General features: G+C 46.5%; 6 protein-coding genes across 8 annotated transcripts in view; 3 read left to right on the top strand and 3 right to left on the bottom strand.

Moving 5' to 3' along the window:
- Window positions 1–10,243: 10,243 nt before the first annotated feature.
- Window positions 10,244–27,026, top strand: BICDL2 (BICD family like cargo adaptor 2). The gene is made up of 9 exons (XM_066628711.1): window positions 10,244–10,549; window positions 14,007–14,222; window positions 16,926–17,042; window positions 19,337–19,483; window positions 19,715–19,897; window positions 21,674–21,847; window positions 21,944–22,074; window positions 26,060–26,180; window positions 26,850–27,026. The coding sequence occupies exons 1-9, from the start codon at window positions 10,244–10,246 to the stop codon at window positions 27,024–27,026; spliced, it is 1,572 nt and encodes a 523-aa protein (XP_066484808.1).
- Window positions 27,027–33,350: 6,324 nt separating this feature from the next.
- Window positions 33,351–44,378, top strand: RAB35 (RAB35, member RAS oncogene family). Of its 3 annotated transcripts, none has more exons than XM_066628934.1 (7): window positions 33,351–33,924; window positions 34,207–34,735; window positions 37,528–37,578; window positions 38,860–38,983; window positions 39,335–39,459; window positions 40,861–40,985; window positions 43,031–44,378. In XM_066628934.1, exons 2-7 carry the CDS (start codon window positions 34,681–34,683, stop codon window positions 43,157–43,159), a joined length of 609 nt encoding a protein of 202 aa, XP_066485031.1. In that variant the 5' UTR covers window positions 33,351–33,924; window positions 34,207–34,680; the 3' UTR covers window positions 43,160–44,378. The 3 variants fall into 3 exon arrangements, with proteins under 3 accessions (XP_066485031.1, XP_066485032.1, XP_066485033.1); XM_066628935.1 differs by having other exon boundaries at window positions 34,176–34,735; XM_066628936.1 differs by having other exon boundaries at window positions 33,357–33,444.
- HCFC1R1 (host cell factor C1 regulator 1) lies at window positions 44,371–50,272 on the bottom strand. Its single transcript, XM_066628932.1, has 6 exons — window positions 50,178–50,272; window positions 47,272–47,468; window positions 46,683–46,733; window positions 45,412–45,576; window positions 45,150–45,323; window positions 44,371–45,064 (listed from the first exon to the last, which is right to left on the bottom strand). Exons 2-6 carry the CDS (start codon window positions 47,466–47,468, stop codon window positions 44,914–44,916), a joined length of 738 nt encoding a protein of 245 aa, XP_066485029.1. The 5' UTR covers window positions 50,178–50,272; the 3' UTR covers window positions 44,371–44,913.
- On the top strand, window positions 50,016–57,988 carry THOC6 (THO complex subunit 6). Its single transcript, XM_066628931.1, has 13 exons — window positions 50,016–50,069; window positions 52,470–52,585; window positions 52,679–52,743; window positions 53,037–53,140; window positions 53,223–53,260; window positions 53,356–53,404; window positions 53,489–53,560; window positions 54,551–54,653; window positions 55,251–55,300; window positions 55,667–55,729; window positions 56,077–56,187; window positions 56,384–56,512; window positions 57,519–57,988. Exons 2-13 carry the CDS (start codon window positions 52,470–52,472, stop codon window positions 57,600–57,602), a joined length of 984 nt encoding a protein of 327 aa, XP_066485028.1. The 5' UTR covers window positions 50,016–50,069; the 3' UTR covers window positions 57,603–57,988.
- LOC136652077 (uncharacterized) lies at window positions 57,036–64,282 on the bottom strand. The gene is made up of 7 exons (XM_066628930.1): window positions 63,703–64,282; window positions 62,092–62,173; window positions 61,519–61,542; window positions 61,273–61,335; window positions 59,966–60,230; window positions 59,315–59,465; window positions 57,036–58,843 (listed from the first exon to the last, which is right to left on the bottom strand). Exons 1-7 carry the CDS (start codon window positions 64,207–64,209, stop codon window positions 58,406–58,408), a joined length of 1,530 nt encoding a protein of 509 aa, XP_066485027.1. The 5' UTR covers window positions 64,210–64,282; the 3' UTR covers window positions 57,036–58,405.
- Window positions 64,283–66,013: 1,731 nt separating this feature from the next.
- LOC136653478 (zymogen granule membrane protein 16-like) overlaps window positions 66,014–68,550 on the bottom strand; it is a 3,861-nt gene continuing 1,324 nt past the window's right edge. Inside the window, exons 3-4 of the mRNA XM_066630375.1 lie at window positions 67,407–67,539; window positions 66,014–66,353 (exon numbers count right to left, since the gene is read on the bottom strand). Coding sequence (XP_066486472.1) covers window positions 66,014–66,353; window positions 67,407–67,539 — 473 coding nt within the window. The remainder of the gene's footprint in view (window positions 66,354–67,406; window positions 67,540–68,550) is intronic.

The following is a 68,550-nucleotide window of genomic DNA, read 5'->3' as shown; positions in this document are numbered from 1 at the left end:
TCCTGGTGTAGCCTTGCCCTGAGTGACCCCTTCTGCTTCTCCCACATCTTCGTAAGTGCAGATCATGTTACCTTCTCAAGGGTTCTTCTTCCCAAATGTAACTCCCGCATCAATTAATGGAGTGAGGGAGAGAAGGGGCTGCAGTAGGAGATGAAGGGGGAGACGCACCTGCTCCCTTGCTGTTATCCAAAAGTTCTAGAGCAGATGTGTCAAACTCATTTCCTATAGTGAGCTGAACAGCTTTCATGGTGACTGCTGAAGCCTGGAAGTGTTATCTTTATGCAGGAAGTGATGCCATTAAGCAGATGATGGCCAGAAATAAGCACTTTGTTCTCACATAGAAACTCATTAGCTGCAAATGAGAAAATTGTGCATATCTTGGTCATATTTTTAAGATGTGGGAGAGCCCAGTTATTACATGGGCTGCCCTCTCAGCAGTGCCACTTCTGCTGCAGTGTCACTTTGTAGCTCAGCAGCTGAGAAGTGGTCTGTAAAGTTTTACCGCAGCAGAAGTGGCGCTGCTGAGAGGGCGGCCGGTGTGATAACTGGGCTCTCCCAGCATCTTCTGACAGCATCTTCTTCTCTCACCCCTCTTGGTCTGTCCCATACCCCATAGTATTCCTTGTCCTCTGAGACCTCCTTCCATCTTTCCTTCCCAGAGACCTGGCAGAACTGGTGCTGCTGAAAAGGTGTTGCTGGGAGAGCCCAATTATCATGGGAGGCAGCTAGTGGGTCACAATGGGAAGAAGAATGCTGGACTGAAGAATGCCTTTGGCCTGACCCTGCAGGGCTCCTCTTATGAATTCTGATGCCTTCAACAGCCACCTGTCATCTTGGATAGGTCCTGCATTTATGGGTAAGGTGATCCTAGTTGGTGACCAGGAAGTAGCAGTTATTCCAGCTCATGCTCTGCACTGAAGATTTGATGGGCACAGGAATCCTGGCACTTGGCCTGTCTGACCTAGCCCAGCAGCAAAGCCCCAAGTCTTAACTCCAATGTAACCTTGTAGGGCATCTGTTGCTCTTACCAAGCAGAGTTCCGTTTTCTTTCCATGTAACTGATTATCAGAGAGTTACCTCACCACTGTTTTCACTCGGAAGCTTTCTATACTTGTAACAACTGCAGTTAGATGTGACATTCGACTGTGTTGCTGATCCTGAAGATGCAGTGATGGGAAAGGCTTCACCGGTTGAGCTTTGGTCACATGTCCCATTAAAGGCAAAAGACAGAAAAGGCAGGGCAACCTGAAGTCCACAAGCCTCTTCTTTTCGGAGAGTCCTGGTGTTGTGCTATGGCCTAACTCATTATTGCTCACATGTGAACCCCACCCTAAGCTCAGTTTCTAAGATAGGGTTGTTTGGATGGATTTTTGCTTAATTTCCTTCCTGCAAAACCTAAAGATCTGTTGAAAACAGGATGTCAGGCAGGACAACCATCACTAGGTTCCTCACCGTCTGAAAAACCTCAGTTTTTCAGAACATGGCAGATGGCAGTGTGGTTTGCATACCACCACAGATTTCAGCAAAATGAGTTTGCCGCAGTCATCGATGCACTTACTTTCACATTGGACTACTGCAATGTGCATTAGTTGAGACTGCCCTTGAAGACGATCCAGAAGCTTCAACTGGCATAAAATGTTACAGCCTGGTTACTGAGTGATTAGGGTCACCTATAGGAATTGTACCACCCCTATGTTACAGTAGGTGAGCTGCACTAGTTGCTAATTTGTTTCCAGGCTTAATTCAATTACTTGAAAGCCAAAAACAGTTTCATCCTAGGTACCTTAAGGGCTGCCTTCTCCTATATAAGCCCCCTTTTACGCTCAGATGAGTAGAGGCCTTGTTTTGGGTGCCAGAGGCATATCAGACATCCAGAATAAGCAGGGTCTTTTTGGTGGTGTCACCAGCCCTATGGAACACTCTCCTGTCAGAGATTCATTGAGCTTTGGACATGAACTCATTGTAAAAGTATGATTGCTTCATCTGACTTTGGTGTGCCATGCTTGTTGACTGCTGTTTTATATTTTTTGTTTTATTGAGTGGTTGGGCTTGTTTTATGATGTGTTATATGTTTATCTGATTGCTTTATTATGTGTTAAATCTCTGTGCAATGCCTTGGGCTCTCCTCTAGGTAGGCAAGGTGGGATATAAATATTCTAAGATAAACAACAGCCCTGGCAGCTAAAGGAGAAACTGAGAGCAGCAATCATGCTGTTTGATACCTTGCCATAATGGAATGCGTGAAGCTCATGCAGGCCCCCCTACAAAAAATGAATAACTGGGGGAAAAAACCACTAATTTTTGTCAGTGCTGATTTATGTTTTAATTCCACCCTTCCAAGGAGTTCAGGGTAGATTCTTGCCACCTCCATTTTGTCCATGCCACAAATCTGTGGATAGGCTGAAAGAAAGTAATTAGTTCAAGATGAGTCAACTCAAACCTGACTGAAGATTTGAACCTAGGTCTTCCAGTCAAACACTCTTCTATAATACACTGCTGCCTTTATTCACTGTAAGCAACAAGGCCAGTGAGGTTCCATAAGCTTAATCAAATCTTCTCCCATATATGTGTTGGCAACCTTCAGTCTCGAAAGACTCTGGTATCGCGCTCTGGATGGTGGTTCTGGCACAGCGTCTAGTGTGGCTGAAAAGGCCGATTCGGGAGTGACAATCCCTTCCACACTGGGAGCAAGTGTAGTGGGTCCCTGTCTGTCTCCCTGGCTGTGGGCCTTTCTTCTTTGCCTCTTTGTCTCAGTCTGTTGGCCAAGTGTCTCTTCAAACTGGGAAAGGCCATGCTGCACAGCCTGCCTCCAAGTGGGCTGCTCAGAGGCCAGGGTTTCCCACCTGTTGAGGTCCACTCCTAAGGCCTTCAGATCCCTCTTGCAGATGTCCTTGTATTGCAGCTGTGGTCTACCTGTAGGGCGCTTTCCTTGCACGAGTTCTCCATAGAGGAGATCCTTTGGGATCCGGCCATCATCCATTCTCATGACATGACCGAGCCAACGCAGGCGTCTCTGTTTCAGCAGTGCATACATGCTAGGGATTCCAGCTCGTTCCAGGACTGTGTTGTTTGGAACTTTGTCCTGCCAGGTGATGCCGAAGATGCGTTGGAGGCAGCGCATGTGGAAAGCGTTCAGTTTCCTCTCCTTTTGTGAGCAAAGAGTCCATGACTCGCTGCAGTACAGAAGTGTACTCAGGACGCAAGCTCTGTAGACCTGGATCTTGGTATGTTCCGTCAGCTTCTTGTTGGACCAGACTCTCTTTGTGAGACTGGAAAACGTGGTAGCTGCTTTACCGATGCGTTTGTTTAGCTCGGTATCGAGAGAAAGAGTGTTGGAGATCGTTGAGCCAAGGTACACAAAGTCATGGACAACCTCCAGTTCATGTGCAGAGATTGTAATGCAGGTAGGTGAGTCCACATCCTGAACCATGACCTGTGTTTTCTTCAGGCTGATCGTCAGTCCAAAATCTTGGCAGGCCTTGCTAAAACGATCCATGAGCTGCTGGAGATCTTTGGCAGAGTGGGTAGTGACAGGTACATCGTCGGCAAAGAGGAAGTCACGCAGACATTTCAGCTGGACTTTGGACTTTGCTCTCAGCCTGGAGAGGTTGAAGAGCTTTCCGTCTGATCTGGTCCAGATATAGATGCCTTCTGTTGCAGTTCCAAAGGCATGCTTCAGCAGGACAGCGAAGAAAATCCCAACCAAGGTTGGCGCAAGAACACAGCCCTGCTTCACTCCGCTTTGGATGTCAAAGGGGTCTGATGTGGAGCCATCAAAGACTACAGTGCCTTTCATGTCCTTGTGGAAAGATCTGATGATGCTAAGGAGCCTGGGTGGACATCCAATCTTGGGGAGAATCTTGAAGATTCTTGAAGAATCTGGTCATCCCTGCTGACCAGGTCGAAAGCCTTTGTGAGATCTATGAAGGCTATAAAGAGTGGCTGTCGTTGTTCCCTGCACTTCTCCTGCAGTTGTCTAAGGGAGAATACCATATCAGTGGTGGACCTGCTGGCTCGGAATCCGCACTGCGATTCTGGATAGACGCTCTCTGCAAGTACCTGGAGCCTCTTTAGTACAACTCGGGCAAATAGCTTTCTTACAACACTAAGGAGAGAGATGCCACGGTAGTTGTTGCAGTCACCCCTGTCGCCTTTGTTCTTGTACAGCGTGATGATGTTTGCATCCCTCATGTCTTGAGGTACTCCACCTTCTCTCCAGCAGAGACAGAGGATTTCATGCAGCTCAGTGACGATGATCTCTTTGCAGCACTTTAGGACTTCAGCAGGGATGCTGTCTTTTCCAGGTGCCTTGCCAAAGGCAAGGGAGTCCAGGGCCACGTGAAGTTCTTCTAGGGTTGTTTAACTGTCAGGCTCCTCCAGCACAGGCAGGCACTCAATGCTGTTCAGCGCTTCTTCGGTGACTACATTTTCTCTGGAATATAGCTCAGAGTAGTGCTGCACCCAGCGTTCCATCTGCTGTGTCTGATCCTGGATGACCTCGCCTGCGGCAGACTTCAGAGGGGCAATTTTCTTCTGTGTTGGATCTAGGGCCTGCTTGATACCATCATACATCCCCTTGATATTGCCCGTGTCAGCTGCTATCTGTATCTGGGAACAGAGCTGGAGCCAGTAGTCGTTAGCACATCTCCTGGCAGTCTGCTGGACTTTGCTGCGAGCAGCTCGGAGGACCTGCAGGTTGTGCTCACTGGAACAGGCCTTGTATGCTGCTTGAGCTCTCCTCTTTTCCTCAATGACTGGTGTCAACTGGGCTTCAAACCAGTCTGCCACCTTGTTGGTCTTCTTGCCAAATATGGACAAGGCGATGTTGTAAACGGTATTCTTGAAATGTTCCCATCTGTTGGATGAGTTTGCGTCGGCCGGGCCTGGAAGAGATTCCTCACGTGCTCGTGCAAAATCCTCCACTTTTCTTTGATCCTGGATTTTGCTGGTATCAATGCGAGGTCTTCCTTCCTTTTTCGTGTGTTACAGTCACTTTGCTTGCAGTTTTACTCTGCTGCACACCAGGGAGTGGTCAGTGTCGCAGGCAGCACCCTGATAACTGCGTGTGATCTTGATGCTTGGAAGGCTGGAGCGTCTGGTGAGAATCAGGTTGAGCTGGTGCCAGTGCTTTGATCTTGGGTGTCTCCAATACACTCTATGTTGGGGCTTCGTGTTGAAGAACGTGTTGCTGACACAGAGACCGTGATGACAGCAAAACTCTAGCAGGCGTTGGCCATTTTCGTTCATCTTCCCAGTGCCGAACTGACCTAAGCAAGTGGGCCATGAACTGTAATCAGCACCAACTCTAGCATTGAAATCGCCGCGGATGAACAATGGCTGTTTTACAGGGATCTTCTTGATAGTGGTGGCCAGGTCATCGTAGAATTTGTCTTTGGCTTCTGCTGGAGACGACAGAGTTGGTGCATACGCACTGATGAGAGTGACAGGTCCTGCTGATGACTGGAGCTGCAGGGACAAAATTCTTTCACTTCCCACAGTAGGTGGGATGATGGATTCCAGCAGGGAATCCAAAACTCAGGGAATTCCAAAACTCTGATCCCAAACCTCCCAAGCAAATCTTCTCCCAAGCAATCTTCTCCCAAGCAAAGTACATTTATGAAAAGTGTCTATTCCATGGTTTTAACTGGCCAGGGAAAAAAAAATACCATCATCACTTGGCCTTTTTCTGCATCTTTAAGACACTTTGCTCTGCAGAAATCAGGAGATGGAGCTTTCCACAGCAGGAAAAATAACCATTGTCACCTGTTCTTGTCTCAAATTGAGCTGCCTTTAAAGATGCAAGTAGAGAAGCTCTCTAAAACAGTTGGAGGCCCTAGTCTGTTCTCCTGTGATTTTGTCATGACATCAGGAGGTGTTGGCTCCACTTAAAACAAATCTGGAAGAAGGTGTTATTCAACAGTTTGCTAGGCGGGATGCTCTCCCCCCATTTGCAGAAAATGTTGAATTCCCCTCCCCCAGTGCAATGATGGGGGGGGGGGGTAGGGTTGCCAGCTAACCAGAAGAACCCTTCGTGTCTTGAACAGCAGCCTGATGTGCAGAAATCAGACAGTAGAGTGAAGCTTTTAGAAACATGATCACCTGCCAATGTATGTGATGTGCAGCAGGGAGCAGTGAAAGTACAACTGCAATGGCTGGTTGAAGAGTTGGCAACCTGAAGCTGTTGCATTATCACAGGATACAGAATTGCAAGATAGATTTTGTGCCCCAAATTGGAATTGAGGGGAGTGCTCCCCTATTTAAAAAAAATCCCACACACCAACCCATTTCTGCCTGGCCCACAGGTGTGCACATTTGGTCCCTGTTGTGTATATGCAATTTTGGGCAGAAATGGTTTAAAAAAATAAAACCCTTCTCTTCAAAAGAGGAATAAGGTTGTCCATTTTTTACCAGCCCGTTCCTGATCTTTTAATATCAGCTTGATCTGTAACAGTGGCAGGTAATAATAGTTATCCCAATGCCCTGAAAGGATTCACTGCATGATTTCAGCAGGCCAACACCTTCTGACAGGTATAGGAGCAGGCCAGGCTGTTTCTTCTGGGCAGTTGGCAACCTTATTTGAGCAGGAAGACTAGTACGTATCTTGAAACAGCTCCTTTGCTCCGAACAAGAAATTGACAGGCATGTACACATGAGACTTGCTGAAGACCTCATGATGCCTGAGGCGCTGTGCCCAATGCTGCCCCATACTTATCTGGGGGTGTGCTGGCCTCCCCACCCCCTCCCCACTCCTTGGATCTGAAAAGTGACAAGGGGATGAACATCAGAACATAAGAACAGCCCCACTGGATCAGGCCATAGGCCCATCTAGTCCAGCTTCCTGTATCTCACAGCGGCCCACCAAATGCCCCAGGGAGCACACCAGATAACAAGAGACCTCATCCTGGTGCCCTCCCTTGCATCTGGCATTCTGACATAACCCATTTCTAAAATCAGGAGGTTGCGCATACACATCATGGCTTGTACCCCGTAATGGATTTTTCCTCCAGAAACTTGTCCAATCCCCTTTTAAAGGCGTCTAGGCTAGACCCCATCACCACATCCTGTGGCAAGGAGTTCCACAGACCGACCACACGCTGAGTAAAGAAATATTTTCTTTAGATGATGAAGAAGAAGAGGAAGTGTCGAAAAGAGGTGTTATAGCTCACCACTCTCCTCTCCACCACTTCCAATAGTGGGGTAAGTGGGCAGGCATAGAGCCCCCGCCAGTCTGCTCCCTGAAGCAACCACTTCGGTCGGCTTCATGGTTGAGCTAGCCCTGTGTATACGTTTCAAACTGTGGCATGTATTTGTCCTGGCAATAAGCTCATTGACGTTCTAGCTCTCATTTCTGTCTTCTCCCAGGAAGAGAAGTGGGATGTCTGGAGCCATGAATATTGATCAACTATTTGTATTTGTGTGTGTCTTCAATGCATCACTTATTAGAGCTTTAGTGAGCTGAGCAAATCGAAGGCTTCAGGAAATGGGAAGAAGTGGCATTTTGCCTCCAGGGGGCACTGTGCCAGAGAATACAAGATAGGTGCTACTGCTCCATTGAGAACTCTGACTAATTATAATACTCGGAGGCTGTTTGTGTTGGGAATGCTGGGTTCTGTTGGAGTGTGTTGGGTTAGGAAGAAAGCCTGAATCTCTGAGAAGGAAGTGGGGCCTAGTGAACTGTGCATTTGCAGTATTTACTTTACAGCTTGCTATAATCTCTCTCTCCCTCCCATCTGCTTACCATCTCTCTCTCTCTTTCTCTGAAACTTAGGGCAATAGTATCTGTTCAAACCAGTTAATCAATACACAGCCTACAAAAAAGCTTACCAACTGTGATTGCACTTTAGGAGATTTATTTCTCAACATAATGTAATGTTGGGAATTCCTGGGAACCCCGTTAAAATCTCCAGGATTGCTTTCATAGAATGCTAGAGTTGGAAGGGTACTTTGAGGTCATCTAATCCAGTGGTTCTCACGCATTTAGCATCGGGACCCATTTTTTAGAAAAAGAATCTTGTTGGGATCCACCGGAACTGATGTCATGACCAGAAGTGACATCATCGAGCAGGGAAATTTTTAACAATCCTAGGCTGCAATCCTACCTACACCTACCCAGGAGTAAGTCCTATTTAATATCATTGTTAAAAGTATATACACAGTAGTCTGTTAAAACTACAGGTCTGTAACATTTCCTCAAATGCAGTCAGATACTATGGTAGCATCAAGTCTAATACGTTAAAAATAAAATATTGAAATGAATGGGGACCCACCTGAAATTGGCTCGCAACCTATCTAGTGGGACCCAACCCACAGTTTGAGAAACACTGATCTAATCCAACCCTCTGCTCAGCACAGGCAACTATGACATCCCGGACAGATGAGCATATAGCCTCTGAAATCTTCTAATGAGGGAGAACCCTGGCTGTATGAGGCAGACTGCTCCAGTGCCAGGCAAATCGTATGGTTGGGAAATTCTTCCTCATGTCTAGCCTAAATCTACTTTCCCATTTTGTTTACCCATTCATTCTAGTCCTGTCTGCAGGAACCACAGAAAGCAAACCTACCCCTCCTTCTTTGTGGCAGCCAGACCCTTCAGATATTTAAAGATAGCTGTTGCAGCTCTTCGTAATAGTTTCTTCTCTAATCTAAACACACCAAACTCTTTTAACCATTCCTCATAAATTTGGTTTCTATAGTCACCTGGAGAGAGATGTGGATTCCTGGAGACTCCAGGCCAGTCCTAGAGCACTGGCAACCCTGCCCACATCCTTTGGCACTCATATCTAGTCCACAGACCCCATTTCATATTTTTTGACAATAGTCATTCTGCATCAGCTCCCCAGAAATTCTGGGACTCCTGAGGAATAATAATCACACATGGTTTGAAATTGCAAGGGGAAGATATTCCTCTGGTCTTGCCTAAATGATGCTCCCCCTTCTGGGCACAGTTCACGCATCCTTCTTGAAGATCACACTTCCGTTGTGTGGGTGAAGGTGAGGAAACCCCAGAATTCACTGGTTCTACAGGAAGTGCAGGTGACTGGCTACTTTTGACCGCTGGAGTGCCACAGTGGTCAAGGTGTGGAGCCATTATGAGCTGTTGCAGAGCAGCCATAAGAACATAAGAAGGGCCCCACTGGATCAGACCAAAGGCCCATCTAGTCCAACTTCCTGTATCTCACAATGGCCCACCAGCTGCCTCAGGGAACACACAAGACACCAGGAGACTTGCACCCTGGTGCCCTCCCTTGCACCTGGCATTCAGAGACAGCCTACTTCTAAAATCAGGAGGTTGCACATACACATCATGGCTTGTAACCTGTGATGGACTTTTTCCTCCAGAAATTTGTCTGATTCCCTTTTAAAGGCATCCAGACCAGATGCCATTACCACATCCTGTGGCAAGGAGTTCCACAGACTAACTACATGCTGGGTAAAGCAATATTTTCTTTTGTCTGTTCTAACTCTCCCAACACTTAACTTTAGTGGATGTCCCCTGGTTCTGGCATTGTGTGAGAGAAAGAGAACATCCCCCCCTAGGCACTTTATCCTTCGCCGGCTTGCTCAGATGTTAAATGCTTCCTGCAAGGAGAGAATGGCGCACTGTGGGAAAAGTTCCAGCTCCGCCCTTCACCTGCTTTGTGCTTGTGCGTGGGTTTTTCTTTTTTAATTTGCAGGGAGATTATTTTGGAACTTGGGGGAGCATTCCGATTGAGGCTCCCAGGCCTCTCCTGGCTCTGTGCACAAGTCAGTGGGAAAACGGAGTGGTTGGAAATTTCCCATCAGGTGGGAACGGAACAGGAACAACAGGTGAGGGTGTGAGTGAGAGAGAGGAGGAGCCAGGGAGTGTCAAACCTCACCTGTCACAGCCTCTGTGCTGAGGGCGGAGGCAGGAATCGGGAAATAAACAGCGAAACCCAAGAGAAGCAGCCCAGGAGTCCTAAGAAAGGCTGCTTCTTTCCTGTGGGAGCTTTTGCTTGACCTCAGAAGTATAGACTGTCCTCTGCCTGGATAGCATTGGGTGCCGATCTGCTCCCCCTCCTTTCAGAAGGTACCCTTGTCCCAGGGAAATAGAACCCAGGCATCCTGGCTGTCAATTCTCTCTCTCCCCTTCCTGTAACCCACTAAGAACCGCCCCAGCCAGTGACACTCGCCATCCTGGCTTCCAGCTTCTCCCCCCCCTAACCTGTTAGATCCTCCTTCCCAACAGGGCCTCCCTTCCCCTCCTTCACACCCTAGCAACTCCATGGCAACAACCACAACTTCTTCCATGTACCCTGAGGAGGAGGCCCTTCGGACCCCATTCCCCCTGACCCCACCTGCCCTGGGAGATGCATTTTACCCCTTTGGGGGTGAACGGCAGCAGACTTTTGTGGGAGACACGGCTGCTGGTGAAGGGGACCCCGAGGATGTGGATCTGGGGGTGCTGCTGCAGAGGAAGGAGCAGGACCTGCTGCTGGCGGCTGAGCTAGGAAAGATGCTGCTAGAACGGAATGAGGAGCTGGAGCGGCGCTTCGAGGAGCAGGCCCGGGAGCATGTGGAGGCCAAAGAGGTGAGTGAGCGGCACAGCAGGCTGTGGGGTGCAGGGGGCAGAGTGTCAGACTTATATGCCGCTTAGCCATGAAACTGAGTGACAGTCCCAAGTCAAGCAGGATCTCTTGGCTTAGCCTACCTCACAGGGTTGTTGTGAGGACCAAATGGGTGAACCCCCACACATGCCACTCTGAGTTCCCTGAATGCCACGCCAATAACCCCAAACAGCAGGGTCCCTGCACTCATTGAGCTCCACTTTGTTATGAATCCAGGAGTCCTGGCTGGCTTTCTCTAGTGGGTTGTGCCACGGCAGACCCTCTTTCCCAAGAAACGCCGGACCACAGAACCTTCTACCCGCTGCCCTCCTCTGCTAAACCTGCCCCAGATCCAGGGCATCTTGACTGTTTCTGCATCACACATTCATCGCACCGAAAATGCGAGACGGAAAGTGCTGGAGGAAATGGCACAAGAACCTGACATCAGTTGTGGCAGATGACGATCCCACAGCTGGTTGCATTGCTCCTTGAGTTCATGACCTCCCACCTTTCCTTAGAATTACTTCCCCTGTTAACCACATGTGTAAAGTGAACAAAAAAATCCTAATGTCAGAGCAGGGCAATATGCCTTTATTAGGACTATGGGAAAGGGAGCCAATATTTCAGTTTCTGCTAAATATCTAGCCTGGTGTTCAGCCTGGAGTTCAGTTGAGTTCCAGTGCTTGCTCCCTTCTTGATCCTAACAAAAACATCCCCTTTGTAATTTCTTTTGAGTTTTTTTTCCCCCTTAACAGACCAGCATGTCTACCTGCAATTTTTTAGTAGCTTTGGAGGCAAGCCTGGCTCCCCTGTTTGCACAGTATTTGTGTCTCTCGGAGAACCCAGGCGTTCTGCCTCCCCAGCTGTCTTTCCTGCAGAAGCACCTCTGGGGTTACGTTTCACACTCCCAACTTCATCACCACTCAAACAACCCTTATGGCTTTGACCTAGGGTGAAATTGGCACCAACTGCCTCTAGGCATGATACTTGTGGCGACTGGTTGAACCAGTCTGGCATGAGGAGGGCAGCGAGGTGGAGCTGCTAAGTGAGTGGGTATAATTACCAAGTGAGAGGGAAGGAAGAACAGTGAGTGACCAAGTGGAACATGGGAGGGTTTAGAAAGCGCCAGGTATGAGTCACCCCCAGCGAGTCTCACACACCTGCTGTACCCTACTGAGGCGACCCAAATATTTCTGATGCTTACAGAGTCTGGGCCGGAAGCCAGAGCGTTGAGCAGAAACTACCATATCACTGGAAAGTGAAGCTACGGTTGTTACAAGCCTGTTCATTTGTTGGGGCTCTGTCATTAAAACGGTCATTCAGTTCCAAGTGAAAGCAAACGTGTGCCCACAATGGAATGAAATACAGAGACTTTTCCCCTGCTGGGGGTATTTGGGTGCACTGTGGCTTGAGGGTGGGGGCAATCCTTTGAGGGAGCTCCCAGCACCCTCATTAGAGAATTCTTGTGCAGGATTGACTTGCTGAAGTAGAAGGTTCTGTGCAAAGTGTATTGTGAGCCTGAGCACTCTATACCACAGAAACATATGAATTGCCAGGCTGGATCAAACCAAGGTCCATCAGTCTGTTTCCAGCAGTCACCTTCCAGTGGCTTCTGGACTGTCCCAAGCCAGGCATGAAGGGGACGGCTTTCTCCTTTTACTTGTCTCCAGGATTTGGCATTCTGAGCTATGCTGCTTCTGTGCATTGAAGTGCACTGTTTTCTTCAATGCCCTTGAAAGTGCACTGAATGGCAAATAATCTACAATGGCAAATAATCATTTGTATCTGGATTTAGGGCTCAGGTTTGTGAAGTCAAAGGGTGCAGATTCCAGGAAGGCCTAAGCCAATATGCCTCCCTCTTTTTAGATGTATTAATGACTTATTAAGGTCATCCATACACATGTGTGAATTTTCATTGATCACCTTCAGATTCTGAAAGAATGCAATGTAAGGTATAGATTCCACATGTAGCCTAGTTTGGGTCACCAGGAAAGATGAAAGAGCAGTGACTTCAATGGGGTATGGGAGGCCAGCACGTCACCCCCATAATGCACCTCCTCCCATGCAGTGGGTGGGGCAAAAACTGGGTAGTGGGCGTGGTGATGTACCATCGCCTCACCCTTTCTGGTTTTTTAGCCAAACCTTTTGATAGAACAGAGATATTTCAAAGCGGCTTGTTTCATTGCATTCTGTTGTAAATTATGCATTGAATGATATATAACATGATGGTATTATTCCTACAAACCAATATTTTAGCAATTTTGGTCACCAGTGGTGTCACCCCTCCAAGGTGACTCCAAGGTGACCTTACTAACACCTTATTGGTTCCATACTGTGGCATAATAACATCTCATTGGCTGTTCGAACAATCAGTCTCAGTTGTCCTTTTTGACTTAAGGAAATGTACTGTTTTGTTACATAAGAGAGTTGCATTTTTGTTTTTTGGCCTTAATTTTTGTTAGAATGGAGATATTTCACTCCGGTTTTTTTCAGTGCATTCTGTTGTAAATTACACATCGAATGGTATATAACATAACGGTGTTATTCCTACAAACTGTGTGTTGTGTCTGTTGTCTTGTGTGCTCCCTTGGGTATTTGGTGGGCCACTGTGAGACACAGGAGGCTGGACTAGATGGGCCCTTGGCCGGATCCAGCAGAGCTCTTATGTTCTTATCGCATGACTCCCCCAGTGCGCATCACCCCTCTCGTGCGTGTCACACCCCGTAGCGATGCAACTGTGAGAGAGATAACCCAATAGAGATATTATTTTTGAGTATATTATACACACTCCCCGGGGGGGGGGAGGGGAATGATAAATTTGTTTGCATGTTGATACTACAGAATCAAAGAAGTTTATGCTGCAGATTCACACCCCAAATTTATCTTTCTGAAAGGTAGTTGATTGCAACTTCGAAATATATTCCTCCCATGCACTGGAGCAGACAATGAGAAATGAAACAAACTGGGAGGAAGATCCTTCTGTTGATTATAATCACAGTAAGAGATGAGAGACTGGCAACCATCCTGTGAGAGAGACCTGTGTGTGTTTGTTGAGGCTTGTTGCCTGGGGAAAGGCGGTATAGAAATATCCTAAATGACTAAATTAGAGACAGTGTTTGTGGCCTGCCTACAGTCAGCAAAAGCAGCAAAATCTTACAGCAAGGGCAAAATCTGAGCCGGTATGCTATATTGGCTCTCCCTTATATGGTGCAAAAGACTGAACTGTGAATCAGGACTTCCCCGTTTCAGATCTCCCCTGTCCCAGGAACTTACTAGGTGGCCTTAGGCCTAGTAATCTCCCATCCCTCTCAGCTTCAACTTCCCTGGCTGTAAAATGGGGATAATCAGACTTATTCACACTTTGCACCCACCAAAACCACTATATAAATGAGAGGTTTGATTCTGATTTGACCCTTCCTGTTCTTTCTGCGTCCCTTCCAGCGTCTTGAACAAGAGAAACATGAGCTCCGTTTGCACCTTGAATCAGGACGGGCTGAATTTGAAACTCGTGTGGCCGAGCTGGAGGCTGACTTGGTCGCTGCCCGGGCTCAGCTGGGACAGCAGCGCCTAGAGCAGCAGGGCACCAGCCGGGAGAGCTCGCAGGCTGTCCTGGATCTGTCTGAGCAGAACCAGCGGCTGGTGGAGCAGCTCAGCCAGGTAAGGCTGGGATCTGACTGGCTTTCTTGAGTTGAATCAGTGAAGGGAAGTAAGCATTCCATTTTTCTAACAAGGCTACCTTTAATAGTGGAACAACAGGCAGGCATTCAACAGATGAAGGGTACTCTACAACTGCATGCTGGGAAATACCCTATGTGTTGAATTCATGCAGCAGCTGTGTTGAATGCTGCACCTGTCCTAGGCTTGGGAGTCCTAGGGCAGGAGCCCAGACTTCTGGTTGCAATTGGAATGAGCTCTGTTGAGGGTGAAGTGCGGTATACAGCCTAGAAGAGGGTGCTCAGGGGGTTATCAGCTCTGACTGAAGCCATTCCTGGAATTTTTTTGGCCCCCAATAGAATGTAATGCTGGAGATTCCTAGGGACCCTGTTATAATCCCCAGAATTGCTTTCAGTCATCACCTGGAGATTGGTGTTGGTTCCTGGAGACCTCAAGCTAGTCCTGGAAGCCTGGCAACTTTAAGTGCTCGTGATCTTTAATTTGGTCTTGTGAAAGAGGGCAGGCAGAGACAGGGGTGTCTTTTAGGAAAGGCAAAGCACTCCTGTATCTATATGCAGTGTGTGATGCAGCCTTCTGGGCCTGTATAGCTTCAAGGCTGTGGGACTGCATGATTGTATACATGCTCACAGTTAAAAACTCCCTTCCTGGAGAAAGCTAGCATGGGAGGAAGGTATGATTGAGCCAAGTCTTCTCCTTGCTGTGTTAGTTTTCTATGTGCAGGGTGGGTTTGATAATGGTGGTGGCAATTCAAGCAGTAGAATACCTGCATTTTCTTATTGTCTTCTTCAAACCCCCCCCCTCCTTTTGTTCCTTGCATACTGTGCTGGTTCGATTGCAGAAGGCTGCATTGTATAATATAAATTCAGACATATAAAAGAAAGCAAATTGGCCACAGATTTAAAAACAACAAATAACTCCAGCAACCTCAATCATTGTGGTTTTTCAACTACTTAGCGAAACTGTTGTCTTGCTCTAGTATTACTGGAGTTACATTTTTATCTGCCACTCATTTCCTTTGTTCTATATAACTGATTTTGTGTTTACTGTGATTGCTTTTATGGTACTGTGATATTATCTGTTGTGAGCTGTCAGAGGGAAAAAACCCAGAAAAGTGAGAGAGATTAAATAAACATTTTAAACTGCAAACTGTCTTGAGTGCATTGGCAGAAAGGCTGTTTTACATAATAAATGTAGCAAATAAAACATTTGAAAAGTTTTACCTTGACATTTGACTTTTGCCGTCACTTTCTATAAGTCCCTAAAAATCTATTTCAGTTTGCAAGATTCCATTTTATTTACACTTTGCTAATTTTTCCCCCTTAAAACCCCTAAATGTTTCAGAAACATTATGGAAAACTATAAAGAGGTCAATGGCTTTGCTTGAACATTTCCCCTTGAAATTTATTGTGGCTCTAAGTGGAATAAAGTGTTTGCATAGCTCCACCTTCATCCCTTTACTTTTTCCTCCTTTAGGAATGAAAGAAAGAAAAAAACCCAGCAGAATGCTTTTCAAATTCAGATGTATATGAAAGAAACTAGATGAAATTGAGAAATGTCAATATTTTTCACAACTGCAGAACTTATTTCTGGAGCAGCATTCAAGGGCATGACTCCCAAACATACACCCTTCCTTGTAGTCATGCAGATTCTAACACACCACAACCACAAAAGCAGGTGGGCCTTAGGTGTGTCGCGCTACAAGTTCTGATATGAAACAAGGAATCCATTTGACTCAAACAAGCCATGTGGTGAGATCATGCTGCTTTGTTGTCACAGCACTGACCAGACTGGCAGGTCTCCAGGAATGTAGGATACTTACCATGTGGAGGTCAAATAAATGAGATAAGACTTTTAAAGCTCTCTGAATGCTGAAAAGTGCAACAGATGTTATCATAAATCCAGATTCAGCACTTCTAAGTTGCCAGGTAGACTCCCAGAAGAGGCTGATTGCACTTGTAACTTTGATTCCTGCAACTAGATAATGAAATGTGAAAGGTTCCCTTCCATATCAGGCCAATGAGGACATTATTCTAGGAACTGGAATGCAGCCATAAGATGTATATGTCTCTTGAATATACTTTTTAAAAATTGGATTTGGGGCATTTTTAGCACTCTGGGTGGATAACATGGTATCAAAAAGCATCATTATAATAAAATAGATTTGTACAGCATTGAGAATTTATTTTCCTTTTAAAGTTCAGGTTTCTCCACCTGTGTATGTTCTTGGGAGAAGGAAGAAGAGACAATGACACACCGGTTGGAGAAGTGTGGGGCTTTGATACAAAGTTCTGGCTTGGAGACTTCTTATCTCTTAGTCCAGAACTACCAATGGTGGTGGGGTCAGGAAAAAGTGGGGTGTTTTCTGCCTAAAACAAACAAGAGTCATCAAGCTCACATGAAGGTTTGCCTCTCAGTGATTTGTATGCCATTTTTGAGTTTTCAGTAGTGAAGAGGTACTCCACATATGCTCAGTGGTACACTCATTACTATTGTGCAAGCCCTGTCTGGATATTATTCAGTGGTAAAAGTCAAGTGCTCTACACGTGCTCAGAGGCCAATTGTTTCTTATTCAAGGGTGTTCAAGGGTGAGACTTAATTGTTCAAGGGTGAGACTAGATGCTGAAAAAAGATTTAAGGACTGAATCCTGGCTATTTCCAAGGCCTAACATCTGTCCACCCACCCAGGTTGCCCGGCTGGAGCAGCAACTGAGGGAAGAACTTGCTGTACTGCGTGGGGAGCATCGGACATTGACTCTTAACAGTGCTGAACATACTGCCCAGACACAAAGTCTTCAAGCTGAGGTGAGGAAGAAGAACTTTCCCTTGCTGCCTGTCTTTGCACCAGGGATGCCAGATAACTGAGGAAGGCACCACGGATAGACACCTGATTTCTATTCCTAGGAGGTGCAGTCTCCTAACCTGCGACTGGCTGGTTTATCATGGACTACAACAATAGTGGCTCTGAAGAGAGATGCCAGGGCTTATTCTTCATGGATTTCCTTCTCTCCTCTCTTGGCCCATGTCCTAGCCATGTAGGGAATGGTAGTGGTTTCTCATATATGAAGCAAGGCTGACCCATCCAAGGGGCCAACTGAAGTGTGCCAAATGCTGCCCCTCCTCCCTTACCAGCTGATGTGCCAGCCTCTGTTGCTCCTCCTACTCCCTGCATTGGAAACGGAGGAGGGGAAACAGAGCAGAAGAGGAAGTGTAGAGGAGAAGAGACTTGTGGGCTAGAGTGTCAATGTTCTCCACATTTTCTCTTCCACTCTGTCCTTCTTCTCATTTTCCAATCCACTGTGAGCGGAATTTCAGTGGATACTTGGTGAACAGAGATAGGTACTCCCTGCCAACTTGCTGCCTGAATTCACATCTCAATTGGCTTCATAGATGGGCTGGCCATGTCTATATCTATTTTTGAGTTGGCTCTTTCTGGAATTACTCCAGACCAGTGGTTCCCAAATTTTTTCAGGCTACCATCCTCTTGGTTCCATAAACCCATCCCCAGTGCCCCCTACCCTATAAAGAGCATTATTCAGAATAGCAGTTTGTGTGATTCACTCAATAGGACAACAATTACATTCAAAATAGTAACCATTAATTGCACATTTATTCAATTAAAATGGTTTAGCTTATTCAACAAAATTATGAACTTGATCCAGTGACACCAGCTTTTCAAAGTCATTTAATAAGAATCTTAGATATCACACAGGCAGCCTAATCCTATCCTGCACTGGTCTCCGCTGTACCCAGTGCAGGGTTGGGGCTGGCTGCAACGCAGCCCGGAGCAAGGGGGATCAATTCCCCTTTCCGCGGGCAAGACAGCAGCAGCCTGAAGAGGTGGCACAGATCCAAGCAGCCTAAAGAGGTGGCACAGATCCAAGCAACCCAGCACTAGGCCAGGCCAACTGGGAGGGGGGTTATGATCCAGCCTAAGTGCCGGATCCTGGCTCCAGCTCTCTCCTGGGTCTGGTTCGCCCACCGGTCTACCTCCTGTCTGCTCCCTCCCCACCCCAAACAGTGTTGGCCGCTTCTGAAATTTGTTACTGGCTTTTTGGTGCTGGTATAAATTCATACTTCAGGTATTCCAAATAATGTCTACCTTTCTTCTTTGATTTTTCTGTGTCTGCCATTTCTATTCAATTACAAAGAGACACAAACACATGCAGTGATGACAGTTTCTTGAAACACAATACAGGTGATAAGATCCTCCTTATCTGCGGGTTTGGAAACTACAGATCTGACCCAACACGGGTCAGAAGGGCCTCCTTGTACCTCCTGGACACTCTGGTTGTGTCTGCAAGGGAGACCGTCTGAGGGCCAGCGAGGTTGCACAAGGGCTCCCTGGACTTCAGAAGGCCTGCTGGAGGCCCACAAAAGGCACTTCTAGTTTTTGGCCTTGTACAGCCTCCCTGGGGCTCAGTAGGCCTCCTAGATGCAAGTGGAAGACTCTTCCGGTTGCATCCGGGAGGTACAGGAAGGGCTGACCCACAGGTTTTATCTGCTGGGGGCCTGGGAACTGATCCTGCATGGACACCAAACTCCCACCTGTATACTGGTCTGACTAGAGCTCTGTTGGTATATTTACTGAAAATTCCAGTTGTTTTCACCAGATTTAAGCACTGCGCAGATTCAGAAACTTGGGGTGCCATTTGCCAGCACGGTTCAATAATCCCGCACCTTCTGCCACCCCCTAGCCAATGAGTGACTCTATAGGTAATCTCACCACCTCAAAGTACCATCCACTTTGGGAACCACTGCCCTGCCAGGCTGCAGGCTGGCCTTGCTATTAGGGCCGTGATATGACACAGTGCCATTGAAACGCAAATTCTTTAAAGTATTGCTTTTTTTTTTTTTTTTACTGGAGATGGTGGTATGTGAATTTTCTGCCTCAGGCTGGAAAGTGCATTTTTAGCTCCTTTTCCTGCCTTAGGCTGAAAAGTGCATTTTGAAATAATATATGGACCCTGTAGTTGCTGCTAGCTCTAAACTACAACCAGCTGGATGATCAGGAGATAGGGATATGGGGACTGGTTCCAGCTTGAAAAAAAAGATGTTGACCACCTGAGTTTTATGCATAGTCCCTGTACCTTCCCCAGAACCTGATGTTACTGGAGCGAAAGCAAGATCTGGAGAAACAGACCCGCCAGCTTCGGGAGGAGAACGAATCTATCCAGACGTTGGTGGACACTCTGCATGATAACCTCCTCCTCCTCCGCAAAGAAAACCATGAAAAGGAGCTGCGGGTATAAGTGCTTTTGCATATGAAGTTGGAGGGGACAGTAGCTAGTACTAAGTTTCAAGGGTTATGCTGGAAGTGTGGTGGAGGAAGCTGAATTAAAAATAATAAAGTGAGCTATGTGTGGGTTTGTGCCTCAAAGAATGAGGATGCAGTGGGGCTGCAGTACCTCACGGAAGAAACCTTTACCTCAAGTGGTTTTCATCCACGATAGCTTCTTCCTGTTTCTCATCTCAAGATGCAACAGCTAGAAACGGAAGCTGAGGAGGTCCGGACCTCCAACCGTCGCCTTCAGCACCAGGTCAAGGAATTGAAGGAAGAGATCCGTCTGCATGACTCGGACACCTCGGTAACCTCCATCCGGTCGGAGATTGAAAGCAGCTTGGACGATGCTCCAGGAGCACCTGGGCAAGCTCTTAAGGTATGGAAGAACGATGTGGCAAGTGGTGTGTGTTGTTTCCCTGATTACACCATAGGTAAAGATTTTGATGTCAAAACAAGATGGTAATTAATGTACTAATTTAGGAAATGTTCGCTACGAAGTCTATCTGATTTGCCACTGCTCTTTCCTTCAGAGCAGGTTTGCAGCTCAGAGAGTGTGATGTCTCTGTGATGGCAGTGATGTCACAACATCACATGACATTGTGACATCACTTCCAGGTTCTCCTCGGAGGAGGAAGCCCCAGTGGCTTTACATCCTGTTTTTTCTCTTGTGGAGGCTCTCCTTTGAAGGAGAAGGAAGGGGGGGCAAAGCTGCGAGTGCCTCCGCCACAACTAGGGCGGAGCTTTGGGGTCAGTCATGCGTGTCCCCCCCCCGGCATAGCACCCAGGGCAGGTGTCCCTCAGGCTCTGTACTAGTTACACCTCTGTGAGCACCTGCTCTGCATGCAGAAACTCCCAGATTCAACTCTTCACAAATCCAGGTTGGATTTGAAAAGATTCTTGTAAGAAACCGTGGAGAGCCTCTGCCAATCAGTGTAGCCAATACAAATATAAATGGGCCAAGATGCTGTTGCAGTATAAGGCTCTTCATATGTTCTCTTTATACAGTTCAAAAACTAATTGGAAAATCTAAAATTTATTCTTTTTTCAGGTACGGCCCAGATCTTCTGGCACCTGAGGTGGCAAGCCAAACGCTGCCCCCTCTTACCTTCTGATGTGCCGGCCATTCCTTCTCACACTGCCCAGATTGGAAAAGGAAGAGGGGGACGGAGTAGAAGTGTGGAGGAGAGGAGAGCGGTGCGCTACAGCAACTCTGCCTTCCTTTTCTCTTCCTTTTCCAGTCCAGGGAATGAGAGGAGGAAGAGCTGTAGCAGAGATGAGTGGGCAGATGAAGGTAGGAATCTCCTGCCAGTCTGTTTGCCTGAGGCAGCGTCCTCATTCAGCCTCATGAATGAGCCGGCCCTGTTTCTTCTGACCTAGTTTGGAGACATTGTAATACCGCAGACCAGCAAAGAGCTGAAAGTAAGTGCAGTGCTGGGAAAAATATCAAAATTAAGCAGAAATGATATTCTCCTATGCTAATCTCCCCCTTCCCCTAACATTTCCAGTTAGAGGTGCCACTATGATTAGAAAAAGGAACTTGTAAATTAATTTTGCTGTCAAAATCCTAAGTCCAAAAATAAAGCATTGAGGGGAAAAATGTAAAAGTGTTATGTTGATGAATTGGTTCATCGAACACCAGTGCCTTATGATTCATCATCAAGCTTACATTAAAAAAAAAAAAACTTCCTCAAATTTGACACTTCAAAACTAATGTCTAAAAATATTCAAAATTTTAAACACTCTTTAAAAATTCTGAATTTGTGCAAAACTTCTATTCAGCTTTCACTCTAACTTAAGACTGCTATCCTATATACATACTTACCTGGGAGTAAGTTTCATTGTACTCGGTGGGATGACATCTGAGTAGACACGCATAGGCTTACATTGTCAGGGCTATAGCTAAGACTCCTTTGAATCCCATTAACTTTGGTAAGTCCTTGCTTAGTGTGATTAACTGTGCCTCGGGTGGTGCTAAATTCCTGTGAAAACTTGTGAAAGATCTGTGAGTTCCTTGTGAAAATCTGTTCTGAGACAGTTGCCGCTTGTGACAAGAGATGCGATCCCTGAATGAGCTGCTGCTTTGTCCCATGTCAAAACCATCCAGCACAGGTATCTCAATGGTTGGGGGGGGGGATCTGTTTGTTTACCTTAGCCAATGGTTAATGGCATCTGCAAGACCATCCCTACTGCTGTGGCTCCTAAGAACGCTTCACAGAGATCAGAGGAGGAGGAAGCAGAATATGCTAAAAGGGTGTCCGCCTTGAGTCACCAGGAGCAAGATATACTTCGGCAGAAGGAATTGGAGATCATGAAACTTCACGATCAGGTAGGGTGTGCTGCATCTTCCCACCAGAGGGCCCTGTGGCATGGAATGGCAGGAATTTTCAAAAAGCTTTTTGCATTTTTTAATTCCCATGTCCAGATAACACTGCAGTATGTGGAACTTTGCAATTTACAATCGGAGGTGGAGAACCAGAGGCGTCTGTATCAAGAGAGCAACCGGGACGAGGCCCTGAAATTAGCCATAGTAGATCGGGATGAGGCTATCATTAAGTGAGCATATTTTTATATATTGCCAGAAAATACCCACATATACAAATGACAGCAAATGAAAACAAAACAAAAAACAGATGAAAATCAATATAGTGCTGTATTGTTATTAACGAGATGATTATATTTGGCTTTTCAACCAAAGTTCAAAGTGGTTTAGATAGCTAAATAAATAAATGGTTCCCTGTTCCACAAGGGCTCACATTCTAAAATAATAATTATAATTATTGTAATAATGTGTTTAAATTACACATTAAACCCCAATATGCCTGCTATTCTAAAATCTAATGTTCTAGATTTTTGTCATTAACATCATTCCCAAGTGTTATTCAGCCAGTGCTTAACTACAGAGATTTCTCCCATCTCCTTGCAATATTTAATTTTGCTGTTGGCTCTACATGTGTAACAGAAACATCTTCCCCATTTCCCTACTGGGGAGTGTCCTAGAATCTCTGGGCCTGCTGCTCTGTCCATACAAACATGCATACACCAGTTCCCGGACCTTCCCTGTTTCTCATCCTTCAGCAGCATATTGGAATGGAACAAGGAAAACGTGCTTTTTTCCTGCGCAAGTTTGATCAGCAGATTCATGAAGCATTCCGTATTTTTTAAAAATGGTTTCTAATAATTATATGTGTGTTTAGTTTGGGGTGATTGGGGCTGTCGTTTGGGGTGTTTTCTGATTGGAGAAAAGATCCATAAATTCAAAGCCAGCATCCTCCTAGGGTCCCAGTTCAAAAGGGGCAGCCTGTAGACTATACTAGATAGGGTGTGGAGCATCTCTCTTGTCTGATGTCAGAAGCTAAGCAGGGTCAGGCCTGGTTAGTACTTGGATGGGAGACCGCCTGGGAATACCGGGTGCTGTAGGCTTATACTATAGTCTTTTGAGACTGAAGGTTGCCAACCATCTCCAGCTGGGCTGCTAAGTCTCTGCTTCTCCCCTTCACTTTCTCTTATTGCTGTTGCCTCTGCTCGAATAGATAAAAGATAACACTACATGTAATTGATGGAATTTGAAGCTGCAAGATGTGATGATACCCATTGGGTTAAAGATTCATGGAGAAGACATCTACAGTATCAATCTCAGTCATAGCTATGTGGAGCTTCCATGTTCAGAGGCAGTGTTCCTTTGAACACTAGTTGCTGGGAGGGCAGCTTTGGGGAAGTGCTATTGCAGATTATGTTAGCGCTATATGCATGGAGTTCTCAATGGAATTTCTCCACAAAGCAGTTGTGGGTTGTCCCAAGCAATGGTATAGCTAGAGGGGGTGGAAAGCACTAAGTTTTGCAGGGAGCCTCACTGCAGTGTGCAAGCTGTGAATGCCTCATTGTGTTCCCACCACGTGGAATGGCTATGAAGGGGAGAGGGAGAGGCTCTTGCATGCTGTGGTGAGGCTCCCTGCCGAACTTAGTGCTTTGCGCTCCCTCTAGCTATGCCACTGGTCCTGTGTCGTAGGGGCTGTGGCATGGCAAGTGAGAGGGCTTCAACTCCTCCCACTGCAGAGCTAAGTCAAATCACCCATGAGCGATGGAGGTGCAATTTGAAATAGGTCAGTAGATGGGAGAAGTGTTTGAACCCCCCAGCATAATTGATTTCATTCAGGCCAGGGCCTCCCAAGACTACTTGCTGAAGAAAAAAAAGACTGTACATGCAAAGCTTGCAAGCGCTGTGTCATTTAGCCCTCAGCCACCATGGTGCTGGATGGTGTGTTTCCTTAATCATTGTGGTTTCCTCCATCAGCGTGTCAAGAGTTAGTTTCACAAAACCTGCTGCCCTAATTAAATACCTCAAAATCTCTCCTGTTGTTTGAGCCTTTGTAATGCTTCCTCCCAGGGGTTAATTAAGAACGTAAAAGACAGGCAATTAACTGAAATGATCTTAATCTGTTGACAGCTGTTGCATTTCTGTGCTGTCTTCAACCAAACTTTCTAGCTCCAGGGAACCCTCCCTACCTCAAGTAGCTAGCAGACGAACTGCCCATGTCGGCCATGGAGCCCTTGGGCACCCAACATTTTTCTGCAGCTGTAGCAAAGTGGGGCAGCTGACTTTCAGAAAAACCTGTCTGGCCCCCATTAACAGCAAGCATCAGAGTATCCTGTGTGCACAATATGAGCAAATAAAGTTTAAACCATAGAAGAGTGACATCTTGAGGTCAGAATGGGGAATTCTGTGCAGAGTATCCCATCTGTCATTACTTGCTCATAGAGGGCGCAATCCTAACCAACTTTCTAGCACCGACCTAGCCACAGTGCAGCCCCAAGGTAAGGTAACAAACATGCCCTTACCTTGAGAAGGCATCCTTGACTGCCTCCTCACTGTAGGATGCAGTGCATGCCACATTGGCACTTATGTCAGTGCTGGGAAGTTGCTTAGGATTGCGCCCTTAGACAGGAACAGGAAACCATGCAATGTAAATTGCTTTATTAACTCTTTTTTATTATATATATATATATATCTGAATAATAATAATTTATTGTAATTTTAAATCCCTATTGTCAGACAAATATTAACTCCCCCAAGTTACTTGCACCAATTAAAAATTCAGTGTAACTGATAGGATGCCCTGTGCATAAACGATAAGGAGACACAGGCCCTACTTCAGACTTATAAACCGTAAAAAGCCATGACAAACAAGGCAAAGGGGAAAATCCCAAATAGGGTCATGCCTTTGTTAAGACCAACCAAAAAGTACTACTTTGCCAAGCTGCAGGCTTTTGAATCTTATAGGATTCTTCATCAGGCTAAATTAGATGGCTGGGTGCGGCTAGGTCTAGGAGCTAGACTAATGACCAGGTGCAGAAGAGAGTGACCAAAATCATTAGTTGGCTGGGGCCTTCCTTATGAGGAAAGGCTACAATGCGCTGTGCTCTTTAGAAAGAAGGTCCCTGAAGGGGGACATGACTGAGGGTGCAATCTTAACCTGGAAAGCACTGACATAAGGGCAATGCAGCTCTGAGGTAAGGGAACAAACATTCCCTTACTTTGAGGAGACCTGCATGAGTGACACCCAACTGCAGGATGCAGCACGCGTTCCATTGGCACTGCTATGCCAGTACTGGAAAGCACTGACATAAGCTGTTAGGATTGCACCCTGAGAGGGATACAATTATGAATGGTATAAAGTGGGTAGAAGGAAGTTCTTTTCCATCTTGCACAACACCAGAACCAGGGGACATCCACTAAAATTGACTGACAGGAGAGTTAGAACAGACAAAAGGAAATATTTCTATACCCAATGCATATTTAAACTGTGGAACTCCTTGCCACATGATGTGGTGATGGCACTTCTCAAGCATGGAAGTCTTATGGATGAAAAAGTTATCTATCATAAGTTATAAGTCATTATGACAATATGCAGTCTCTGGGTTTTAGAGGTAGTCTGTTTCCAAATGCCAGATGCAAGGGAGTGGCAACAAGATACAGGTATCGTGTAGTCTTGTATTCTCGCAGACACAGCTAGTGGGCCGCTGTGAGATACAGGAAGCTGGACTAGATGGGCCCTTGGTAACATTCCCTGACTTTGAGGAGACCTCCGTGAATGACACCCAACTGCAGGATGCAGCACATGTTCCATTGGCACCGCCATGCCAGTGCTGGAAAGCACTAACGTAAGGGGTTAGGATTGCACCCTGAATCCTATAAAGGAGAAAGGAAGAGGAGGCAGGTCAGTTTAATAATGCCAGGAAAAAAATGATGAATTGCAAACAGGAATGTATATCCACTGGGGGACAGGCTGATCTTCCCTTGCTGGTGTCCTTGGTTGGCCAGAAGTGGTGTCACTACCCAGTGGCCCTTGTCCTTCTGATGACAGAGTAGAGAAAGTGCATATTTCTCCTCTTGATTCTGCAGTCTCAGGGCAACTGGTAGAGCAGAGGTTTGGCAGGGCAGAGGGAAGCAAGCTCTCTACAGATATGCATTCTTTTGGCTGGCTTGATTTTAAAAATGTATTGCTCTCCTTGTTTCCTACTCTTTGCTTTTCTTTGCTAGGAAAGGTGAAATGGAATTGGAACTGGCAAAAATCTCTTTGGAAAGGGATTCACTGAGCCAGCAATTATTACGAGTCATACGCCAGAAGATGGCGCTCTCCCAGGAGCTGGAAGCTTGGCAAGTGAGTACAATAGAAAACATTTCCTGAGATTGAATCCAGAGCCTTTAAACCTCCTTATTGGCCCTCCAAATTTGTATGCTGGGGGCAGGATGGAGTGTGCAGTGCTCCAGGAAAACCTTAAGAGCAACAAGTGCCAATTTTTTTAGAATCCCTCATTACCAGTAAGACACAACTTTGGCTCCTCCAGAGTTTAATAAATCCCAGATTCACACAGTGACCCAACTGAAACGAGCGTGAGAATTTTTGACTCTTCCTTCACATTCGTAATTTGTTCCAAGTTTGCTTTTGGGATTCATTCCAATTCTGAGCAGGGACCTAAAAGGGAAAGGAAGCTGGGGCTGGGATAGGAAGGGAAAAGGTTGCAGCTGAGAGGAAGAACAATAAGAACAGGATAACAAAAGCAAACACTTACTAAGAAGTACTTGAAAGCCATGGTGTCCTAGGAAAAATTGCAGGAGAGAGAGAGAGAGAGAGAGAGAGAGAGAAAAGATGTTAGGATGATGAATGTGAAAAAGGAAGGAGCCTTCCTTCTCATGCTTGGGAAGAAATAATTGCAGTAATTGAAAGTAAGATCAGTAAAACAGAAGAAAAAGTGGAGTTTTCCAGAATTCCTGGGGTTTCATTTCTTGTCAGTTCACATAATGACTAGTTTTCCTTTCTGGCACACAGGATGACATTCAGTACATCATCCACCAGCAACTTATCCAGAAGCAGCAGGAACGTGCTGCCCATCCCATGGCCTCCTCACCCAAGAGCCCGACTCAAGGCAAGAACCCCCCTTTCTTCCGGCGTGGTACCAGCGCCCCCAATGGCTCGAGCTTCCTCTCGCTTTTCCGGAAAAGTTGAGGGACCGAGAGCTGTCCGGGAGGCTTAAGGTGGCCGAGGAAAGGGAGGATGGTTAGAGAGGATACAAAATGCCCGTACCTGACAAAGGAAGAAGCCAAACTACAGGATGGGCAACGTGGCAGCCACCAGTGAAAGAAAAGTCTTGAGGTGGCTGGGGCTGACGTCGATCTGGTGCCTTGAAACAGCCTGTCAGCAAACTTGAGGCCAAAGGAATTTGTTCTCTGACCCTGGTTAGTTCAGTCAGGATACTTTTTATACCCTTTCTCAGTGTCAGTTTCACTGACTGAATTGGTCATCTGAAATTTAATGACTGGTCCTGGAAATTGGATTAAATTGGAATGTAGTCCTTCTTGAGGTGCAATCAAGGTTCTGTTGTGACTAATGTTGTGGTTAAAGATATTTATTATACTACACATCCTACTTGGCACAGTTGTGGGTTCTAAGTTGTGCCAAGGGATCAACCAGTTTTGTTGAGCAACACCCCAAGTACTTAGGGCATCCTAATGAACAGAAGGCCTGGTTGGGTATTGTAGTTTACATGGTTGTATAACATTGCCTTCTCTAGGGTCAAGCCATTGGTCTATTTACCCAGTGCTGTCTACTCTGATGGTGACTGTTGGTCTTCTTGGGGAAACCTTTAACCTGATTCACACATTCACTTCTGCTGAAAGTGTACTGGAGCCTTGCCCCCTCCAATGAGGCACATGGTAGCCACAACCCCACCCACCCTTCAGATGTTCAGGGTGGAAGTCATGGGGAGAAATCTTCCTCACATTTGTCTCTGTGGACAATGCTGAATGTGGGAGATGGAGCTACAGTACATGGTTAGAAGAAACCCCTCACATTTTCATTCTCCACAGGGCAGTGAACAAAGGATTAAGGTCTTTCCCAACTCTGCTATTCAAGGCCCTCAACAACCAAATAAAGTTGTTAATTTATATTTTTAATACCTCTGGCTTTCTGCTGCCGATTGTATTCCAACAGCTGTGTTAGTCAAGCTGCTGGCCAGTCAGAGGCATGAGTCAGCTGAGTGGATTTTTCTAGAATATTCTGTTGGCATGAATGTTAACATCTCAGTCACCCAAAATTTCTCATTGCTTGGTTGTTTGACCAAAAAGGTCTGACCGTCAGGGACTGATTCTTTTCACCCTTGTAGCTCAGAAGCAGGGTGAAATAATTTAATCTCCCTCACTATTGCGAGGGAAAGAACTTGCAGTTAATTACTCAGTAGCCTGGGATGAGTGCTGTCAGGGTATCCCTGTTGTAGTACCACACTACATGATCACCCCATGGCCATTTCTGAGCTGCATTTTGATCGTCTTAGCACTTTACATTCTTCTGTAACTCTGGTTTCCCTTTTGTCTTCTTTCCTTGCTTTAAGAATGAATACCAAGGATAAGATTATATAGAAGAGGATAGAGAATAAAACAGGAAGGTCTGTGTGCCTTGCTGTAGGATTGGGGCCTTTGAGATATGAGGCAACCTCAGTTTGAGAGGGGTGCAACCTGTTACTATAGGTAGGCAGAAGATGGGGTGTCTTGTAACTTTCCCTTTCAAGCTTGGTGCGCCAGCGCAGGTGTGATTCCCTCCAGTGGGTGGCAGTATTACCACCTCCAGTAGATGGCAGCAGTGTACCATAGTACACTAAATACACTTGAAGAGGGCCTTTTGCTAGTCCTTAAATAAACCTGAAAACACACAACTGTGCTAGGTAATGGGTAATGTTCTAAAATCTGCATATCTTTATGCAAATGAGCAGTGGCTAGCTGATTCTCTGGGAGAGGTAGTAGCACCACCACGTCACAGAAGGTAGTGTTGCTCATCTCCCTTCTCTTTCTCCTGATCTTCCCTTTGCTGGTGCACCTGCTTGCATTAAAAACCAAGGAAGCCGACACTTTTCCAAGTGTAATTTCTCAGCTGCTTAAGAAGTGGAAAACTTTCTTTTTTTAAAAAAAAATGCAGATAAAAATCCAACCTGACAGGTTGAATCAAAATGGAGATTTATTTATCTACAAAGAAGAAAATGTATATTGTTATAGAATATTTTTGTTGTATATTTGTTAATACAGATTTAATATTATTCTGTTTCTTAAATAAAGAAGTATTGCTCTTTAATGCCTCTATCAAATTACTATCAGCAGGCAGTTTCTTTGGGAGGAGAACTGGGGTCCAGCATTGCAGAACAGGGGAGCTGAAAGGGAGCTGGTGGTTCAAGAGAGGGAGTCTAGTAGGGGCAGCCTAGCAAATATTTGGGCACCTGTCCTTTGAACTTATAACCACTCTCAGTGCAATCCTATGTATGTCAACTCAGAAGTAAGTTTCATTGTGTTCAATAGGACTTACTCCCAGGAAAGCGTGTATAGGATTGCAGCCTTCTGGCCTACTATTTTGACCGTGACACATCAATATTCTATCAGCTTACAGCCCAATCCTATCCACACTTTCCTGGGAGTAAGCCCCATTGACTCTAATGGAACTTACTTCTGAGTAGAAATGCATAGGACTGGGCTCTTAACTGGACGTCAATAAACAGAAATTTCCATTCAAAGTTCTTTTGACCTATAAAGTCCTATGTGGTTTGGGATCTGGATATCTTGAGAATTGCTTCCTTCCCTACAAATCTCACAACCTCACCATCTTATGCTTAGCTCCTTTGACCAGTTGTGTGCATGTGACAGGATCTTCATGGTGCTGCTACCCACTGTGTCTTTGCTCTGGAACAGGGGTGTCCAAAGTTTTTGTCAGGAGGGCCACATCGTGTCTCTGACACTGTGTCGGGAGCCGGGGGGGGGGGGGGGAAGAATTAATTTACATTTCAAATTTGAATATATTTACATAAGTATACATAAATGAATATATTAAAGATGAACTTATATGAATGAATGAAAGTCTTGCAATAGCTCAAGGCCTATAAAAGGCCTTGCACAAAGCAAGGCTGGCCTTTCCTTTGCTGCCGCTGCTGCATCACAGATGTGAAACAGCAAGTAGTGGAGAAAGCCCTCATCCCACTAGCTCAGGTGAAAGGTCGAACAGTCATCCTCATACTGAGAGCAGTTCTGTTGGGCCAGCACGGGCTCCAGCAAGTCTCCGGAGGGCCAGAGGCTCATTGGAGACTGTGGGCTCCCTGCGGGCCTGATTGGACCTCATGTGGCCCCCGGGCCGGGGTTTGGGCACCCCTGCTCTGGAAGATATTCAGATGTTTTCTTCTCAGTGTGGTTTTGGCCTGGGTGGCAGCAGACTGGTCCTTTTTCTACTTTTGATTTTGCAGCTTCTCTTGTTCAGTGCTGCTGACTGATTTTTAATCACGCTAATGCATTTAAAATAATTATTCTTTTAATGGATAGACTCCAAGCAGCACTGATGGCCTGTGTGGACAGAGAGGTGGGGTAAAATATTTAAATAATTAAGACATGGCAATGGCAAACCATGCTTCATTTGCAAAATTTGAGAAAGCAGGCTTGGAAATTATGACCTTAGACCTGGAACCTTGTGTGTTTAGGGCCAGCTGTGGTGATGGGAGCAGTGACAGAAAAGGACTCTGGACATGCTCAAGGTTACTTTACTGATATTTCAGAGTTATGCATCTACCCTGCCTACTAATCGCTGTTGAGATTGAGTTCAAGTTAAGGCCCAAGTAAGCAGCAAATGGGAGCCAAATAAGTTGAGCTTGTCATTTGCCCCGAACATTTAACTGAGGGCGCTCATTGAAATGCTGCTTCTATTTTAATAAGCTTCAGTTTTTTCCAGGGGAAAAATAGATCAATTTGTTGCCATCTGAGAGAACTGAAACCAACCCAATCAGAGTTTGCTTACTGTGACTTCAGTACTGGGTCATGGACTGTTTACATTGCATTAACATAAGCGCACGCTAGCAAAACTTTTTTTTTTACTCCAACCTAGAGAACTGGCGTCCCTTGTTCTAGTGACAGACTCTCTTGGCGCTTCTGCTGGTGCCCTCCTTTCCCCTCCACACCAGCTGTGCCCATCTGGGTGGCATTTTTCTACCCGAATGCAGGCCTAGCAAGAGAACAATGCAGGCATTTCTTGTCATGTATGAGGGGGTGGCCGCAGTTGGCATCTCAACCCTCCAGTGAGGAATGTGGAAGGGACAGATGAGGCAGATGGTCAAAGTAAACAGAGAAGGGAATTTCACTGCCTAGCCCCTCAGCCGTGGAATCTCAGTTAGGGTGGACAGAGGTTGAATAGGAGCCAGGACCCCTGGGACTTTTGGAATGAAGTGGGCTCCAGTCTGCAGAACTGTATGCTACCATCCGTTAGCCTTGAAGGAGCCATAAAGTTTACTGCCACAATAGACTTTTAACAGGCTGGGAGAGAAGCAGTATCTCATGGGAGAACTTGGGGTGGGGCTATGACTTCCAAGCCCTGAATCTCTTTCAGCCACACTCCAAAAAAGCATAGCATTTCCTTCTCAACCAGGGATGAGCCAGAGCCAAAGTGCATCAAGACTCGAGTCAAGTCCCAAGTCTCTGCCCCTTTGACTCGAGTCACCCACAAGTCATAACGACAGCCACTGGGATTCGTCCAGTGCCATTTTTTGACTTATTTTGACTCAACCTTGAATCTTGAAAAGCGAGTCAAGCCTCAAAAGAGGTGAAAAAAGCAAGCAAACACACACAAAAGCAAGCTTTGACTTGAGTCTATTCAAGTCTTTTAGTTTTAGAGTAAAATTCCCAAGTCTATGCCCAAGCTTTTGACACACGTGACTTGAGTTTGTACGAAAATGTGTGTTTTCATGACTCGAGTCTGAGTAATCTGAGTCTCGCCCATCCCTGCTCTCAACCTCCAGCCATTCTTCCTGCCTGTTCTCAGAATTTTAACAGATGGAGCTTTATCCTCAGTTCCCAGGCAGATAAATTCACCCAATGAATTTCTGCCTGTTGTACAGCTGTTAAAGGTCCAGGAACCCTGCCACAAAGAAACAAAACTCCTAAAGCACAACCAAGCTGAATCCAACTCCTTCATTACACCACCATGTCCCTCCTATTGGCTCTCAATCTATCTCCACACAGCCCTATTGTCATTTCCAAAGCCTCTCCTCTCTGTCCTGCCTCTCCATAGCATAGGATGGTTGTGGGCTTTTGCTTCAGTGCCTTCTCTGATCAGCCCTGCAGCTCAGTCCTCCTCTGCATGGCTACTCAAAAGTAAATCCTGCCTGTTTTTAGAAATTCAACAGGTGGGGCTTTTCCCATCAGTTTCCATGCAGAGAGAAAGTGACACCTGTTGAATTTCTGCCTGTTGGGCAGCTGTTAAAGGTCCAGGAACCCTGCCAAGAACAAACAAAACTCCTAAAGCACAACCAAAATGAAGCACAACCTTCATTGCTCCTATTGCCCCTCAATCTATCCCCATTCCGCCCTATTGTCCTTCCTATGGCTGCAGTCCTATGCACACTTTCCTGGGAGAAAGCCCAACTTAACAATGGGGACAATGGGGCTTACTTCTGAGTAGGCAAGCCTAGACATGTACAGTCAATTTCCTGCCTCTCCATAGTATAACTGAGGGGCAGTGGTGAGTTTCTGCTTCCAGTGCCTTCTCTGATCAGCAGTGTAGCCCAGTCCTCTGCATGGCTACTCAGAAGTAAATCTGGGTTCAGTGGGGTTTAGACCTAAGGAAGGGGACAGGGTTGCAGCCACACAATCCAGCCCTATGTATGGGATGAGGAGGAGGAAGCCTCACTGTGCGCGCATCGCCGGGTGCTCCCAGGACAGCACGGGGGAGGCTGCAACAACCGTGTGCCACATACTGGTGCAATGCTATAGACATGCTTTCCAGAGATGGATCCACTCCCATCCATGGAGTGATGTGGGACTCATGAGGGATCCGCATTTGATGCCACATATACGGTCTATGCCCATTGAGAGCCCAATCTAGGCATGTCTACTCAGAAGTAAGCCCCACTGAATTCAAGGGGGCTTACTCCCAGGAAAGTGCGCATAGAACTGCAGCCTTAGAGCCCAAACCCATGCATGTCTACTCAGAAGTAAGCCCCACTGAATTCACTGGGGCTTACTCCCAGGAAAGTGGGCACAGCATTGCAGCCCTAACCCTTAACCACCTGCAGCCTCTGCCCGGGGTGGGCGTGGCCATGAGAATGCCCTGCAGCATCTCCCCTCAAGCCCAGCCCACTCCCCCCTCGCCCGTTCTCTCCCCTCGCGGGCTCCGCCCACCCCTGCCGCCGCTGTCGCTAAGCACCGCCCATCACAATCAAGCCCCACCCCTTTCTCTCCCAGCTGGTCCGGGTCGCGCCTTGGCGTTCCATCAGCCCGGGCGGTGGCTGCAGTTGCAGCTGGGAAGGAGGAAGAGCCCGCCGCGGAGCAGGAAGGGCGGGAGGGAGCCAGGCAGAGGCCGGCCCACTGCGAGCTCGCTGGTCATCTGATCGCAGCGAGCGAGCACAGAGGTCTCCGAGCTCGCCGGCCGCTGCGACTCCAGCCATCGCGCCCCTTGGCCGTCCCTGCAAGCGCTGCGCCCTGCTCCGGAGCCCCCTTGATCCCCCTCCCTTGCATTGATCCCCTCCCCTGCCCCCTTCTGTGCCACCCCCCCCGCCTGATGTCCTAGGAAACTTTGGCACCCTCCCCACTGGCATCTCCCCCTGGTCTAGGCTTGCCCCCTCCCTACATCCCCTCCCCCAGCAGAAAACATCTGCCCTTTCCTTACTGGGGTCACCCCCTAATACTGGTCTTGGGGCACCTGGGACCCACTTCTTTCTCCCCCCCTCCTCTTTCTGGAGTGTCTCTTACACTGTCTCAATCGCCCTCTTTAGTCTCCACTTTTGGTTGCAGAAGTGAGAATTTGGGGGTGGAGAGAACTTGAGTTCTGTGCCCCCAACTAAATGCTGGGATTCAAGCCATCAGACAGAAGGCGCCTCTTTGAGGAGGAGGTGACATTTTTACTCTGTATCCTCTTTCTTGTTACGTTGTTACTCTGTGTCTTCTGTATCAGATACTTATTTTGAATTGTCTCACTTCTTTTTTGGGAGGGGGGGTTTGGGTGCGCTCAAATCCTTCAACACCCCCCTTTTGAATTGAGAGAAACTACCCCTGGTGGAAGAAGCATGCCATCCCTTCCCACAGCTTAATGCTTTCTCCTCTTTAATGTGCTTCTCTCTCTCTACCTTTATTTCAACCCAAGGCCAAGGTGGATCTGGATCTTCTTTTTGCAGGCTCTTAGAACAGAACAGCCAACACACATTTCACAGCCTCGTGGCATCCTAGGAAGGAACTCCCTCTGCAAACTCAGCTCTGTGGCTCTTAGTCGCTTGATTTTAAGGAAGCCAAGCTGCTGAAAGAAGAGGCTGCATCTCCTTCCCCCGGCCTGCAGAGAGAGAGAGAGACAGGAATACAGACCAAAGCATCACCTTCCAGAAGACAGGCCTGGGAGGAAAAGCCTGTGTCCTCGCACCTTGCTCAGGCAGCTGCACTTGGCACAATCCTGCACTTGGAGGTGTTTCCGGTTCTTGGGACTGAGGGGAAAAAATCAGGCAAGACACTGGCAGGCTCAGCATTATGTCCTGATTAGCTGCAATGGGGCTCTAAGGCAGAACATTTCCCACTGGAAGGTGTGGGAGTGTCCACCAAATCCCCTGCAGGAAGGAAGGAAGGAGCGTGACGGGAGGAGGAGCTGACCCAGCACATGAATGGCTGCCAAGGATTATGACCACTTGTTCAAACTGCTCATCATTGGGGACTCTGGTAAGGATAGAGCTTGTCCTTCAGCTTTCTGGCATTCACTCTTCTATCCCAATCAGATTCTGTTTGACGTTTGGTTCTGTTTTCTTCTTGTTCTGAAACCTTTTTGGGCTTTTACAAATCTCCTCCCCTCCTGCCACACTTCAGTGTGTCTTTTCACTCCATCTTCTTTTAACTCTCTTTGTTCTGTCTTGGTTCAGAAGGTCTGCCTTGATTCCCCCCCCATCTCCTTCTGCAAGCCTGTTTTGCTTCATAGTTTCACAGTTATCACTTGATGTCTGGGTTGCACGCAGGTTCTCATATTTTAACCAACTTCATGTTCTTAGTTCTTCCTCTTTTGTGTGTGCCGTTTCTTCCCAATAGTCCATTCCTTGGTTCTCTTTTGTACCTGCCAGTATTCTCACACAAAATACATGGGATTGTTTTGTGCCTTCTCAATGCCTTTGGGAGCCACTGATAGGATTGGTGGACTGCTTTCTCTTCAGGCTCTTTTATTTCTGCCTCTTGTCGCCTTTGTACTGTTTCCGCTCCCCACAATCACTTGGACCTATTTATGGGGAGCTTACTGAAAGTGCACTAAAAGTTAAACTGTGTCTGCATAATGGCTTAGAATGGCAATTTTCCCACAAGTCTCGGGCATCCCAGCCAACCTATGAGAGCTGGTTCCTATGAATGTTTGCATGCAGCTCTTTAGTTTAGAGAAGCACAGTTGATAAGCTCATCCAGCAACTTCTTTGTATTCTGAGACAGGAGGAACTTAAAACCAACCAAGAACAAGATTTAGCAAAGCATACGATGTCTGTGCTTGTATAAATGCTTTGTATGGCTTCTGCAGCCTAGCCCCTTTTGGGCAAGTCATTCAGTGCCCTGCTCTGTGTTTTGAATACTGTTCCTGATAGCCTTTTTAGCTGAAGGCTGTGGTTCCCAAACTTTGAGCCATGGCTCCCTGTCGAGCCATGGAGACCAGTCAGGGGAGCCACAGAATCCTTGCAAAAAATGCACCACCCTATACAGTGTATAGAATTGTAGCCCTAATATGGAACCATGGCCAATGGCCCAGTAGGTCAAGGAAGCCACCCTTCAAAAATGCTTGGGAACAACTGGCTTAAGGCCTTGGTTAGCAGTGAGTTTTTTTCCTGGCAACAGGAAGTGAGGAATGAGTGCAGGGCAGGTGACTATGCAGAGAGGGCTGGATCTGATGCATGGCTTCCATTTGTTGAACCAAAGAAACACTTTTTTGTGCTGCTTAACAAAGGTTTCTGTTTTGTATACTTCCTTGACGTGCTGTGGAAGATCTTTGTGCAGTTCAACCCATGCAACAGGTTACTTGAGATCAGAAGGTGATACTTTGCCATCAGCCAGCTGTTGTTGCAGTGTAATGTGTTTCATTCTTGGTGTTCTGTCCCTGAATCCTAAACAAAAAAAACCTCTGGAATAAAAACATACCAGCCAGCTGTTTGGGTAGTACTTCAGAGGGCTCAATGTGAATGCAGAATCCATCACTGCAAATACGAGAAAGTGTTTATGTGATTTTAAAAAATGTTACTTTTCAGACAGTGGTGCTCTCCAAATGGCTTGCAGCAACTAAAAATCCCAAGCAAAATGAATGTTGGTGATGCTGTATAGAAAGAGTAGCAGTGAGGCTCTGAGTAACTTGAAGATGTTGCAGCCATCTCTGCTTTGGAGGTCACTATATCACTGCCTGGTGATGCTGATTAATTGCATTTATATCCCACTCGTTCTCTGAGGCAGTATTTTCCAAGCAGTAAAAGATGATTCTTCCCAATCATATTTCAACCCTGTAAGGCAAGTTTTTCCACATGGTAATCACTTGCCCAAGGTCATGAGGTTCAGAGGGTGATAAGTGAGGATTTGCACATGGGTCTTCCCAGTCCTAGTACAGCACGCTAACCACTACACTGTGCTGTTGTTGGGTTCATGAAAGGGGCTTAGCTAGCTTTGTAAACTGATCTGAGTGAAAGCAGTTTAACTTTCAGGTGTTGGAGAGTGGGTATCACCAAGCATACAGCCAGGAAAGATATGCACCTTTTGGTGCACTGCAGATGTGGTTGGGTGGGCTAGCTCCCCTTTATAGCTGCAAAGTTACTGGGTCCTGAAGCTGCAGGCAGAGGCAATTCATGCTTAGCATACCAGGGAAAGGATCCATTTGAGAAATGGCGGGGGAGGAGGAGGAGGAGAAGAAATGGGCTTGATCAGCTGAGAAGGCCAAACACTCTTCCAGGGTTATGTCAACAGGTGACATCACACTGTATGGGTGTGTAGGTTTTTGTCACAGGGATGTCTGGTGCACACTACTTCCATGAGCCCCACCCAGCTGTATGGCATGAAGTAATCCTGCCATGGAATGTGCAGCTGTGACCCTTGGCAGATATCCTCTTCCTGTTTGTAATGCCTCGGGTCCTGTTCATGAGCAGTGCCATGTATTAAGATAAAGTTAGTGCTTCCATATACTGATCACCTTGTACATCCCACCTTTCTTTGAGGGTGGTGTTTCAGTGAAATTGTGGGAGGCAATCCACCATCCTCCTCATGGATTCCCCATCCATCATTCCTTGCGAAGTGCCACTCTCCACAGCCACAGCAGGGACACAAAGGCTTTGGGTGGAAGTGACTGTCTTGAGCAAACATGCTGGACGGGTGTGTTTGCTTTGGGTGGGGAACCCACAACCTTTGTTGATAAGATGGCTTTGCATCAGAGGTTATTAAGAATGGTTGAATCCTTCTATCTAAATTGTGACATGACTGGCTACCATCTCATTTTTTCCCCTGCCCAGGAGTTGGAAAAAGTAGCCTCCTGCTCCGCTTTGCAGACAACACCTTCTCTGGTAAGTTACTGCTCCTTTGTCTTTTAGCTTCCAGGGGAAAAAATACACAGTCCAAAGTATGCCTCAAAACTGAAAAAGTGACAGGATATTGCATTCAGATCCTGCAGGACTCTTCAGCAGGCAGATGGTAAATAAGGGAGGGGGAGAAGAGGAGTCATGTTGTAGGAGCCCCACTAGTCTGCAGTTTGTAAAATCTAAATGTGGAGTTTAGGGGTCTTGCAGACTTGAATCAGCCTCTGAAAGTTATGAGCTGGTTTCAGACTTGGACAGGTTGGTTTTTGTTTTTTTAAAAGGAAGCAGAAGTTTTTCACTTCTTGAAATGAAAAATCTGCAGACAGGGTGGGAAACTTGGCTCCTAACACTTCCCAAAGATGCGCTTATATTACTGCTTTGTAACCCACCAAGGCCTCCCTGGGAAATGTACTCTGCAGTATTTTTAAAAGCAATTATAACTTTGTAATCAGTAGGAAGGAGAGTTAAATTTACACAGAGCCCCTTCATTCATTTTGGATGCTGAATGAATCAGGAGTCCCATTCTACTAATCTAATCAAAGGCTTTCAAACAGTGATTGGAGTCGCATGGCTGGCAAATCTGCCACTGAACCTCTGACAATTGCTGGTTTTGTGTCCTCTTCATGTGTTGCAATGTATACAGTGCTTAGAATGCAGTTCTACTGCCTCCCCCACCCTACTACTTTCTGACTAATGCTGGTCTAGTCATCTCCTTCCACTTGCGGTACTGTTTGTTAGTGAATGGAGAACATGGTTTGCATAACTCCAGGTGGCCATTCACAGGTGTGCCTGTTTGTAAACAAGACTTCATACTAGTAGTGCTGAGTATCATATCTGTTTTCATGCCAAGCCTTGAGAGACTGAGTGAGAACTACTGTCCCTCCTAACAGGGGCAGGAGAATTGAGTCTGAGATGCCTAGGGGACCCAGCGAATTCATGGTTAAGGTGATTTTTGGACCACTATGACCATCCAGATTCTGTTTCACCCAGTTTCTCACTCTGGTGATCAAGATGACCTCTGACATTTCAGCCATCACAAACACTCCGAGCCCAAGTGTTACAGCTGCTGCTCTTGAACATTTGTTCCTTTTGCTATGTTCTCCCATTTTCTCCTGAGTTGTCAGTTCTTTCCTGTAGTTTTGTGTTTCTATTTTAATATTTTTTCTCTCTCATTTTTAAATAGCCCATTTAATTTGTCTTTCTCCTTCAGGGTTGGTGCTAATATGTTTCTCCCTCAACTTCTCTTTTCTCCCCTGTGTCTCCCTGCAGGCAGCTATATCACAACAATTGGCGTAGATTTCAAAATACGGACATTAGTGATAAATGGAGAGCGAGTGAAACTGCAGATCTGGGACACTGCGGGCCAAGAACGTTTCAGAACTATCACCTCCACGTAAGTTTCTGGCAGAAGGCAGGGAAACCAGGTAACTCTGGGGGTGAAGGATGGGGTTAGTTAGGGTTCTGTAGAAGTTCTGGAGAAAAGGAGATCAAAGTCTTGGAGTGCAATCTTATGCATGTCAATTCAGAAACAAACCCCATTGATTTCAAGGAGACCTACTCCCAGGAAAGGACATTTAGGATAGTAGCCTCAGGGGGACAGATGTGAAATAGCTGGAATGTCTAGGTTCTCTAGGCTGGAAATGTTGCAAGTGGTTTGGCACAGAGAATCCTTGGCTTCTTGGAGGGACGAGTTTACGTAAGGATCTGGATCCCAACCTGTGGTCATTTCTTCTCTTGGGGACAGGTATTACCGTAACACTCATGGTGTTATCATTGTGTATGACGTGACAAACCCAGTGTCCTTTGTTAATGTCAAGCGCTGGCTGCACGAGATTGGGCAAAACTGTGACAGCGTCTGCAAGATTTTAGGTGAGTAGTTCCAAAGATGCAGCCCCGGTTTAACAGCTATGTCTTCCAAACTCGGTCATGCTGCTATCACAGTGTAGGGCAACCCAGTAATCCTAAACTGAAGGCCTAAGACTGCCAAGATGCATTGCTTTCATTTATACCAGAATTAAGTGGAGGGTTAGCATCCCTGATGAAACTGCTTTCTTCTGAGTCAGGCCTCTTGTCTGCCTAGCTCAGTATTGGCTGCTATCTAATCCCCTTTTAAAGGCATCTAAGCCATGTGCCCCAAACCACATCCTGTGGCATAGATCTTCAGAGTATTGGATGAGGTGTTTTCCATTCCTGCTTGGAGACACCAGGGATTGGGGGATCTTCTGCATGCAAAACCACTCTACTACAGACCTATGGCCCTTTGCCACTTGTCTGGCTTTCAGCTAACTGTGCAGTGGATGTTACTCGGGCTCAGGTGCCACAAAATTGGGTAGGCCTTTTTGGATGCAGTAAGGCATAAGATTGTTTGTGAAATGCTTTGAAACCATCCCAAAGGACACAGTTGTAAGGCTGATGTAACTTGAGCTATCACATCTTGATATCAACTATTGAGCCTGTTGGCAGTTCCTATGAGCATGATGGCTTTGAAAATTGCTGCATCAGATTGGCTGTGATGCTTTCCATGGGCAGGGCAGGTCATCTGTTGCATCTTCTGTGCTGTCTTGGTGATGTGCAGGACAGAAGATGGCTCAGACCATGTCATGGGAAAATGATAGACTAGCCAAATCACTCTTTAGTTGTAGGAAGTTGCCCCAAGGTGTTCTAGGGATTGGCTGTATGACATCAAAGAATACCAATGTGCACTGCAGGGTGGTTATGCCAATTTGGGGGAAGCATAATTGAACAGAGAATATCAATTGGAAGACATACCCCAGGATGCAGTTGGTTTTAGTTCGGCCCAGTTAGACCACCAAATATTCTAATATCCTGCCCCTTTAAGACTGGGTCATAAAGTTTTTTGGCCTGGTGACTTGCGGCTTTTGTGCCAATACCAGAGTTAACTTGCTGTTTCCTGGCTACTTGTAACTTCTGGGGAGAAAATGTTTTGAGTACCATCTCTCTAGACAAAGTATATCCAATTTCTGATGTGTTTTGAGCCCCAAGCTTCAGAGGGAAACTGCTTTGGAACTTACCTTGTCAAAGCGGCACAGGCTGGCACTATGGTCTGTGAGCAGTTGCATTGCCTTGACTCGGTGTGTTCTGAAGCAGTGTTCCCTTGAAAGACGTGGGTTCGAAGGATTCTAGGAATTAGTCATATGTTTGTATGACTAGTCCTCCTCCTGTATTTTTTTCTCTGTCATCTTTGTGCATCCCTTTTGTTACTTCTGACTCTAATCTTCCCTTCTCTCTTTCATATTTCCAAATTGCCAGTGGGTAACAAATGTGAGGACCCTTCTAGGAAGCAAGTGGACACGGCTGATGCCCGGAGGTTCAGCGAGCAGATGGGAGTACGGCTCTTTGAGACCAGCGCTAAGGAGAACCTCAATGTTGAAGAAGTAAGGGAGCAGGTGGTTGCAAGGGGAAGTGGTTATTATATAATGCTGTCTGTGGGCATGGGACTTTAAAAGGTTCCAGCCGAGAAGTAGAGGGGCCTACAGTTGCGCACTTCCAGGAAATGGAAGCGGGGGAAGAGCATGTTTTTTCAGGTGCACATACAGTGGGTATAGACTAGGGCAACAGCTACAAAACTTTCTAGCACCGTGACCTTCCTTGGCGGTGGGTCATAAGAACGTAAGAACAGCCCCACTGGATCAGGCCATAGGACCATCTAGTCCAGCTTCCTGTATCTCTCAGTGGCCCACCAAATGCCCCAGGGAGCACACCAGATAACAAGAGACCTCATCCTGGTGCCCTCCCTTGCATCTGGCATTCTGACATAGCCCATTTCTAAAATCAGGAGGTTGCGCATACACATCATGGCTTGTACCCCGTAATAGATTTTTCCTCCAGAAACTTGTCCAATCCCCTTTTAAAGGCATCTAGGCCAGATGTCATCACCACATCCGGTGGCAAGGAGTTCCACAGACCAACCACACGTTGAGTAAAGAAGTATTTTCTTTTGTCTGTTCTAACTCTCCCAACACTCAATTTTAGTGGATGTCCCCTGGTTCTGGTGTTATGTGAGAGTGTAAAGAGCATCTCCCTATCCACTCTGTCCATCCCCTGCATAATTTTGTATGTGTCAATCATGTCCCCCCTCAGGCGACTCTTCTCTAGGCTGAAGAGGCCCAAACGCCGTAGCCTTTCCTCATAAGGAAGGTGCCCCAGCCCCGTAATCATCTTAGTCGCTCTCTTTTGCACCTTTTCCATTTCCAGTATGTCCTTTTTGAGATGTGGCGACCAAAACTGGATGCAATACTCCAGGTGTGGCCTTGCCATCGATTTGTACAATGGCATTATAATATTAGCCGTTTTGTTCTCAATAACTTTTCTAATGATCCCAAACATAGAATTGGCCTTCTTTACTGCCACCGCACATTGAGTCGACACTTTCATCGACCTGTCCACCACCACTCCAAGATCTCTCTCCTGATCTGTCACAGACAGCTCAGAACCCATCAGCCTATATCTAAAGTTTTGACTTTTTGCCCCAATGTGCATGACCTTACACTTACTGACATTGAATCGCTTCTGCCATTTTGCTGCCCATTCTGCCAGTCTGGAGAGATCCTTCTGGAGCTCCTCACAATCACTTCTGGTATTCACCACTCGGAAAAGTTTGGTGTCATCTGCAAACTTTGCCACCTCACTGCTCAACCCTGTCTCGAGGTCATTTATGAAGAGGTTGAAAAGCACCGGTCCCAGGACAGATCCTTGGGGCACACCGCTTTTCACTTCTCTCCATTGTGAAAATTGCCCACTGACACCCACTGTTTCCTGGTCTTCAACCAGTCATGACCCAGTGCTCCCTGCTGCACTGCAAAGGCCTTACTGGGAGCCTCCAGAGTCTGCTTCCAAGTCACGCCCGGCCTGCAACCCACTCCATTGACCTTTTGCTGGCCCCAGAATACCTGGCAAAGCAGCCCAGTAGAAGTTGCAGGCACATACTGGAAGCTATTTTGGGTCAAGGCATTGTGAGGCCTGTGGGGGCCAATTAAGGGGGTTGTGGACCTGGCACAACCCAGAAGTGGCCTCCAGAGGCTCCTAGCAAGGCAGGGCACCTCAGGTCATGACCCACAGTTTGGGAAACACTGGACTAGGAAGTTGTGCCAAAGGCTTCGAAGTCGGTACATTTTGAGAAGGAACTGTAAAGAAAGAGGTGACAATATGGAAGTGTTCAGGAAGGTGGCTCCAGGCATAAGGGGTAGAACAGGAGAAAGCCAGGGTTGAGAGAGAGAGAGAGAGAGAGAGCGCAGGTGGCTGAGAGTGATGTTACTAAAAAGCAAGCTACTGGCAGAGCAGGTTTTGAAGGACAAAAGAACATGTGCAGGATCTGGGAGGCCCATTTGATATGGGGAAGCTCTTTGGTGCTTGAAGAGATTGTCTCTGACCTCCCAGCAAATTCTCAATCCCTTTCCACTCTGTTCCTTTCCTCCTCTAGATGTTCAATGCCATCACAGCCATGGTCCTTCGAACCAAACAGGAGAACTTGGCACGACTCCAACAGCAGAATGAGGTTGTCAAAATCAACAAGCCCAAAAAGAAACCGTCTGTCAAGAAATGCTGCTAAAGGGGCAGCCCTTGTATTCTCCTCGTCCCCCACCCTAAACTTCAATAAGGACTGGACTGGATGGAGGGTTGGGGTGGTCTCCAGTAAAAACTGCAGTCACATGTTGGAATCTTGGTGCAAGAGGCATGAGGGTCTGTGGATGCTCACAACACTGGAGTTTTAGCCCCCCATAGCCTGTGGAAACATAGAGTTGCTGGGATGGAGGATCCATAAAAGCACTAAATCCCTCTTCACTGCAGGGGAGGGGGATTGTGGTTGCAGAAATGAGCGGTTAGGTAGATGAACATTAAAATTTTCTGCTGGAACAAAACTGTAACAAAGTCATGAGTAAAATGGTGGGGGGGGAGGCACCCTGGATGAGCTGCAGAGAAAATGGAGTATCCCCTCTTTTGCAGGTTTGCTATAAACCTGTCTATCTTGCACCCCAACCCTAGGTAGCTGCTGCAATGCAGTTCAAATTTGCATTGTTTGGTCACTCTAAGAACAGTGGTGGAGGGCAGGAAAGGTGGGCATTAATTTTGAAGGGAGTTACCTGCTCTGGGGCTAATGAGGTGTGAACTGAAACAGGGAAATCCAAAGGACCAAGTTGTAGCACCTTGCCTAGCAATAGTCTGAACTGTTCCCATTTTTTCATTTTTAGGCTTCCTCAAAAACGAGGGTCTGAATTCTGTCTTTAGGAGTAAGGTATGGCTTAGAAATTAGGATGTGTTCCAGATCCTGATAGGAGTAGGATCACTTATCTTTGTTACCCATAAACCCCCAGCCTCAGAACAGCTACATTCACTTATATCCACATAATGGTTGGAGTTGAAAAAGTATTTCATGACTTCCCCCATCTCATCAAACCTGCAACTGTGTTCAGATTGCAGCCATCCCTCACCTGTTGTCCTGATTGCTCAGCCTCACTCCTAAAATGGAGGAATAAATTAGTGTGTATATATGAGGAGGGAGGGACAATAATCCAGGCTAGAAATACATTATTTCTGGAGCTGGCAGATGGTCTCTACAATTCTCTGTGTGGGTACCACAGGGTTGAAATCTCATTGCCCCGTTGCCCTCTATCTCTAAATGTGGGGACCCCCCAACTGTGCAATATGCCTGCTTCATGAATTTTATATACTTGTCTATAATTAAAACATTCTTGTTTTAACCCACTGCTAATGGCATTAAACTCATTAAGGTTACACCACTATTCAATAAAGAAATTTAGATATGGAAACCACCTCTACTTTTATTTTTTCCACCACCCTTAAGGAAGTTACAGTGCTGTCTGTTGCCGTTGGGGACAGTAACTGAATATCGGCTAGGTGGTGAGGAGTAAAGCATTCAAGACTTTTTTTTTCTTTGAGTCCAGAAAAAACAAAGGTTGATTCTTATCTTTTGGATGGAAGTTGAAATGTGGCCTCTAAAACGTTTTATAAACAAAGAAGTTTTACAATACTGAAATTGCTTTTTAAGAAGTACATATTGCAAGTTAATTCCTAGCACCTTCTGCCACACATGTTCAACTTCCAGTAAATATTGGTTAAGTGCCTATTGGAAGAAAATAGCCATACACCAGAAACGGCTGCATATATGCTTTACGTCTAGAAAAGGAGAACCTAATGATTACAGGCAACAGAAAATTGGGTATTGCTATAGTGCTGTAAAATGTGGCATACTAATTTAACATTGCTGCTTTGTCAAATATAGCAGGCCAGCTGGAGAGCAAGGAGTTTAGTTTCAAAGGGCAGGAGAACAGGAAGGATGAATATTCATATTTCCATTTCCTCTTGAGTTGCCCCTAGTTTCTGCTGAGGTTCTATAGAAGGGCCCAAAGAAGGTGTGGTAGCCATCAATGCTCGGATGGTGCACAGAAGCGAGGTGCTAGGGGGGCTCCACAGTACAACTTCTGTAGAAGCATTCCTGTAGAAAACAAGGGACGACAGCCAGTGGTTACTGACACAAATAATCTCTTGGGTTCCCTCCCCAAATCTTGTGATATGCTTACAGAGACAGAAGCATCTCTTCAGGTAGGAGACTGACTCCTTCCCTTGGCTCTAAGTGCAAAGGATGTGTCAGCAAGGGGTAGTCTGCCATAAAGAATTCCCCATCCACAACTACACTGTTGAGCTCATTCTCTTCTGTTGAACTGGCATCTTCATTCACTCCATCTTCGGACAGCCTGAGACAGAGATTCACACATGAAGACTTGTTGCTTAGCTGCCCCAATCCTACTCTTATTAAGCAAGAGGCCAAGGGGTTCCTACTACCTCTGCTGCAGTTCTTTTAGTCTTGTGTATGCCTGCTGCCACTTGGGGTCTTCACCCTGGATGGGGAACCCATTGGAACTGTAGATGTGGTCATTGTCCAAGCTGAGGGAGTTAAAGCGTGCAGCCATCTTGTCCTCTGAGAGGAAGTGTTTGGAGCTGGGCTCCCTGTTGAGGTAGAGTGATAGCAATTAATATTTTGTCCAGCTGTAGCCCCCGTTTCCCCATATGCCTGCTCTAGAGCTTGAGTGCCACATTATGCTGTGTTTGCCTCCTACGTGCTGCACCGTACCCATAACTTTGATTGTGCATGTTCTCCAACATTTAACAGGGAAATAGATGCTCTGTTTTCACAAATGCACAAGGGGCTCATCATATTGCAGTGAACAAGATAAAAGCATATATTGAAAAATTTAAGGTCACAAGTTAATCATGTTTGCCCCCAGAACACTACTCAAATGTTAAATTACAGCACACTAGGGGAAAATCCAGCTTCAGAGGAAGAAGGCTTATATTTTACTGGCCAAAAAAAAAAAAGCTTCAGTGGAAGGCATGTTAAATTCATCATGCTACAGCAACCTCTACATAAGAGGAAAAAATGCAGTAGACCCACCTAGCAGAGGGAATCCTATTATGCACTGCAGAAATGGAAAAGGTGCAAAAGAGAGCAACTAAAATGATTAGTGGGCTGGGGTACCTTCCTTATGAGGAAAGGCTACAGCATTTGGGCCTCGTCAGCCTAGAAAAGTGGCACCTGAGGGGGGACATGATTGAGACATACAAAATTATGCACAGGAAGGAAAGAGTGGACAGAGAGATGCTCTTTTGCCTCTCACAACACACCAGAACCAGGGGACATCCACTAAAATTGAGTGTTGGGAAAGTTAGGACAGAGAAAAGAAAATATTTCTTTACTCAACGTGTAGTTGGTCTGAGGAACTCCTTGCCACATGATGTGGTGATGGCATCTGGCCTAGATACCTTTAAAAGGGGATTGGACAAATTTCTGGAGGAAAAATCCATCACAGCTTACAAGCCATGATGTGCAAGTGCAACCTCTTGATTTTAGAAATGGGCTATGTCAGAATGCCAGATGCAGGGGACAGTACCAGGATGCAGGTCTCTTGTTGTGTTGTGTGCTCCCAGGGGCATTTGGTGGGCCACTGTGAGATATAGGAAGCTGGACTAGATGGGCCTATGGCCTGATCCAGCGGGGCTGTTCCTATGTTCTTAAGCAACTCATGCCCAGCCATCTCATCCTCTTCCATACTTACTGATCTCTGCTCTCCAGGTGGCGTTTGAAAGCCAGGGATGCTGATCGACAGCTAAAACAAGAGACCAGAGTCATGTAAAGAGCCCACAAATCTTAATGCGATACATGTTAGTCAGAATTATGACAGCCACTCTCCACTTCAGCTCCAAACCTTCGGCTTTGTCAGGCGTTTGTTTCAACATCTGTCCTCTCCTTTTCTATATTCACTCTCCCATAGCTTACCCAAAACTGCTGCATTCTGCTGCATGATTGCAAATGTAGTCCATGATTTGTTCTGAGCCTCTCTCACCTTCCTTGATACTCAGATATGAACAGTGGCATACTAGATCGCAGTCTATTATTTTTTAAACAAATGCTTGGATGATTTGGTTCTAATTGTGTTACTTGACTTCTTTAAATGGCAGCACTTGAATCTAAGGCAAGATCAACAAGACGGACGCAGCTCCTCTCTGCCCCTCCCCCCCGGCTCGGTGTCATATTGAAAGCCAAAAAGGGTAGCTACAACTGTGGGTAACTCCAGACATACTTAGGCTGTTTTCAAAACGTTTCTCCTCTCCCCTAGAAAGGTACTTTCACGAGCAGTTGCTCACCGGGACCGACGCACATCAGTGAACTTCATTATTCTTGGGTCCTGCCTTATCCATGGTATTCTGTGTGGCACATCCTGTTGCCAGCTAAAGGGTATGCTGTGGTGACTCCAGTCTATGCTCTCAGTTAGAAGAGAGCAGCGCAGGGGCTGCTTGGAGGGAACTGCAGCTGGAAATTGCTGGCAAGTTGTAGGATCCATCTGTGAAGAAAAAATGTGAATCAGGGTTAAACAGAGGCTCCCCTTTCCTACATGGGGCCTGATCACAGTAATCCAAACATAGTTATATGAAATCTAAGGGCAATCTTGTTCATGGAACCATGTTTGACTAATCACACTATATTGTGTGAGGGCAGCCTTTAAAGATTATGGTTTGTCCCGTTTGGTACAGAGTGTTCTAGGACACACACTAAGGAATGCTCTCACAATTGGTTTCCACTGGGAGCACACTTGATGCACCTATGCAGTGAAACCCTCTAGGGCACCCATTTTCAACCACTGTGCCATGGCACACTGGTGTGCCGTGGATGGTCTGCAGGTATGCCACGAGAAATTGGGGGAGGAGCTCTTGTTAGTACGGCCACTGGGGGATGTGAGCCCCTGCTGACAGTGTGGTGTGCCTTGTCAATTGTCAAAAAACTGATGGTGTGCCTTGACAATTTTAGTGTGCCATGAGATGAAAAAGGTTGAAAATCACTGCTCTAGGGAGTAAATGGTAGGGATGCGCAAGCTGTATCTCAACTAAGCTTATCCACCCTAACTGATCTTTCAGTGAAAGAATAACCAGAATTTCCTGGAAGACAGTTTGCTTTAGACCAGTGGTTAAACAACAGAAGCTTACTGTTGGGCTTCTGAATACAATTCAGACTACAAAAGTTGCTCTCTAAGAGGCTGCCTCTTTCCCTCTCACTATAACTATCTTTACCATTAGCTGAAAAAAGCCTCAGCATGCAGTTTGCATTGGGCAGTCTGAATGAAGGGGGCAGATGTAAGTGCTGTTAATGGTTGCCTTTGAGAACACTCAGCCTCAAGCAGTCTAATCAAGTCCCACAAAATGACTTCTGGAAGCTACAGAGGACATTTTTATTCATGAAATATTTTTGGAGGGAGGGGGGAATAGGACAGGACAGATGACTAGCAATCATTTGAATCACATGGTTCTAATCAGTAGTTCCCAAACTGTGGGTTGGGACCTGTTTTTTGGTGGGTCATCATCAGGTGGTGGAAAGATCAGTTAACTAATGCCTCAAGCCCTGAGGCTATTCAAAAATCAGATATTATCACTACTAATTACCTTGCAAAGAGCTCAGCTCCTGTAGTTTGCAAGATAGCTGCTAACTGCCATACAAGAGCTCCTGTGGTTTGCAAGCTTGTGGAAATATAGGGAGATAAATGTTTAAGGGTCTTTTCAGACATTATTAATTATATATAAATGAATAAATATTTTTTTTTCTGGATCTTCTTTTTTAAATGTCTAAAACTAGGTGGGTCCCGATAACTTTAAAAAGTGGGTCTTGTGCTAAAATGTTTGGGAATCACTGTTCTAAATGTTGCTGCTCGCCCTCTTCACAAATAAGGCAGGTGAAAACTTGTTCATATATGCCTACTAGGATGCCTCCCAAAATCCTCTGTGCTTGCGCATGACAACATGCATACTTTGCTATGTTGCATCAAAACAACTTCTGACACTTTCAGTGGTGGACCTCCCATTATATTTGATGAGGCAAATGCCCTGGGCACTGAGCCTTTAGAACCCACAGAAGCCTCTCTGAAGCACCTGACAAGGTTGTTTTTCCGGAAGCACAGTTTATAGTGTGAGGGAAGCCTCGGGTCGTGCGAGGCTCCATGAGCCTCAGGTGAGCGGGGGGAAGGGATTTGAACGCGGGGGGAGGTGACAGCCTGCAGGGGCGCCATCGTGGACCTTTGCCCCAGGGCGTGGGGCTGGGGAGGTTCACCACTGGACACTTTGGGCGGACACCTTTCATAGCATGTTTTTAAATGTTCTGCTCTTCCTTTTGATTTGGAGCCCACCACGTCCTAAAGGGTTTGTGGAGTGGAAACATTTGTTGCAAAACCGGGAAACGGCAACTTTCCCAGAAAATGGCAGTCCAGAAAGCTCCAGAGGCATAACAGAGGGGGAGCCTGAGGGGCACCTTGCCCCGGGTGCTATGCTGAGGGTGGTGGTGCACGACTGCCCCCAGGCTCTGCCCTAGTTACCAAGCAGGTGCTGGCGGCTTCACATGCCCTGCTCCTTCTCCTTTGAGGACAGCCTCCATAGGAGAAGGCACAGACGGTCAGGGAGGTGCGGCGGGTGCGGAGGCAGGTGAAGCAGAGCCTCCCCACTGGAGTCCTTTGACGAGCGCTGCCGCTGTGTGAGGCACCCAAACACCCACAACCCATGCGCGGAGTGGCGCTCATCGAAGGACTCCGGTGGGGAGGCTCTGCCTCACCTGCCTCCCCACCTGCCGCACCTCCCTGCAGTGGCTGCAAAGCAAGAGCTCCCTCCTGAGGGGAGAGCCCAGGAGCGCCACCACTGCCCTGGGTGCCACAGCAGTGCCCTGCACCTCTGGCCATCTCCCATCACCCTCAGTGCCTGCCAGGGAGAACCAGCTTCAGCCCAGCTGAAGCCACCTCTGGGGACTCCCATGACGCCCCGCGAGAGCCATTCTGCAGACTCCCAGAATGCTTTGCGCTCGTCGACGGCCTGCCATCGCGCAGTGGGTGTGGCTCCACCAGACCGGAAGGGGCGTGACGATCTTCAACAAGGGGCTGGGCACCGCCGCTGCAGAGGGAGCAGTAACGGTTAGTTGGACCAGGCACGCGCGCACGGTTTTCGAACGCGGGGCGCGAGGCAGAGTGTGCGCATGCGCCGGCTCAACTGGGGATGGGTTTTTGTTTTTCCTTCCTTACCGTCTGGGACGCTCTTCCCTGCTGTACTCCTTGCCTTGTTCTTTCAGCTCTGCCTTAGAAGCCGTGGGGGAGATGAGGTAGAACACATCCGCTGTCACGTGATAGGCGCGATGCTGCCGCGAGGTGTGCCGGGAAACGGAGTCAAGGGTTTTGAGTGCGCAGTGAAACTACGAATCCCGTCATGCCTCGCGCTTCGCTTCCTCTCTAGCCTCTTGCGACCATAGAGTTAGGAAGGCGAGAAATAGTTAGACCTCCCCCTGTCGTCCGGTTTGGTGTAGGACACCCATTGTGTCAGGCTGGGCGGGCTGGAGAGCAAGCTCAGCAGGCAAAGAAAAAGGGCTTGTGATGCCCCTGCAGGCAGTTTGGTTCTGTGGGTGGGTCAAGGAGGTGGCCTAATAAAAAATTATGGGATGGAGAGAGTGGGTGGAGGGATGCTCTTTTCCCTCTCACACAACACCAGAACCAGGGGACAGCCACTGACATTGGGTGTTGGGAGAGTTAGGACAAACAAAAGAAAATGTTAGTCAATGGAACTCCCTGCCACATGATATCAGGGAAGATTATGCAGGGGGTGGATAGAGGGATGTTCTTTTCCCTCTCACACAACACCAGAGTCAGAGGACATCCACTAACCTTGAATGGTGGGAGATTTAGGATAGGCACAAGAAAATACAGTATTTCTTTATCAAGCATGTGGAACTCCTTGCCACAGGGTATGGCAAGGACTCCTTTTAAAGGAGATTGGACAGTTTTCTGGAGGAAAAGTCCATCATAGGTTACAAACCATGATGGATTTGTACATCCTCCTGCTTTTAGAAACAGGCTACCTCAGAAGGCCAGGCGCAAGGAAGTGGCACCAGGATGCAGGTCTCTTGTTGTCTTCTGTGCTACCTGAGGCTTCTGGTGGGCTACTGGGAGATGTAGCTGGACTAGGTGAATCCCCTTTGGCCTGTTGCAGAACAGCTCATGTAGACAAAAGTAAATATTTCTTTACCCAGCATGTAAAGTCTGTGGAACTCCTTGCCGCAGGATGTGGTGATGGCCTCTTGCCTAGATACCTTCAAAGGGAATTGGACAGATTTCTGGAGGAAAAGTCCGTCATGGGTTACAAGCTGTGATGGGTATGTGCAGCCTCCTGAGTTTAAGAGTCAGACTATCTGAGAAAGCCAGATGCAAGGAGTGGCAACAGGATGCAGGTCTCTTGTGGTCTTATGTGCTACCTGAGGCATCTGGTGGGCCACTGGGAGATGCAGGAAACTGGATTAGATGGGCCCCCTTTGGCCTGAACCAGCAGGGCTTTTCTTATGCAATGTTAATTCTTTGTCTTGCTGTACCATCCAGTTATCAGCATGGCCGTGGGTTGGTTTCAAGTGGTTCAAACATCAATGTTGATAACAAAATGGGTTCCCCTGAAATGCTGCATCTGCCTTTCCTGCTCCACTGTTCTTAGTGGTTGATTGTTCCTTTTCAGCCTTCATGAACCCCCCTCCCCCCAGCAGTTTATATTTAAATATCCACCAGAAGGTACTATGCAAGTGCAGTCAGTTCTCCATGGGTCAGGTTCCTGGAAAACTGAGTGGATACCAAATTAGCAGATACTGAGCATGTGGGGAAAATGCGGTTAGATTCCAGGGGACCCTCTTCACTACACAGTCTGTGAACTTCATGAAAACCAGAATCTTAACTTGAATTCTGTAGGGCTGGGTGACAACGAAGGCTCATCAACATGTCCAATATCTGATGCTTCCTTCTCCTTGCTGGATATCCCTGGATGTGTTGAAGGTTGTGGCAATGATGATGGCAATGTCTCTGTGCTGGCTATCCCTCCACTTACTGAACATTGCTGACCGGACAATGAGACCTCAGAGATCAGCAGTAGGGATGGGGTTGCTTCAGCTGTCTTCCTCCACTGGTCTCTGCTTTTTCCCTTGGCTTACCCCTGCATTCCAGAAAATGTTACTCCTGATGTTTTCTTACAGCAAGCAGCTGCCCCAAACAAGTGTATTAACTCCACACAGCAACATGATGGGTTCTGGTCTTTGATGGTGCCCACCATCAGTGGTAGTGAGCGTTGTCAGTTGGTAGGCAATCAGGTTACCTCTCTGCTTGTTGTGTAGCTTGGCAGTTTGTCTCCTGTATTGCATTTCATTCCATTTGTGTAGCATGTCAAGTCATGTCACCATGTGAGGGCATTTGATACTTGACAATAGAATGCAAAGCTAGACAGAAACTAGTCTGATTCAGCAAGGTAATCCTTGTTGACATGACCTTCCTATTTGCTCCTCTTGCCAGATGGATATTCAGCGATCCCTTGAACTCCTGCATATGACTGTTTACTCCCAGAGTGTCTCACCTTGTGGCAAGTATTTAGCAGCTGGAAACAGCTATGGGGAGATTGCCATATTCAGGTAACTGAACTGATAATTCTGTCAATGCACAGTACATCTGTTTCTTGGGCTTTCTTCCCAATCATCTTACTCCATCTGTTGCTTCCCATCCAGCCTCTCAGCAGCACTGAGTTCAGAGGCCAAGGAGGAGAGCAAGAAGCCTGTGGTTTCCTTCAGAGGTAGGTCTCTGTGGTCAGGGGAAGATGGGGAATTCCCAAGATGCATGGTGCTTGCTTCTGCCAACTGGATAATTCATTAGAGTTGAGCATTTATGGAAGCAGCAGGAGCTCCCATAAATCACCAAGCATTTTAGTTACATGCTGGGAAGATGCAAGAATGTCTACCTCGTGCAGCCAAACTATGGTGCTCCTCAACTGAACTGTGGTTGGCAGTGCCACACTGAGCATTTCCCAGTATGCACTTCATGCTTCCGTGCCAGGTCCATCCTGACCCATGCTGCTTCTTTCCACAGCCCATGATGGTCCCATCTACACCATGATCTCCACAGACCGGCAGCTGTTGAGTGCTGGCAATGGTGAAGTCAAGGCTTGGAACTGGAGTGAAATTGTGAAGAAGGTAACTTTTAGTTAGCCCCCGCCCCAGTTATTCCTCATTCCAATTGGTTTCTTCTTAACAACCCTTTTGCCTTCTGTCCTAGGGTTGCAAAGAAGCCTGGAGTAGGAGACCTCCCTATGGGTATGAACTGGTTTTTTTCTTTTCCTTTTCACCCATCCCTTTTTTCTTCTTCCTCACTTATATACAATTGCAAACATCTTTCATGTTCTCTGCAGGAATAGTCTGGAGGTGCCAGAAATCAACAGCCTTCAACTCAACCTCAAGGTACAGCCACAGGTCTATGTGGGGAGGTTTGGGTGTTGCTTCTTTGTTTGCCTCATGTTTATGTTTATGTTTTCCCTTCTCCAGGATAATAGTCTTTTAATGGCAGGGGGAGACTGTGCTATCCACATGATGGATCTGGAGTCAGGAGCCTTTACAGTAAGTCCCTGAGATGCAGGGGAAATGAAATATGGGGAAGAAGTGTTGATGTATTCCTAGATCTAGTGCAACCCTAAAGCCATTCTGATCTCCTTGAGGGGCTCGTTCTCATTATGTTATCCTTAAATTGTTGTAATGTGAGACAGAGGCAAATCAAATATTCCTACTTCCTTGGTTAATTTCTGACTGTTGGGTGTATCTTCAGCTTCCACACAGCCCCCCATCCATGAGAACTGCAACTTTGAAAAAAATTACATTCCCAAGTTTCCACTTCGTGTTTAATTCAGAATAAAAGAACATATTGGAAATTATTCTTTAGCTGCTGTGATCTCTACAAAGAAAGTATAACTTACTTCCACCAAAGATTGGAACTACCATTTTTATTGACCTTTGCACTATGCAGGGGCTCCCCAAGTTACAAACAACTGTATTTATAAACTAAATTTGGTAATAATAATAATTGCCAGGCCTGCAAACACCAACATGCAATATGTGAACACAGACACACATGCTTGATGGAGATCTGTGACAACTTGTGGTGATGGCACAAGCCACTGCTGGCTCTAAGAGAGCTACAGACCTGAGCAGGCAAGCAGGGAAAGAGAAAGGAAGCAACTACTGTATGTGTTAAATGGGCTTTTGTGGCCTAGCCTGTGAACCTATGTTGATCATACTGAAAATGTGTTCTGCATTTCGAGCAACTGACTTGCACACAAATGTCTGGAACACAACCTGTTTGTAAGGTGGGGGCTTCCTGTATATGTTATCTCTGAGATTCAGAAACAGAATATTTATAACTAACAGGTGCTAGTTATGGTAGGGGGAGAGAATGTCAAATTCTGTATTTGAGTTTCCTGTGGAGAAATGCACCTCACCCACCATCTGTTATTTGAAACCAGAATGGTGATCTAGATGGACCACTTTGATGCCCTGAGGTTGGATCTTATATCATGCTCCACTTAATCTCACTTCACTCTTCCCCCATTCTAGCATGAGTATCGGGGCCATACTGATTACATCCACTGCTTGGCTCTTCGGGAGCAGCTTAGAGAATGCCTGTCAGGGAGTGAGGATGGCACCGTACGCCTTTGGGGTGAGGCTCTGCTTTCTGGCAGTTTTTCTCCTTCTACCTTACCATCAGACTCTGGCTAGTTCCTCTGCCAAAATCATTTTGGCAAAATGTTTCCCTGTGCCCCCTTAAGATCAGCTAGGGAGGTCCTGCTGTATGTCTCAACTTGACATGCTGTTAAATCTATATTAGCTTAGGGCCTTCTTAGCAGTAGCTCCACAACCGGAGAACAATTTCCTTGGTCAAATCTGTCAAAATTTGACCTTGTAAGAATTTAGGGAGAGCTGTATGATTATCTTGGATTTGTTATAATATAGTACATCATTCTGTATTATTTGGTTGTATGTACTATAATAAGTGTTCTAGGTTTTTAATTTATTTTATTTGAAGATTTGATTATGTTTATTTTGGAAATACAGGACAGGATTAAAAACAAACAACTGAATTAGAGAGTGTCCCAGAATGTGCTGGAACAAATGTGGATTGGTGGTACTCAGTGTACCAATCTGTGAAGAATAAATTGGAGGATGTTTCTTGTACTCGTTTGGCCTGACTATTGGGATTGGGGTTGTGTTGTTGGCAGAAAAGGGCTGCCTTCATCTCTGGGCCTCTGTTTTGCAGACCTGCGTTCTGGAGGTCAAGTACAATCCATTGAAGTACATAAATATGAGGTATGGGGCTCTTCAGACTTCTGATTTCTTATTCGTTGCTTTATCTCCCTCCATTCTAGAGAACACAAAGCATCTTCCTGTCCTTAAACATTTCTTGTTCAACATTTGCCCCAATATGTTTTTAAATTTATGATTTAATTGGACCAAAAAAAAAAAAAAATCCTTGATGGTGTTGTAGTTAAGAACAAAAAAGGTTTACAACTCCCAAACGTCAAAATAATAAATCTACAGTAGCATTACACTTCCTCACATCAGTTTTTCCAGTACGGGTCTCTTTATGTAGTGGGCCCAATATCACTCTTTAATCAATCAATAGAGCCTTCCTTCAGACCCATCTGCCCATAATGTTCCCCTCCACTCCCCTAGGAATGCAGCCGGCCACAGAATGGGAAGTGGATCAGTTGCTTGGCAACGGACTCTGACTGGATGGTGAGTACATCCATCTTTTGCTGCTGAAGGAGAATGACACAGATTTCCCAAGATGCACTGAGCTGAGGCACTAGCCTTCAGCATCCATTGAGCTGGCTCTTCTCTGACATCTTGTTGTTGTTGACCTGCCATCACCATTGGTGGCTTCTTCCTCTTTGTAGTAGTCCATTCCATCTTTCTTGTCTAAAGCAAGGGGCTGTGGGAGTCTGCAAGTTCAGAGGAGTTTGCATAAGAAGCATTGGGGAATGCTGGTTTCCTTTTGCTACACTGCTGCAGGAATTCTCTTGTAACCAGGTGGTTGTAGGTTCCCCAGGGTACCTGATCCTCTGTTGTTTCTTCCCCAACAGGTGTGTGGTGGGGGCCCAGCTCTCACTTTGTGGCACCTGAGGTCAGTCACGCCCACCACTGTATTTCCTCTGCCCCAGTGCCAGCAACAGGTTATGTTCTACCAAGACTTGGTGAGTTTTTCCCTCCCCAGGGCTTTACTCTCAGCCTCCTTTGCGTTCTCCTTTATTCCTTTTTCCACTTTGATTCCTGTCTTCTTCCTCTCTTCACCTACGTTTGCTTGTTGTTCTCTCCTGAGTTCTTCTTCATGTCATTTCCCCCCCTCCATTCACAAACCCTCTTGACCGCTCCCAACATTGTCTTCTGTAGATTCTTTCTGCTGGCCACAGTCCAACCATCAACCATTTGCAGATCAGTGGGGAAGTGAAGGCCCAGATTCCTTGCATTCCGCGTTGTGTCCACTCCCTCTCCATCAACGAACACTCACCAGAGCACAAGGTACATGCTGGGCTGGGAAGGTTCTGGAAGAAAATGGAATATGCTGTAGGGGCTGGGCCTGGACCATGGAAGAGGTGGGACTTGAATTGGGCGGGTGGTATTTCAACCTGCAGTGGGTGTGGTCTAAGGTAATATATAGACAAGTGCCCAAGGAGAAATCTGGGCACATGGGGGGGGCAAGTTTTCACAGGAGGGGGTAAGGGATATGCAGAGAGTGGTAAGCGAGAGCTTTTGAGTGAAGGGTGAATGTGGGCATTTGGTGGGCCGCTGTGAGATACAGGAAGCTGGACTAGATGGGCCTATGGCCTGATCCAGTGGGGCTGTTCTTATGTTCTTATGTGGGTCTGGAACTTTGGATTTATTTATAATGCTACTTCTGTTTGGCCATTTTTGCCCGCAAAGCAAGATGTGCTAACAAACCAAGCTTAAAGTGCAGCCCTGAGTAAATGCACAAATTACTTCACATCAGTAACAAAAAGTTACACAGCATCCAAGTCAGACAAAAATTGGAGAACCTGTTCAGTTATTCTGTAGGCTGGTCAGAACACAGCTGTCTCAATGAGATGCCAAAATATGAGCTGTGTGCCAAAAGGGTTCCCTGTGGCAGGGAGTTCCACAGGCTGGGCACCATGACAAAGAATCCCAGCTCCACTTTCCCACCAACTATATCTCTGTTAGTGGTGAGACACAGAGAAGGGCCTCTACTAAAGAACTGACTGGGCAGACAAGATCATGTGGGGGAAGATGGGCATTTAATGGGCATGGCTCTGGATTTGCGTTAAAAAACCAAATACTTTATGCCTTAAGATTTGCAGTTTTGGGTCAATGTCTCAACATATTTTGGAAGACCTTTTTTTTCCTGTGTGAGGAATGTGTGGAGGGAGGGCTCAAATTTTAAAAATAAAAAGTGAGGGATAACTTTAGCTACATGAGTGGGGTGATGGGAGATGGGACAGCTATCTCTAATCACCCATGTAATGCCTCTTCTTCTCTCCTCTGCTCTCAGGTGCTGACTGCTTCTGGAAGTAGCCACAGAATCGATGTCTTCACCAACTTTGGCTACCGAGCCTTTTCCCTTACTTTCACCTAGCATTGTGTTCGCATGGAAATAATTCTGTTTCTGTAATCTGGTATTGAGCAAGGAGTACCAGTGTAGAACAGGGAGCTGCACCCCAGAAGCAGCTGCATTTGGCAATGTGTGAGCAGCACAGTTTGTCCTGCTGGCTTGGGAACATGCTGCTTACTACTTTGTGGAAAGAAGCCGGACACTGTCCTCTGAGGCATGTTTACTTAGGAGTGAATTTCACAGGGTTAGGTTTGTGGTGTAAATGGAAGGAAGTGGAAACTCTTTCCACATGTGCTGCAGCCAGAAATCCTCAGTTCCTCAGTCAGAATTAGGTGCTCCACCACCAGCTAGATTGAACAGATTGTCTCTCAAATGGTGCATTAAAATAACTTTAATTTTTTTTTAAAGATTTTGAGTGCATGTGACTAGTATTTTTATCTCACCCATATCCCAGCATACACGGTATCCTTCCTACCCTTGCAGCAGCCCTGTGAATTGGTTTAGGTGAAAGATGGTGACTGGCCCAAGGTTACCCGGTGAGCTTTGTGGCTGAATAGCAAGAAACCTGAGTGTCTTTAACACTGTAACCACTACACCGCACTGCCTCTTGTATGGAACTTGCAGGATGGAGCAAAAGTGACAGAGGCCTGTCTGGTCACTGCCCCCTAAGCTTTGCTCAGGCCTTGGCCACATGATTTCAACCTTTATCTCTGTGATCAGGAGGAGGGAAATCTTTTCATTGAAATCTTCTTCTTGAAATTGCAGAAAATATCTGACAGAATGTCCAGTTCTCTTATTATGTGGAGCAACCGTAGTCATTAGGCTTCTTAGTTCTCTGTGGAGGACTTCAGACTGTCCTCACTCATTTCTACCTCCTCATACATATGCTCATCCTCCATCCTCTTCAGCTCCTTCAGATCTTCCTGATGCTTTTCTTTAAACTCCTTGAGAGCTGCCCTTTTTTCCTCCAGCTCATCATGCACACAGCCATCCTGTGGTTTGCCACCTGGCATTAGGTATGCTACTATATCAGCCAGCATCACTTCAGCTTCCCTGCGGAGGGCATCCAGGGCTAGGAGCCTGTGTGTGGCATTGCTGGATCGATAGCGCTTGTTGAAGAGGTTGACCGGCTGAAGAAAGTAATGAGGAAGGTTCTTTTTGTTGAGGGTGTGGTTTAGGATCTTGAGTAGGGCCTTCAAGGAGCTCAGGCAAGTTTCCCACTGTGCCTTCTGAGGGTAAATTTCACAGCACCACAACAGAATAGTCTGCAAGAAAGGGTGGCAGGGATGTTAGACGAACACCATGGTACCTAAGGAAGAGGGTGGTTTTGATGCAGGTCAGCAGGAATTGGTAGGACTGGGGGTAGCTCTGAAGCTGTGCAACTATTTGGGGTGAGTTTGAAAGGAAGGTCAGGAACTGGTTTGGCCAAATCTAGCAAGCTCAAAACTATCTCTGTTAGTGGGGGCAGGAGGAAGGAAGCAGAAGCAGTGACATGCAAGGGGTAGGGCGGGTAGGAGAAATCTCCCTAAGTATCCCTTTTGATAAGGCTGCTGGGGGCTGCCTTCTGCCATCTATCAACAGGCAGTGCCCACATTTTTTTTAGTTCTTCAGTGCAGCCACAAGTTCTAGAAACTCTGCTACCAGACTTTGCACAGGGGTAGCAGCTCCTTTAAAAGGATGGGAAAATTTAGCATTTTGCTGTAGTTTACAGCAATGTGTTTTCTTAATCAGTTTACCTTGAGATGGTAGGAAGTCAAGACTTTGCCATATTCTGGTATCCATTTTGTCTCATTAACAAACTTGAGAAGTCTCAGAGCAGCCCTCCTCTGGCCCCCATCAGCATCACTGTCCTCCAGAATCATAGTCTCCGCCTGGCTGAAGGAGAGCCTAGAGCCAGGATGAGGGTGGTGAGAAGAACGGTGTCAGTGTAAACACTGCATTTATGGCACCTACAATAGTGTAGTGAATCTTTAATTGTTAATTTCTGTTCTCCTCCCAGGAGGTAGAAGGGAGGGGAGAGTACACGGACAGATCCCTTTATTTCCAAGTGAATGGAGTACCCATGATCATTGGTCACATTGATCATTCCTAGGATATGATGACCCTACTCCCCACCTTCTAGAGAAAAGGGTGGATTTGTGAGCTTCACCATCCATTGAGCTGACTTAACTCCAAGCATTATATTACTGATCAGTTTGAGGAGGTCAGCAACAAAAAAGGAACAATGGGCACTGCCATTGGATAACTCAGCAGCCTCTTCAGGATGCTGAACTCCACTTAGGTGATAAGAAGATCCAAAATAGGAGGAAAGTGGGGGTATTCACAACAGACCTCCACATTTCTGTACTCAGTTGCCCCACCCACTGTCTTTCTTTGAGCTTTCTTACCTCCAGTATCCTCCCTTGGGTATCAGTTCTGGCCCAGCCTCCTGAACAGCTGCCACTTTCCGGAGGAAGCTTCTCTTTTCGTTGGCCAGGTCCCCATCCCACCAGTCAGAAAGGTGGGTGAGGTCTTCCCTGAGCCACTGGTTGGAGAGCTTGAGGGCTCCCTGGATGGCAGGCACCAGCTTCACTGGAACTGCATCCATCCCTTCATGGAAGGTCAGCCGGATGGCTGATCCATCCAAATCAAGGACCTCTAATTTGATGTTCTCTGTAGGGGCAGCAGAAAAAGTATTATCCAGGAAAATAAGAGGCAGAAGGAAGAATAAATTATTCAATGCATTTTTTTACAGCTTGTTTTTTGCACAGGGAGTTCTGTCTGCCAATGCACCATGCAAGACTCAAGTAGAGCTGCAACCTTTCATGGGTTGGATTAATCCATTAAAGGGTCTTCAACTAAAAAGGCAAACCCCCTCAATTAACTGGGCCACACACTGTCATTGGAAATGGCAATTTGAATATAAACCGGTCTAAAAATGGGGAAGGTGGCTGACATCTTAGAGGAGGCATTCTCCTTTTACCACCACCCTTGAGGGAATGCCTCTTCCCAAGTTGGTGCCCTTCTGTGGCAAGTACACCATCCAAAGACAAGGAAAGAATGCCTTCTTTCTTGAGGGTAAATAGAATGCAGATGCAGGGGAGAGGTAGCGCGATGCAAGTATCTTGTGGTGTTAGGTGTTCCTGGAGGCATCTGGTGGGCTGCTGAGAGATACAGGAAGATGGACTAGATGGATCCTGGGTCTGATCCAGCAGGGCTCTTACGTTCAATAGTCTGCTCTTTTGAAACCATCATTTGCAATATGCTAACAAATGTCTTGTGCTCACGGAATGAATTGACTAAAGTTTATTTTTGAATTGATAGCCCTGCGATAAAGTTGTCATAACAGGAGTAAAAGTGCAATGAAAAAATAGGTGCTTGTCTAAAAAATTCAGCCTAAATAGGCTGAGCAGAGTTGCAGCATGGTATGCCTGTTGTGAGAGTGTGCCGGAACTGGTACCCCCACTCAAAACTCCCTACCTGGAGCCACTCCTCTAAATATTGATTCACGGTATGCCGCCACCCCCCCACCATCCCTTTCTTTATTCTCTTTTGTCCCACAGTTCTTCCAATGCTTTTCTTTTTTTTTTTTCCTCTTTAAAGCTCTCTTTATAAATTTCTGGCACATGAGAGGAAGGTTTCCAAAAGGGTGACACAGCCTGCTGCCTACAGACTTTTTCCACATGTGAAAGAATCAGCCATTTAAAACCCTCACGTCTCATCCTGTTGTCTATCTTGGGTACTCTTGAGGGGAAGAGCCTTCGCTGGAAAATAGGATCTGTTGAGGAAAACAGCATCAATTCAATGAGCGCGTATTAATTTGTGGATGTTTAAACACTGGCTAGTTAAAAACTTTAAATTAAGCAAGACCCAACCAGCTACTTTCCCACTGACACTCTGCACAGCTTTTCAACCCAATGTGGAAAAAAAATATTCAGGCTTTTATTCACACTGTACTTACCATTTTGCCGAGGATGGGTATAGGCTGGGAAAGGCATGAAAGAAAAATGTGGAAAAAAAAACAAAATTATGGGAGAATTGGTCATGAATTAGGGTTCCCTCCCCCATATTTTCCTTGCAAGGCTCTTAGGTCTTAATTTCATTTTAATCTCATCTGTTCTTCAAAGCATTTAGGGTGGTGTACATTTTTATCCTCACAATAACTGTGAGGTGCTCAGAGAGAGGGCCAAAGTAACTCTGTGAGCTTCATTGCTGAACAGGGATTTGGCCCAAATCTTCCCAGTTCCCTGTGATCCCTTCCTGGCTCTTTAACATGTGTCCTCCCTCCCCTCCCAAAAAAGACTTGAACAGGCAGAAGTTCAAAAGGTGTGAATTCACTTAGTGTGGGTATTGACAGTTCTGTTGAATGTCTGCCTGCAGTCCAGTTGTTAAAGGTACACGAACCCTATCAGAACAGAGGTGACAACTTTTTTTGGGGGGGGGAAGAGGAAAGTAAGAACTATTTGAAACAAGAGAGTCTGCCCTTGAAAGCCCCTGTAGTCTGAGATTGAGTTGTGTGCTGTCTTGGCTATACCTGGGTCCAAGGCAATTTCTACATATCGGTAAAAGTCCTTCAAGATTTCCACAGGGTCCAGATTGTGGTGTTGGAGGCTGTCCTGAAAAAAGGGAATGAGAAGCAAAGAGGATTCCAGAGCTTTCACCAAACAGCCCCAAGGGTGGGTGAGGAACACAATGCAAAGAGAGGAAGCTGTGAGTGTGACAGCGAGAGAGCGAGAATGTGTTTGCAAACCTAGGTTAATTCTTGTACCCAGGAATTTAATTTCACTTTAACTTGCTTGAGTTTATACCTTTAAAAATGTAGGAGAGCTGAAATGAAACAGAAAGCTTTGGGGGGTAAGAGCTGAACATCACAGGATGAGTTTCCTATATATGAAAATCTCCTATCCAAAGGAAGCTGTGTGTAACTCCACAAAGGACATGACAAATGACCAGCTACTAAGAGAGCGACTAAGATGATGGGGCACTTTCCTTATGAGGAAAGGCGTTTGGGCCTGTTCAGCCTAGAAAAGAGACGCCTGAGGGGGGACATGATTGAGACATACAAAATTATGCAGGGGATGGACAGAGTGGATAGGGAGATGCTCTTTACACTCTCACATAATACCAGAACCAGGGGACATCCACTAAAATTGAGTGTTGGGCGGGTTAGGACAGACAAAAGAAAATATTTCTTTACTCAGCGTGTGGTTGGTCTGTGGAACTCCTTGCCACAGGATGTGGTGGTGTCTAGCCTAGACGCCTTTAAAAGGGGATTGGACAAGTTTCTGGAGGAAAAATCCATTACGGGGTACAAGCCATGATGTGTATGCGCAACCTCCTGATTTTAGAAATGGGTTATGTCAGAATGCCAGTGCAAGGGAGGGCACCAGGATGAGGTCTCTTGTTATCTGGTGTGCTCCCTGGGGCATTTGGTGGGCTGCTGTGAGATACAGGAAGCTGGACTAGATGGGCCTATGGCCTGATCCAGTGGGGCTGTTCTTATGTTCTTATGTTCTTACTTCTCTGCCTGTACAAATCATACAGCCTTTGCAGCATCAGCAGTCATTCCATCATCCACTCCAACATTTTTATTAGATTTAACAACTCTTCTTGCATACTGTTGTGGCTATTGTGGCCTCCTGGGAAGAGAGAGATGGACTTGACTTTGAAAGACCAGATTCAAGTCCTTGCCTGCCAGGGTTCACTGTGCGGCCATGCTCAAATCACTCTCTCACCCCTTGGCCTGTTTTCCAGTTGTCAAATGGGGTTTATAGCAGCCTGTCTCAGCCTCAGGGTGAGCAGGGGAGTAACTGTTATAGTGTTGGTGGGAGTGTTTTGCAAAATACTGTACTTGTATTTTGTGAGTAAATGTTTTGCAACATCAAATTAAACAGAATCGACATATTTCATTGTGTCTTTAATATCAGGCTCATTTGCTACAGATCAAAACTATTACTGTGTACCTTGAGTCTCGGGGAGTTGCACCACTTGGGGGCTTCCCATCTCATGTATCCACAGCAAAACAGACACCTGTGTGGTTATCACATCAGTGGTGTCCTGGGATTTCTTTCACGGGTTTGTCTTGCGCAGATCCTGATCATGCTGTATGAGCAAAGACTGTACTGACCAGCCTGTGGAGGCCTACCTTGCATTCGCTGAGTTTATCAAAGGTGATGCCAATGTCGTCCTCCAGCTGTGCTTCTTCCTTGTCACAGTGGACTTCCACATAAGTCTCTCCCACTGCCTCGAGGTCCACCAGGACTTTGGTGCCCCAGCGATACACAGGCACCCCTTTCTCCCGGAAGATGTAGGTGGGGAGCTTCCGCTCATAACTGCTCACCTCCTTGGCTATACCCCCACTTGTGAGTGCCAACTTGGGGTTGAACCTCAGCGGGATGAGAAAATCAAAGTTGTTGGAGGAATCCTCCATCTGAAGGTGCAAGCCTTCCCGGTAACTGCCCACGGGGATGGGATCTTTGGGATACAAGCCGGTACTGGATTCGAAGGCCCATTTTACCACCTTCTCCACTGTGCTCTTTACTATGAAGAAGTTTTTCCCCACTCTCCAGTCTTTGTCCCCTGAAAGGAAAACCTGATCCTGGTGGACCTGCTGCAGGCACCTCTCTACTTCCCCTGGATCCCCCTCGCTCATTTTAAGGATCTCTTTAAGTCTGCTTAGTCTCTTTAAGTCTGCTTAAGATCTGTTTAAGTCTGCTTAAACCTGCCCTTCGAGCTTTCTTTTCCTCACCACTTTTACTTTCCCTTTTAGGGAACTCCTCCCCCTGGATGATTCATGCAACCAGATGTTTGTGCTTTATGGTGTCAGCAGGGGAAACATGAACTATGAAACTTCTGCTGGGATCTTTTAATTTCCTTCTGCTGAAAGGCAGAGGAGGAGTAGTTCACTCTCAAACTGCAGATCTTCTGAATGAACACAGGAAGACATTTTTAAAAAGCCAACCAGCAGTGCCTAGAGACTCCCATTCATTCATTCATTCATTCATTCATTCATTCATTCATTCATTCCCCTTCTTGGGAGGTCAGAGACGGTTCATTCCCTGCCTGTAAGGAGAGCTTTAGGACTGGGCTGAGTCTACACATGGAATTCAATGATGTCTATTCCTGGAGATTTCTCTCCCCCCCCCCCATGTTACCATGGAAATTCCTGTAAGCCCTTGCAGTGATTGCTTGCAGTCCACATCCGGGGTTTGATTCTGATTCCTGGGAAGTCCAGGGCAACCCTAGAGTGTTGGCAATGCTCTATGGGGAAGAATGAGATGGTAGAAGAGACTGTATCATCTCAGGCTGCAGGTGAAGGATCAGGATGCCACTTCTGAATATGCCCCATGTCACAAAAATGAATGAAGTATTCCTCAGTGTGTGCTCCTAGAAGCCCTGGGGCTCCACGAGACCCCTTCAGGAGCTCCACGACCATTTCCCCAGGACTGTGCCAGTGCTCTGGAGCTCCCTGATGCACTTTGTATGCACTGGGTGGGCACCACAAGACTCTGTTCAGAAGCGCAAAGGGCTCCAGAGACTGAAAAGTTTGAGAACTGCTGAATGAATGTGAAGCCTCCCTGTGCTCCCTGCAAGCAGAAATCTAGCACATTCAGAAGAAAGGTGGTGCTAGTTTTGGATTTGCTAGGAGTTTTTTTGGGCAAAAGAGCAGTCAAGGCTTCATGACCAAATGTGACCAGCAGGCTCTTCCACCTCTTTAGCATTCTTGCACCTCCTCGTGGCTGCGTGCATAGACCCGGTTCTCAGGCCAATCATAAATGCACAACTGAACAAAGTGCCAGAATGCAGAGGGGCTGGGGGGAGGCATGGCAATAACCTCTTTTCTGTTACTTTGAATAGCTGCTTTCAGTGTGTAAAATCATGTTACATGTTTGGTCTTGGTATGGGGTGCCATTTGAAGCTGTATGAACGATTAAATGGATTCCTATTTTCATGGCAAGAGCCGGCAGCACTACACACACAATCTGGTAGACCTGTTGCACCTCTCAGTGACACATACAAAACTGCCTTTGACCAAGTCAGACCTCTGGGCCGTCCAGCTGACTTACAGAAGGGGTTCTTCCCAGCCAATCCTGGCCGAGCTTCCAGGGAACCCCAGGACACAGTCTGAAAGCCGCCTGTACAGTGAAATGGTTATGTGACTATCGCCTCCAACCAACAGGTGACCATACTACTTCTTCACCACTGTACTTTGCCTAATATTTTCACACTAGTCGTGTTCCCGCTTTGTACTCTCCCAGAGATGTTAATGTAGAGGCAGGTCTATACCACACAGGTGTGCAAACCACCCTGCCGCTCCACTTCTTATCTCTTCAACCCCTGACTAATTTCCTATCCTGTTCCTCTAAGGAAGACAAGAGCAGTCAAGCTTTGGGTTATTTTATTGAGTTCCAAGCAGAAGGTGTTTCCTTGAAGGGCAATGGGTCATAGCTTGGTGCTCAGGTTATTTTAGCTGGGTTTGTGGTGTGTGCGGGTGAGGGCTCCTTGTCCCAATGGAATCCAATGGCATCCACCAAAGATCCAGACCGCCCGCTGATGAAACGCAGAACCGTGTTTGGGAACAAAGGCTCTGCGTCAAAGGTTGTCCCCGAACCAGAGCTGGGTCCAAAGGCAAAGATGCGGCCTAAGTTGGTGCGGAAGGCAAGATACTCCACATGGCTTCCAAATCGACCCAGGACCTGCACGAATCCCTCTCCAGGGAACAGCTGGACATTGAAAGGATTGCCTGTTGCGCTCCCTTCAGTACCGGACCATGAGTCACCGTAGCAAACCTGGATGCTTAAAGTGGCAAAGTGGAAAGGATGTTAATAAAGGCTGCCACTGATTTAAAAAAAAAATAGACTGAGGCCCTGTGCCTTTAACAACTGCAGAAATAAATAGAAAATACTAATTCCAGCTCAGAGAAGCAGTTATGGGTAAAGTTGCAGGGGGCTAGAATTCTGCCTGCTGGTCCTTGCATGTGACATCTAGGAAAAGTCTGTACATCCCAAAGAAACTTAGGGCCCAATCCTATCCAACTTTCCAGCCCTTGTGCAGCCATATCAATGGGTATGGGCTGCATCCTGTGGTGGGAGGGAAGTTACAGAGGCTCCCAGAAGGTAAGAAAATGTTTGTTCCCTAGCTTCCAGACTGCATTGCAGCTGCACCAGCGCTGGAAAGCTGGATAGGATTGGGCCCTTAGACCCCAGAAGATTTACTTGTAAGGGTTATTCACAAGCTATCCACATCCAGATGTTCTGTATTCAGAGGTGTATCTGTTTGAGGGGGGAATGATAGCACATTGGTTAGCTATGTGGATTCCAGTGCTGACTTGCTCTGTAGCCAGCCCTCTGATCCAGGTTCACAGTTTCTTCCTGTGATTGGGAGCACTCCTTTCACTTGTGTATTCTGGAACAGAGAGCACTCTGTGGAATATACTGGCCTCTACGACAGGTAGGGGACTAATAATGACCGCATGTGCGCATGTGTTCACAGAGATCACTGCGATTACAGAATGATAGACATTGTCAACCATTTTTCCCCATCACTTTCAAGAGCTAGAATCCCATGCAACCCAAACTACATTTACTGTCGTTCATGCCAGCCTGCAGGAAGCATTCCATCTACATGGGACTTTTGAGTGTCACTATATGGGATCTATATGGGACTTTGAGTATCACTTGTGAAAAAAGCCAGCTGTATCTGAAGAAGTCAGAGTAGAGAACGTTGGTCTGCCTCGACTTTCCTGTCCTCAGTCAGTCCCTCTCATATCCATCCAGTGATCTACAAGAATCCCATTTAGGGGCTCTTCACATATTGGAGGCTCTGTCCAGACTCAAGACACGTGCATACCTGATAATGTATCTGTCATCGGCTCTTATCCTCAGGGCCGTTATGGGGCCATCCAGCTGATTCCTTGACTGATCAAAAGGGTTGCCGGCGCTGCCACCATATTCTCCGGAGTAAGAGGAGACCCTCATCTGAGCTGGACTCATCAAGGGAAGAGTAACAGGTTCATTGATAATTCTCCCTCCTTGTGCAAATTAGTCCCAGAGCCGCCTGCACTGCCTCTCCCTCCGCAACAACCTGTTCACAGATTACACAGGCCTACAAAATTGAGGGTCAGAAAAGTTTTCCCCAAACTTTATGCTGGTTTGATATGTATTTGGGGTGCCGATTCCAAAAATGGCACTTGTTTTGCACTATCATGTCTAGTTTGGGAGATATAGTAAAGCCTCATTAGTGAATGGTTCAAGCAGCTTCATCATGAGGAAGCCATGGTGTAGGCTTCCTCCACTCAAGGCCAAACAGCAGAGAGCTAAACACTTATCCATTGATTCTAAGGGCACAATCCTAACCAAGTGAATGAATGCTAACCTTCAGGATGAAGGGCACCCCAATTCTACCACTCCCCCACCATCAGAATGATGTGAGCTGCATAATTTGCTTCCTCACTGGGCCAGTCCTGGCTCTGCGCCTGGGACTCAGTTTTGAGCTACAGAAAGCAACTGTTAAAGCAAATGTATCTCTGAGCAGTGTGTGCCCCTCTTGCCACAGACTCATGGCAGGCATCCGAGAGCCCAATCCTATGCATGTTTACCCAGAAGTAAGTTCCAAGTAACAAACGCATCGGTAAAGCAGTTACCACGTTTTCCAGACTCACAAAGAGAGTCTGGTCCAACAAGAAGCTGACAGAACATACCAAGATCCAGGTCTAGAGAGCTTCCATCCTGAGTACACTTCTGTACTGCAGCGAGTCATGGACTCTTCGCTCACAACAGGAGAGGAAACTGAACGCTTTCCACATGCGCTGCCTCCGACACATTCTCGGCATCACCTGGCAGGACAAAGTTCCTAACAACACAGTCCTGGAACGTGCTGGAATCCCTAGCATGTATGCACTGCTGAAACAGAGACGCCTGCTCGGCCACTGACGTTGGCTCGGTCATGTCGTGAGAATGGATGATGGCCGGATCCCAAAGGATCTCCTCTATGG

Source organism: Tiliqua scincoides, chromosome 5 (assembly GCF_035046505.1).
Source record: "Tiliqua scincoides isolate rTilSci1 chromosome 5, rTilSci1.hap2, whole genome shotgun sequence".
NCBI lineage: Eukaryota > Metazoa > Chordata > Lepidosauria > Squamata > Scincidae > Tiliqua > Tiliqua scincoides.
The sequence above is the reverse complement of the archived record's forward strand: the minus strand, read 5'-3'. Positions and strand labels throughout refer to the sequence as shown.

Coding starts and splice junctions, on each gene's coding strand:
- BICDL2 (XM_066628711.1), top strand. CDS start 10,244: ATGGCAACAACCACAACTTCTTCCATGTACCCTGAGGAGGAGGCCCTT. Junction 14,223..16,925: donor TGGTGGAGCAGCTCAGCCAG/GTAAGGCTGGGA, acceptor CCACCCACCCAG/GTTGCCCGGCTGGAGCAGCA. Junction 19,484..19,714: donor ACCATGAAAAGGAGCTGCGG/GTATAAGTGCTT, acceptor TCTCATCTCAAG/ATGCAACAGCTAGAAACGGA.
- RAB35 (XM_066628934.1), top strand. CDS start 34,681: ATGGCTGCCAAGGATTATGACCACTTGTTCAAACTGCTCATCATTGGG. Junction 38,984..39,334: donor TTCAGAACTATCACCTCCAC/GTAAGTTTCTGG, acceptor TCTTGGGGACAG/GTATTACCGTAACACTCATG. Junction 39,460..40,860: donor CAGCGTCTGCAAGATTTTAG/GTGAGTAGTTCC, acceptor CCAAATTGCCAG/TGGGTAACAAATGTGAGGAC.
- HCFC1R1 (XM_066628932.1), bottom strand. CDS start 47,468: ATGGATCCTACAACTTGCCAGCAATTTCCAGCTGCAGTTCCCTCCAAG. Junction 45,324..45,411: donor CTAAAAGAACTGCAGCAGAG/GTAGTAGGAACC, acceptor TCTCTGTCTCAG/GCTGTCCGAAGATGGAGTGA. Junction 45,065..45,149: donor GAAGAGATGCTTCTGTCTCT/GTAAGCATATCA, acceptor TGTTTTCTACAG/GAATGCTTCTACAGAAGTTG.
- THOC6 (XM_066628931.1), top strand. CDS start 52,470: ATGGATATTCAGCGATCCCTTGAACTCCTGCATATGACTGTTTACTCC. Junction 52,586..52,678: donor GGGGAGATTGCCATATTCAG/GTAACTGAACTG, acceptor CTTCCCATCCAG/CCTCTCAGCAGCACTGAGTT. Junction 53,405..53,488: donor GCCTTCAACTCAACCTCAAG/GTACAGCCACAG, acceptor TCCCTTCTCCAG/GATAATAGTCTTTTAATGGC.
- LOC136652077 (XM_066628930.1), bottom strand. CDS start 64,209: ATGAGCGAGGGGGATCCAGGGGAAGTAGAGAGGTGCCTGCAGCAGGTC. Junction 60,231..61,272: donor GATAGACAACAGGATGAGAC/GTGAGGGTTTTA, acceptor CTGCCCCTACAG/AGAACATCAAATTAGAGGTC. Junction 58,844..59,314: donor TGACTTCCTACCATCTCAAG/GTAAACTGATTA, acceptor CCTTTCTTGCAG/ACTATTCTGTTGTGGTGCTG.